At 40.8% G+C, this 58,717-nt stretch overlaps 2 protein-coding genes across 2 annotated transcripts; both read right to left on the reverse strand.

Moving 5' to 3' along the window:
• Window positions 1-21,235: 21,235 nt before the first annotated feature.
• On the reverse strand, window positions 21,236-34,254 carry ATMIN (ATM interactor). The gene is made up of 4 exons (XM_034788178.1): window positions 33,976-34,254; window positions 26,038-26,163; window positions 24,343-24,542; window positions 21,236-23,323 (listed from the first exon to the last, which is right to left on the reverse strand). Exons 1-4 carry the CDS (start codon window positions 34,213-34,215, stop codon window positions 21,490-21,492), a joined length of 2,400 nt encoding a protein of 799 aa, XP_034644069.1. The 5' UTR covers window positions 34,216-34,254; the 3' UTR covers window positions 21,236-21,489.
• Window positions 34,255-37,508: 3,254 nt separating this feature from the next.
• Window positions 37,509-58,269, reverse strand: CENPN (centromere protein N). Its single transcript, XM_034788480.1, has 10 exons — window positions 58,067-58,269; window positions 56,538-56,583; window positions 52,248-52,307; window positions 51,631-51,707; window positions 49,287-49,457; window positions 46,517-46,618; window positions 45,644-45,701; window positions 44,242-44,354; window positions 39,941-40,064; window positions 37,509-39,613 (listed from the first exon to the last, which is right to left on the reverse strand). The coding sequence occupies exons 1-10, from the start codon at window positions 58,235-58,237 to the stop codon at window positions 39,498-39,500; spliced, it is 1,038 nt and encodes a 345-aa protein (XP_034644371.1). The 5' UTR covers window positions 58,238-58,269; the 3' UTR covers window positions 37,509-39,497.
• Between the last annotated feature and the right edge of the window lie 448 nt (window positions 58,270-58,717).

Here is a 58,717-nt window from a genome sequence, read left to right on the forward strand (position 1 = left end):
CGCCCCCCCCCCCCGCGCCCTCCCCTGCTGCGCTGGGGCGGCAAAAAAGCCAGAGCCGGCCCTGGTTACAGTGCTTTGGGTTAGTCCTCCTTAGCTCAAAGCACTTTAACAACCGTTAATGCACATAGACAGTTAAGAGCATGTCATGCTAATGTAGGATAGATTCACATCCCAACTTGCCAGTGTCTAATTCTTCATGCAGACAAGGCCTAAGTATGGTCATGGGGTACCTGGCTCAACAATGCATTTTAGCACAATCTTGAGTTCATCCCTCTTCAGCAAAAGCCATTTAAGAATGTTCTTTATTTTAAGTATGTGCTTCAATTTCATTGAGATCCATGGGGCTGAATATTTGCTTAAATGCTTTGCAGAACTGGGACTTAAAAGAGCAGCAGAACTAGTCAAGTAGCCACAGAACAGCAGCTCTTTCACAGTGGCATGGTTAAATGTTCAGTTACTACGTTTGTTCTGATTGGTTTAAGTACTATAAGTATTTTTTTGTGTATGCTTCCTTATTTTGTTTTCATGTTTTAACAGAGGCCAGACTCATCTATTATTAAACAGAGGGACTTTGATATCAAGTTATATCTGTGTTAAATGTACATTTCATTTTGACTAATTAGCTATCACAGTTTCCTCCATAAAATACAGGTTAAGTTTGCATTCACAACTTAGGATAGCTTAAATAAAAATTATCCACATCCACAATGACTGCGTGTTTCTCAGTAATCAAAGATTTTCTGTGACTGGCAGCCACTTATTTATTCTCTCCCCCTTTTTGATGCATTTGACAGTAACTTGGAAGTAATAGGAAAGATAATACCAGTTAAAAATTCCCAAATATCACATGTTCCACTCTTACGCCAGAGCCCTAAACTCACCATCTAGCTGATTTAAGATTCAGAGAATCAGTCATAGGAGATTAAAGTTAAATCCAGAATTCATATTTTTATAGTACGTTAGTTTCAAAGCAGTTTACAGACTTCTACATATTAACTATTTACTCACCCTCATGTATGCACTGCTTGAGATCCAAAAAGAGAGAGGGTAAGCTCTTTCTAGATAGCAACTAGAAGCAAAGGCTAAGTAATGAAAGGACTTTTTTATTTTAAAAAGCTACATGAAGAAATCACCCACTATTGATGTGCAATAACTTCTAGGGGAGAAATACAGCAGCCCTTCAATAACACACATCACTGTTGCATAATAGTTTAGGGCAGATGTGAATAATATTGTTTTCCAACAGAAATTATTGCGGGAATTAAAGCAGAGTGCAATGGCTCATGTTGCAATGTGGGCAGGCCCATGCCACCAGTGTTCTTTTATGAAGTGGTCAGGCCTTCTGTTTGAGCTTTAACACCTGCAAGAGATCACTTGAAATACAATATAGTGGTACTAGTGTGGAGGGAAGAGTGCCACCTACTGAATGTTCAGCTAGTTGGGGTGAGAGGGGAACCCATACCACACTAGGTGCTAGGCATTCAACTCTAGGTTGAGATGAATACTGCCTTTTTAAAAAACAAAACAAAAAAACAAAAAAGCCTTCCTTTATTTTACTTCCTTTTCCTGAAGAGTGATTATGGAAAATAAGCCCCTTTGACAACACTCACTGGTGGCAAATTCCATACCTTGTGATAAATTTAGAGAATACATAGTTCTAAGATTATTATTTATATGAGTTTGGGTCAGACTAATGGGGTCATCCTCAAAGGGGAATAAAATAATCAGTTTGATAGCCCAGCTTTTGCAGAGTGTCCTGGGGCAAAATTACTGAGCCATTATCCCTTACAAGACCTGGTGTTTTATTTCAACGAGGCTTTAGCCTGAATAACAACTGTAGGATTTGTCCTTGTATTTCCAATGTAAGATTCCTTCCTTCCTTCCTCACCTTTCCTTAAACATTTAGAAAAGTTCTTTTTATAGTGGCTAGTTTTGAAGACATCTGATACGCTGTTGTGCATGCTTACTGGTAGAAGTTGTAGACATACGTGAACTACCACAAGAAAGATACATTTAAGTAGAAATCCAGCCAGGACAATGAAAATGAATTCTTCTTACCTACATTCCATTCTGTGAAGTAAGGATTTTATGGTACAAATGGCATAATAGAAGAATTGAGTGCTTTGTATTATAACTTTAGTTCACAAATACTATAGCAAGATAGTTTGTTTTTCCACTTGGTGCTCTCATGCTTTCAAAACAGGAATGGGAATACGCGGTTATTTACTCAAAAACAGAACTGGCTGTAAATAGTCCTAATGATTTCCACTCATTGTTTTGTAGAGGAAATATCTATTGTATTTTGTTTACAAGAATCAAGGCAATAGAAAGTCGAGGGGTCTGTCTTAACTATGCAATTTGATCACAGTACTACAGTTGCACATGTCCGATAATATCTGTCAGAATAGAGACATCATTTGGTAGGTCAGTTCTGTCTCTCTCTCTCTCCCCAACATTCATTTTATAATAGCCTAACTCCCTTTTCAAAATATGCCCAGTTGTTGCATATCTCCACTTGTCTTGTGCTTTTAGGTGGAAACACCCTAGCCAGAAGGACAACCTATGCAATCTGCCTTATCTCTATGGTCTTAATTAAAAGTAGCAGTGGTAGTAAATTCTCTAATGATGTATACTATAACACTGTATTTAAATGTAAAATATCCTTTTCTGTAGAAATAAACTGACATTTATATGAGCAGGAATATTTAAGATATATTTGAATAAGCACTACGAATAGAAAGCTTGTGTCTCTCTCCTAGTCCAACATTGTACTTAATTTTAAACATACGCTGTAAGAGAAACATCAGAAAACCATTAAGACCAAATGAGAGCCTTCACAAATAATCAAAACATGTAGAAAGAGCAAATCAGTCCAAACATCTGCTTTCCAGTCCTCAGACAGTACTAGATAGTGCTATTTAAACATTATATAAGCACCTGTGAAATTACTGACATTTCCATGGCCTGAAAAGAGGGAAGGTGGTGTCTATCAGACAATTGAAAACACTGATGCTTCAAAGAGAAATTAGAAAAACGATCTACTAGAAGGAGAAAGTCACAATATCTATGTTCAGTATAGTAATTAAATAAACTTGCATTAACTGGACGTCAGCACAACTGATAATAAATAACTTGACAGATGATAGGAAAAAGACTGGTTACAGCAGACAGTTATGAGCCTTGCTTCTGCAATATCTAAGTTTTATGGGTGTATTGGATAAAGAATGACTTTAAAAATGAATGTACAGATATTTTTAAACACCTTCATTTTTTTTTCTTAGCTTTTGTAATTCACTTTCAGTAAGAGTACTTATTGCATTTGTGATAATTAGTTTTACATTCACACCCCCGCCCCATTTTTGTAGATCTAATTTACATTTTATAAATTTATTAGGTATTTTAATGGCAGCTTTGGTAAACTACAAGTAACAGTAACGAATATAAATATTTAAAAACTCCAAACACTAGCAAAGCAAAGATCAGAAAGGCAAAAGGACATATTTCCCTACAGTTAGAGAGTTTGACTAGCACCTTTCATTTTGGTCAGAGAATTGAGACAGGGAGAAAAGGGGGTCGTAAATGTGCCAACCAAACCTCAGGATAACATCAAACTGTGTAGAGGCCAAAAACTACTCAGTTACTTGTTTATATCATTATAAACAGCAACATTTGGCACTAAGATGTTAAGAATTGTTACAGCTACTCTATAGCCCTCATTTATCAGTAAGTCAGATTCTGATGTCAATTACCCCCAACTGAAAAAAATCAATAATTTTTTACATTAGAAGTATGGCACGCTGTAAGCCTGTGATGGAACCAAGACTAAAACCATCTCTCTTGCCTCTAAATCTTGTTCTCCAACCATAGAACCACCCTTCCTTCCCTCCACTGTCTTCTGTGGAGTTGTTCTGGATTTAGGCTGGCAAGGCTGAGATCAGAATTTGGCTCAGAGAGTAGAATGCAATTGTAGCTGCATGGGTGAGCTTGGAGACTGTGCTAAGGTGTGGAACACCACAAGAGTTCCTCTGAGTGAGTTTCAGCTTCCTACACAATTGCAGTTACAGATGAGGATTTCATGGCAGATCAGAAAAATTCAAAATTAACCTTCTCATGTTGATTTGGGTTGGAAGGAAAAGTTTTTCTTTGGCAGGATGATATGAGATGTTGAAAAGTCATGGAAATCTGTGAAAGTCATGTCCCTACATAACTGCCCCAAAACTTGCACAGCAGTCATCTCTTAATATGACCACAAAAAGAGTGAAAAGGCCTGCAGTCTCTCGTGCAGATTTAGGACTTGCAGGAAGAGCTGAAAAGAACTTTTATAAGGGAGGTCAAGAGGAAAAAAATCCTTTGTAAATTTCAGGTGCTTTGGTTCTAAAGAGGATTTGAAGAATTATAATCAATTAATATCAACACCACAAATACACTTAGCTACTGCATTAATGATTATTTTTTTTATTTTTACGGTTACAAAATCCACTTATATTAATGTACATTTAACATGCTTTTGTACCTCCAGGTAAAAGGCTGGGATAAAGATGCTCCCTTCACCTCCTACCAAGTACAAAATAAGTCTAAAAAACCAAAGACAAAGGAAACACTCACTCACTTACCTCACACAGATATAGCACCATCTACCAAAAAAGAATTGGCCCAGGCAACCAAGTCTACAAAAGATCGATCAAAACCTAATTGCAAATTAACCACATGTGCTGTAAGAGAGACAGTTTCAGGAAAAGAAAAGGTTCCAGTCTGTTGCAGACAATCTTTCAATTGTGCTCCTATGACTGATAGTACAAAAGGAGAAAGGAGTAATGGCAAATTGCATGCTACTCAGGCTTTTCAAGGTGAAAAGAGTACCAAGAACTTGCCAGGAAACAAGTACAACAAAAGGCAACTGGAAAAGCTCATAAACAAAGCCCTGAAATGTAAAGATATGAGCCTGCTACACGTAAGCCATGGTAATCTTCATGAAAACCTGAGATGTATGACCTTGAAGACATTAGTGGTTCTGCTTCAACTGAAAGAAACAGCTCCCTGTTTGCATCTAGAGCCTTTTTTTAAGAAAAGGAAAGCAATTTCCATCCAGGGAAACGAGAGAAGTCTCAATACTGCTGCAACTGAAACTGCTTCCTGTATCCTAGTACTAAAACAAAGCAAGAGGGTGAAAAGTGATTTGTTGACAGCATAAACAATACAGAGATGGATCAAATAAAAATCAATGCACTACCAATTTTTGGTCCCTCACTTCCAAATGTCTCATTCTTTGAGAGATTGCATGTGTCCTTTCCACAGTAGGTGTTTGGGTGCTCCAGTGCACAGTTGGAGATTTTACCCTGAGCACCCTCTGCTTTCTCACACACACCATACAGGCATAAAGAGCCAAGCTGCCAGAGACCCTCTTCAGTTCCTTCCTATCACCCGTGAAGGTTGATAGAGCTCCTGGTCCTTGCTTCTGCAAGTCTTTACTTGATATCTGTACATAGTACCTGTAGATAGTGTCGTGAGTTTAAAAAGTAAGTTTTTGTGGTTCTGGCAACCAGTTTGGGTGCTGGCCACAGTATTGGTGATATGCCATGTTCTCCAGATTTCAAGCTCTGCCACTCTTGTGGCAAAACAATGCCTAATAGTGACCCTCACCCCAAGTGCCTCGAGTGCTTGTGGGAAGTTCATGTGAGTGACAAGTGTGGCATTTGTAAGGTCTTCAAACCCCATTTAAAAAAAGACAGGGCAGCCAGTGATTGATATCCAAAATATCCACTGATTGAATTGGCACTACGGCCTCCATCTCACCCCTCTACCACAGTCTGGGTACCCATCATGTCAGCGTCAGTCAGTAGTGCATCTCCAGTCTACTGATACTGAGAGGCAGATCGGCGTCACAGGTGCCAACAAAGAGACATTGGAAATTGCACTTAGTACCAGGGTCCTCAAAAGACTCAAATAGGATAAGCTCTTCTAAAGACTGAGGAGGGTGTTCAAAAAGGAAGCACCTCTAAACAGGAGAGTTTATTGACTCCAAAGCCCAGTGCAGGCCTGTTGAGACCAGCTCCTTGAGCACCTTCATTGGCATCTCCTTGTGCCATGTGTCTTCCCAGGACCATCTACTCCTGAAGTGTTTGATGCCGTGAGAGAGTTGTTAAAACTCTTGGTGCCGCCATCACCGGTTCAAGAGACTCACCTGACACCAGCGGCTAAGACACTCTCTAGCACCTTCACCTCATCACTGAGCAGCTCCTGGGTGCCAGTTAGGCTAGTACCATCTAGGAGAAAGCCACAGATGATCTCCCAGGAACCCTTGTCTTTAGATTCTGAGCTTCTTTACTGGCACCAATCAGTATAGCATCAGCTTGGTCTCAAGAAGCTGCTCCTTCCTCACCAGATTTTGAAGTGAGATCCTACGTATCCCAACCTAGTTGGTTCCATTCGGAGGGGGGCCCTGATTTCTGCATCAGTATCAGCTGGGAGCTTATAGAAGGGACCTTTGGACTATGCATGTTTGGGGACTGGGCCATACCAACGGCCCTTTTGGAATCCCTGGGACTTCCTCCCTACAATCAAGAATGTCCCTGGAGCCATCTCAGCTGGCTTCATCTGCTGGGTATCAGGAGCATCGTCTCCACAAGCACTATAGCATCAGTACTGAGCCTGACACCAAGCAGAGTCAGGATCCCTTTCATGAACAGCCACAAGAGAAGCAGGCACTGAACCATCCCCTGTACTGTTAGCATCCTCTTCCTCATCCATGAACGAGATAATTGTAGCGGAGCCTATTTCTTCACCTCTAGATGATTTTTATGACTACTCAGGAGTTGCTGAGGAGATGGCTATGGCCACAGATATCTACCCAGATGAGGTCTGGGAAAAATCCACAAGCTGGTGGACATTCAGACATCTGCGGCTCAAGCTAGAATAGCTCTGCCGATAAATGAGGCTTACAGCTTACCAAGGTCCTCTGGCAGACTCCAGCGTCCCTACTACCAACTGCAAAAAGAGCAGCGAGATGACACTGTGTCCTCCCGGGGATTTGAGCACCTATATAACCATCATCCTCCAGGCTCCCTTGCAGTGCCAGCAGCTAATGAAACAGGAAGACCATGGCACCAGGCTTCAAACCCAAAAAATTCAGAGGAGGAGAATCCTGACTTATTTGGGAGGAAGCGTCATTCCACAGGCAGATTACGGCTTTATTCCAGAGGGGTATTGCAAACCAGCAGGACTTGCTGGGATGCTACAATTTCATCCTCTGGGATACTGTTTTGAAGTTAAAAGACAAGCTCCCAGATGAAAGGTGTGACGAGTTAGACTCTCCTTCTGGGAGGCCACCTGATGTACTGGGGTTTCACTGAGCCCCTCCTGCTCCACCAGCCTGGATTCCCTCTCCCTGCTTTGCTGAATTAGGCTCTCCGGCCTCTTGCAGCGCGCGCGCACACACACGCACACACGCAGGGCCACACCCTACTTTCATGTGGCAATTCATCAGGGACACAAAGTTTCTGAGATTGACTGTCAGTGGCCACCATTATCAGTTCATAGTCTTGCCCCCTTTGGGTTCTCAGCTGCCTCACATGTTTTTACAAACTGTACAACAGTGGCGGCAACATTCCTCCAGAGGTTAAGGGCCCAGGTATTCTCCTACCTGGGCAACTGGCTGATAAGAGGTCAATCCAGGTCGCCACTGGTGTCCAGCATTTGCACAATCTGATCCACCTTTGACATGCTAGTCATCCTGATCAACTCAGACAAGTCAGTCCCATCTTTAGAACAGAAACTAGAATTTATTGGAGTGGTCCTGAACTTGACAACGGCCAGGGTTTTACTGCTGCAGACAAGATTTCATACAATGCAAAGCCTTATTCTGGACTTAAAGGCAAGGCTTATCCTCTCACCATGATGAGAATTTGTTTAAGGATGCTGGGGCACATGTCAGTATGCATTTATATGGTCCAGTATGTCAGACTGCACCTCAAACTCCTTCACAGCCAGGTGGCAGAAGTATATTCTCCAAGAAAGCACCACACGGACATGTTAGTGCACATACCAATTCACATCCAATATTCTATGGATTAATGGATAGACTCGACCAGTGTGTGCATGGGAGTTTTTTTGCTCCATCTCACACTCTTAATTTAGTCACAGATGCCTTGAACCTAAGATGGGAGGCTCATCTGAGCCACTTGCAGATGCAGTGTCTCTGGTCTCCCCAAGATCTCAGTATACACAAACATCAGAGAGCTGCAGGCTATCCACTTAGCTTGCATCACTTCCTTGCATTAGGGGAAGGGGCATATTGGTGCTCACTGGCAATACAACCACCATCTTTTATGTGATTATGTAGGAGGAGCCCAGTCCTCACTATTCTGTTGGTAAGCAACCCCACTCTGGGATTTCTGCATCAGTAACGCTATACTTTGAAATGGCCCACCTCCTGTGGACTCAGAATATGCTGGCAGATCACCTGAGCAGGTTGCTTATCCCTCACCATGGACTGGTCCCTTTGCCCAAACATAGCAAGGTCCATTTTCCAGCTCTGGGGAACTCTCCAAGTAGATCTATTTACAACAAGGGACAACAGAATGTCACCAGTTCTGCTCCAGAGCAGGACATGCTTTTCTCCCATCCCTCTTCTGACAAGAGTTCAGGACAAGGCCAGTCTTATACTAATGGCCCTGGCCTGGCCCCATCAATGCTGGTTTTCACAGCTCTCGGACCTCTCAATCAGTCCCTGACTGTTACTCCTGCTTCACACAGACCTAGTTTTGCAGAATCACAGCCACCTCTTCCATTCCAACCTTCATGCTCTTCACCTGACGGCCTGGAGACTTCAGAGGTTCCTGCTCCAGAGAACTGCAGGAAGTACTGAATAGTACAAAACAATCAATGAGGACAACTTACCTGGCTAAGTGAGAGTTTTTCCTCTTGGTCGAGGCTGAAAGGGGTCTCCCCCATTCTTACTTCTATTCAGCAAGTGCTGGACTATCTTTTCTATCTGAAACATCAAAGATTAGTAGTTAGCTCCATTAGGGTACACCTAGCAGGTATATCAGCATTTCACCCTTGTGTGGATAGCCACTCCTTTTTTTCCAACCTGATTTTGTAAGATTTTAAAAGGGGTTGGATAGGCTGTTTCCACGTCTTATTCCAGCATGGAAACTGAATTTAGCCTTAACGAAGCTGATGGGTCCCACCTTCGAGTCTCTGGCAACCTGTTACACCTTTCAAAGACAGTAGCATTTTTAATAGCCATTCCATTGGCTAGGAGAATAGGGGAGTTTAGGGTGTTAGTATCATATCCTCCATATTTTTTTTTAATGCAGATAAAGTCTACCTTTGTCCGCATCCAAGGTGTTTTTCATAATAATAATAATAATAATAATAATAAAAAAAGTAATCTCCTCTTTCCCTATAAACCAACCAGTTTTCTTAACCTTCTTCCCAAAGCCTCGTGGTAATAAGGGAGAGGAGTCACTCCAAACACTAAATGTTGGAAGAGTGGTAGCATTCTATTGGAACAGACTAAAAAGCCTTTCAGATCTTGGTCTCAATTCATTGTTGCATTTGCAGACAGAATGAAGGGCTGCCTGGTTTCCATGCAAAGGATTTTTGTTGTACATATCTAGTTGTATTCGCCTATGTTATCAATTGGCTAATATAAACCCTCAGAATAGCGTATTGGGTCATTCAACTAGATACAAAGCAGACTTTGTGGCATTTCTAGCTCGTGCACCTGTACTGTGAGGAATAGCAACCTAGTCAGCATGTCACACATTTGCCTTCCACTATGCAATCTCTCAGCAGTCTCTAGATTGTTAAATTTGGACAAATGGTCCCTGTTCAAATTGACTCCAAACCCACCTCCAGATGAGACATCTCGTGAGTCACCTGCAGTGGACTAGACATGTGCAATCACTCAAAGAAGAAAAAATGGTTTCTAACCTTTCCATAAAGTTGTTCTTCTAAATGTGTTGCACATGTCCATTCCACAACCACCTCTGCTTCTTCCCCTCTCTATCGGGAGTCATTCCAGTAATAAGGAACTGAGGGGGGTCTGGGACAGCTTGGCCTTTTATGCCTGCATGGTGTGCAAGACACAACAGAAGGTGCTTGGCCCTTCCTGATGAGTACTGCTAAGAGTAAAAACTCCGACAACTGTGCACTGGAGCCCCCAGACACGTACAGTGGAATAGACATGTGCAAAGCATCTTGAAGAACAACCGTTACAGAAAGGTTAGTAACTTTTTTCCTGCAAGATGACCCCAAGCAGCATCACTGGCATTGTGTTCTTTGTGAGACTGAAACACTGCAACTAGTTCTAATGCTATTGCCTTGGGAGAGAACAGTCAACTTACCAGCATGCAATTCTGCAAAGAAGTGGAGTGCAGAACACGGAACACAATGTGGCTAGGGCTGCTTTTCCTTAACAGTAACAGAAAAGACCAGACTCTCAGTGAGGCCAAGCCAGGTAGTAGGTCAGAAATTACAAGTCCACTTATCTCAGAACAGCTATTGCCTTCATTAATAGTCAGCAAACTCACAATCCCTATGTTGCCTTTTAAACTGTCTGCCCCCCCCCCCCTTCTTTTTGGGACAATGTAACTTCACAGCAATAAACTGATTTGAGCTCATTGGATCGAATCTATTCGGTTTAGCAGATATAAATCTGGAGTAACTCCACTAGTCTAATTGAACAGAATTTGAGCCCACAAGACATACTGTGGTCATTGGCAGCAGATGTGGGCATATGTAATTATGTAAAATAGTTAAAGTATTTTAAACGAGGATTTAATTTCTAGCTAATGATTGAGCACTGACTTCTTCACCAGAATATACATAATGATTTCAGAGATGTTCCAACACCATCTCTAGAACAAAGGGAAGCTTACAGGTAGTCAGGACTCCAAAATAACATACTTTAAAAAAGTTGACCAGACCCATATTGTGTTTCATGAAAACACTCAATACAATTCTTTTCAATTTATTGGAAGTAATTGAAAGGCATCACTATGCACTTTACATTTCCCTGCAGATGCTTACAACCAAAATACTGCATCCACCTATTTGGGCATGAGAACAATTTTTTTTTTAAAGTGTATTTCCAGCCACAGCATCCCTTTAAACAGATAATTTGACATAGGCAAAGTGCAGCTGAGCTGGGCAAATGCCATGCTAACACTTCAGGGGTTGAGCACTGTCCTAACTTACACCTCTGCACCACAACTATGTCAGAACAAGATCTGACCCCATTATAGCCCAGTGTATGTAGACAGAAGTTTCGCATACACATCTCACAGCCCTGCATATAACATCTGTACTAAAGCAAAACAGTTGAACATTTACTTTCATTTGGTCTTAGTGCTCTGACTAAGTGGGGACTTAGGCAGGATATTGGTACAAAATATTGGGGCAAGAGTAGAAATTAGACTATTTTACCCCCCAAAAAGTACTAAGTTGGTGGAAAAACTGTATTGGGCACGCGAGAGAAAAGAGATAAGTGGTCCAAACCAGCATCCAATTATTCCAACCCAGCTCGATTTGTATGCAGAATATCATCCACAAAGGCAAAATTATACGTTTTAGGTGTTTACAATTTTGTTTCTACTTCTGTTCTGCCCATTTAAAATATTAAAACCTGATTTTCTCCTATGATATTTTGAGACACGAGTTTCCAATGAATATTAGATTTTGAGGTTTCATGTAGCCAGGGCAAAGTATACATAAATGTTTGCACTATGACTGTACAATATCTTCAGTATGAGTCACAGAGGACTTCAATGCAGCAACACTACACAACAGTTCAAGGCAAGAAAATACTGTATCCAGTTGAAACTGGACAGGGAATTAAGGAGGCAGAAGAGTCACCCATTTTGGACTTGATGACTCGTATGAGAAGTTCCACAGGCTCTTAATGACAAATGGTCAGAACCTCAGTTTAACAGCTCTTCTGAAACACAGCTCTGCCAAGAGCATTGTGCTCCTGGGGCATTAGGTCCGTACTGATTCACAGGCAAGAGTGACAACTATGGTTAGCAGGTGGTTGCCTGGCTACATCTGATGATGTGACAGTAGTTTTAGGAGAGCCTATCACAGTTCCATAAGTAAAGTTGACTTTTGATCTGAAAACAACTATTTGCTACACAAAATACAGTCTACCCTTTCCAAAGTTATAGGTTTTACTCTTTAGATATAGAATGAATTTTCTGAATATTGATGAGTAAATCTGATAACCCTTTTAAAAAAAAGTTAAGAAATTTAGCTCTGTGTCAGTCTATTTTTTGTCATAGCTCTCCACACTTCCTATACAGGTAACTCACTGAACTCTAGGGAACTAGAAACATTTGACTGTTTTCAGGATTAATGGGGTTTTTACTCTTCATAACAGTGTCTTCTTCACCAGAGGCTGAAGAATGTGGAATACCATAGAATTGTCTTTTCAAAAATAGCCACCATTTTTCATTTCTTTTATAGCTCTTATAAGTGATGCTCTACTGCTTTCCCAAACAGCATGTACTTTCCGTTGCCAAATTTAGGCACAGTCATACAATAAATACAAGACAAAAATCAGATTGAAATTAACTTTACTCCAACATATTATGCATCATTTACAAGATTACTTAAGTTCTTCATTGGTGAAAAGCATTGTAACACATATGAATAACTTACTTGTAGCTTTATGTATGTAACAGTACAACTTTAGAAGGTAACATGAGACAAATGCAAAAAAAAACTTTTGGCACAGGTTTTGTTTTTGCATGCATTATACTAAACAGTTTCACAACTATTAAGACAACGTTTCTTCTTTGGGATTGCCACTTGTAAATTTTATATAAAACAAAAAACCTACTTGCTTCTGGCTGTTTATTACAATTTAATTGGCTAAAATGGCAAAAGTCAAATAGGAACATCCTTCTGAAACGAAAGTTTGTCCACTAGAAGCTAGGATGACCAGATGTCCCGATTTTATAGGGACAGTCCCGATATTTGGGGCTTTTTCTTATATAGATGCCTATTACCTCCCTCTCCCATCCTGATTTTTCACACTTGCTATCTCGTCACCCTACTAGAAGCTCAAACTCCATACAGTGAGGGGATGAAATAAACTTCTGATATTTCTAATGCGGTTGATAAATCTAGCTGCTTCAATATGCTTTGGAACAGAGACTCATCCATGGAGTTTTGTACTTATCAATTCCAAATAATTTAAAATACAAGTGAAACAATCAGGTGCTAAATTCTAATAAGTGGTTAAAATGAAAATAAGGCCAGCTTGAAAACATGGCTCATAGCCCACCTCTTCCATATGTGCTCTTGCAAATAAATGTAGAGTACTGTCTGCTCTGCAGCCAAGTGAGTGCTTGAAACAGGCATTGGCAAAACTGCACATTCCAAAATGGAGGCCACTGTTTGAAACTTATTAATCCACTTGATGTATTGTATCAGCAGCTTCTCAAGTTATCGAATGTTTTCCACCTAAAGGCAGTATAAAGGATGATTTATGGGACTGTATAAATCGGAAGCAGCTCAGCAGATAGCTGATATTTTTAAGTAGCAGAAAACTCATTTGGGGATTTCCACTACTCCAGTTTTACGTGCACACAAAACAGACAAACTTTGCATCAACCTGACCAAGTCAATACAGAGTTGAACAATCTGGCCCTTTGAGTCTATTAATTGCATAGCAAAGGAATTTTAATAACTCTAGCTGGCAAATCCTTCCACTGACTTGTTTGCCATTCAAGTATGTAGACTTTAATGCACATCAACTACTTTAAAAAAGCTGCAGAGGTTTTGAGAGCCACTGAAATTCCTGCAAATTTTCACCATGCATTCAGAAAAGTGCACGGTCACTAACATACCCCCTTCCGCCCGCATATTTACCACCTAGTGTTTACAGAGAACACTGTGAATGGAAGCCTGTTTGTAGTAGGTTTGTTGAAACACAAGCACAGCAGCATTTTTAAACAAACCAAAGTGAGACTACAAAGGCCCACCTCAAAAATGACATTTTGATGTACGTTTATTGGAACAACAGAAGTCTTCACATGAAGATTGTGTTGTCAAAATAACAAAGAGCATCCCCAAATTAGACTAAAGCAAAGGAAACTGTAGAGAATTACTCTGCACAACTTTCATGATAAAAGATCATTTAAACATAATTTGGTTGACCTCAGTGTTGTAATTTCAGCACCAGATATTCCTTTAGTAAATTAAGAATGATTTACATTGACTGAACAAAGCATACCCATATTATCCACATCCGCTTTATTCAAGTACGTTCTACACCCGTAATTTTATATAGATAACCTTTTAATTTAAAACCTCAACCCTTCCAACACATATGCACCTAAAGTTAAGAATGTGAGCAGTACCACTGAAATACATTACATTAGTCACATGCTTAACGTTAAAAATGTACCAAAATATTGTCAGGACCAGGACCTAAAATAGTTAAAATCAGTCATTTTGTTAAGTTAGAAACATGCTCTATTACCTTTTTATGCTAATTCAGAGTAACCACAGGTAATAATCTAGATGTACACCTGAGTAACAGCAGAATTTAGACTCTTAAAAAAGGCATGGCATGTGTGTACTTGGAGGTAATATTTTCAAAGGAAATTTATGAAAAAGTAATTTGGGAGAAAACAGATGTGGCTCTGGAGTGGTTTATAGCTTGAACAAGTTCAGCAAGACCAGTTTCACAATCTTAGTTTCTTTAAGCTGTTTAACTCTTAGCTGAATATAAATGCTTTATGCTGCTTTAGGATTTCAGATAACGTCAAAGAGAAGAGTTTCTATACACCAGTTACTTCATTTTGGGTACATAAAAGTGTACATATATATTTAAGAGAGATTTATTATTCTAGACTGCCAATTTCTGTCAGGCTGAAGAAACAAAAACTTCCCTGCAATTTAAACCAAGTGTTTTTTCATGCTATCAAATAATAGATGAAATAAGTATTTACAAGTGTATACACATAAATGGATGCCTGCATATCTCCACAGTATAAACAAACATGCCTCCTCTCCCTTATCAGGGCTTAACGTAAACTTTTACCTATAAAGACACCAATAAAAATGCAAGGCAACTCATTGTTAAGTTTGACATATCTAGTTTTTCAGCTGTCTTTTTGCTTATATTTTGCAGAATACAAGAAAGGGGCTGCGCCCTGAACTTGTTTATGTCTCCTTTGTATTAATGAATGAAAGTGCAATATGTTTAATTTGCACACAAGTGTCAGTATTCTTTCAGAAGCTAAAGCCCGTTTTTTTGTTTTGAAGTTGATGTATGCATATGTTCATGTCCAAATAAGGTATGTGCACATTACCAGTATGCCACTTCTCTGCCCAGGTGCATGCAAAATACCCTATTTAGAATAAAAGCACTCAAATCCCTAATGTATACAAGTTAGAAGTGTCTACAATTGCATTACTTCTCCATTTAAATATTTTGTCCTTCGTGTTTCTCAGTAAATCTGCATGCCATGACGGTTATGTGGATGTATCCAAGAGACAATATAGACTAGTCTCTGGATTGCTTTTACTATCCTTTGAAAAACTGGATGCTTTAGGCAGACAAGATAACATGCAACTTTATTTACAGCCAGCCAAGGAAAGTAGAGAACCTTCATCTTAACTCATGCTTCAGGGCACGGTAAAATGATTGTGACAGACCAGGGAAGAATTCATCTCTGTCTGAAAGGAAGTATTATATGGTTGTCTAAAGGTCCGATCCAAAAGCCCACTGAGAGCAACAGAGATACTATATACTCCAATGACTTTAGATTGGACCCTAAAGCATTTTAGGGTTTTTCCATTTTCCTTTGAAGGATCAGGTAATGAGCATTGCCAGCGATAGAATACTGGATTTGATTAACCAGTTGGCTGATTCATAATGGCAAAACGTACATTCAAGTTTTTCCCCACAAACAAACAGGTCATGGGATGCATAGTTAGGTGACCAATCACAGCCCATGTGAGTCTAAAATGGAAGTGGAGTTCAGAGTGGTCTAACACAGGTGTAAGAGATCCAATAGTTGCAAGGAGAAATTGGGATAAAGCAGGAAATGCAAGAAAATAGTGCAAGTATTACTATTTGGAAACAAGTTTGTATGGAGAGGCTATGGTGAAACCATAGACTATTTTGGGTGCCAAAAACAAGTCTCCCTTTATTCACCAGCCAGCCCATTACAGCCAACAAAAGGGTAGTGAAACATCTAAGTCATTGTTAACAACACTGGGAAAGAATCCTGCCTAAAATCAATTTTGCAGACTGACACACTTAAGGTAGTGCAAATTATTTTGGAAGGGCAGTGCAAGAAAAATTGAAATTGAAAAAAGAAAAAAAAATTAGTTTGGAAGAGTTAAATATTAACTGAAGATTTCAAATCAAGTTTTAATGCATTTGTTCAGTGCCTAGCACAATAGGGCCAAATTTGGTTGTCACCTCTCTTGCCTATTACAAGTGTTAATTAATAAATCCAGAACTAGGGATATCTTCCTTTAGTGCAGGGATCGGCAAAGTTTGGCACGCGGCTCGTCAGGGTAAGCACCCGCGGTTCGCCGTCCTGGGCCAATGGGGGCGGCAGGAAGCCGTGGCCAGCACATCGCTCGCCCGCGCCGCTTCCCACCGCCCCCGTTGGCCCGGGACGGCGAACCGCGGCCAGTGGGGCTGCGATCGGCCAAACCTGCCGTGTCAGCAGGTAAATAAACTGGCCCGGCCTGCTAGGGTGCTTACCCTGGCGAGCCGCGTGCCAAACGTTGCCGACCCCTGCTTTAGTGTAAGGAATTTTCCACAGCCTCATTTTCATAATTTCCAATGTAAATAATTTTCTATAATCAGAACAACACATCACATTTGTTTAGACTGTAGGTAACTTTGGGACTCAAGTGACTCATGTCCATCAAAACAAGGTATATTTACTGTTAAATTGTTTTCATGCCTCTGGATTTTATTTAACAGTTTCAAATTGTGATAATACCATACTCCTTTAAGGTAATACCCCAGTATCAAATGTTAATCCTGTGGGGGCTGGGAGAAATGGGGCCAAATTCAGCATCAAAGCCCTATTGTATTACTGTGCTCTGTAATTGCATATTTTAGAGAACAGAAATAAGACAACCATCCATGGGTACCAGCAGTGTAAACTCATTTCTATTGAAAAAATGCTGCTGGTTTCCTTTAGACCATAGTCACTGGTAACAGTGCATGCACAATTCACTCCTTTGTAAACAGAGTTTTAGGCTTAAACCAAAGAAAGGATAACCTGCGGCTCAGCTAGCCTGTGGGGTGGCTAGCTATTCTACTTGGGTGGCTAGTCGTGGGAAACTTACCTGCTGTAATTCCACTCTCTGAACGCATCATAGAAATTGATCCCCACTCTTGTGTTTTGGGCTTCTGGAACAAAGCCTGAACTTCCAAAATGTGAAGTTGTGCAGGGCCGCTGAATCCACACAACATCTCCTCTTCCACAGAAGGTGGTACGTTTCACCTCTGTAGAGCATGCTTGTTCCCTTCTTTCTGAGCAAGAGGTTGAAGCAATTACCTATGAGAACTTATGTATCTAACCGCTTCACTTTGAGATGTCAGTATAATCAGTGCATTAGTTGGATGGCCACAGCCATCTATGCACTAAGAAATGCATTCTCTGGTTCTACAATAAAGCAGTGGGAAAGTACTCTTAAAACCAAAGCATAAACATTGCTACAAATAGTAACAGATAAAATGGATTCATCCAGCCATAGTTCATCTGTCTCTCACAAGAATTGGATGGGTGAGAAGGAATCCAGTCATGCATCTTCAGAGAATCAGAATTACATGCAAGTAATTTCCCCTTCTCTCAATATACCATGCTGACTGGGTTCCTGCTGACGCGGCAGGTTTCTAGAGACCAAGAAACTTGAGGGGAGTTTCCACAAAGCAGCAGACTCACCAAATCATGGAGAACTAGAATGGCAAAAGGCAGTTTTGTACACTCAAGATTGTGGAGACTTCCAGGACACTCCCCAATCTGAGAATGTCAGGGAAATATTAAATAGGGGACAAGCAGCATAGGGCATGCATTGCAAGGCAGGTATGTAGAAGGATTTATTGTTTGCGTTACACAATTTCAAATAGGGATACAGATGCCCACCAGCTGAGCCTGTCGGCTTGATAATAAAAACATTTAAGAAAGCAGGAAAAGCCAAAAGCCTCCCCAAGAAAAGACTGATTTGACAAAGGAATATCCTGCAACAGAAGAGTCACCTCCATCTAGCATATTGGTTAAGTCCTACATAGTAAAGAGGGAAACATTCTCAGTTTTGCGCTGGGAGCTGTCACCAGAAAGGACGGGCTATAGATCACTTCCATCAGGTCTCCAGAAACAAAAACTTCTACATAGATGAGTGACTGGTTAGTGTCAAACATACATCCAATACCCGCCCTCTTCCTGTGGGTAAGCAAGTGTTCCTTTGCCTTTACAAAACTGAAAACAGGATCTTGGATCCTTATTATTACTAGTTAACAAAATATACTAAGGAGTTGCTCTGGGATCCGTGCATGACTTTTAAAATGACCAACTAAGCATATACTTGAAGGGATATGCCGAGTGCTTAATCCAGCCTCCTCCTTTCTGCTGCAGCCAAAAGGGTTACTCCTTTAGTCAATAAAGTAACTGGACATACACCAGCTTAGTGAGAGGCAACACAACATTGAAGATAAGATACTCAAGTTTGAGAGAGAGAAGCCAAAACTCTAGAGCTCAATAATGACCCTAGATTAGTAAACATGCCCCAAGGCTACCAAAGAATAGACCAGAGACTGCAATGAGCTCAGGTAGCCAACACGCATCCCAAATACATCTACAAGTAGAGAATGTGGCTACCTAAAGGCAATTACCAATTGGACAGCACAGGAAGCTGCATAATTTGACTTAATGGAATTTGAATGAAGATCTGGTGACCACAGTTAAAGGAGAGAGGCTCAGGCTTCATCATTTGTCTATATGAATTATGTATTTTGTTCTTCTTTGGACTTCAGGCCCATTGGAATCATGTCTTATGGTGCATCTAACCACAAGTACCAGAATACTATTGCAAAAATCAAAATTCAAGTTTCACTATGGTCTGAGCTGGTACTTGCCACCTTCTGGCAAATACTCCCAGTTAGAACAGTGTGCCACCTTCTGGCAAATACTCAGTGTTAGAACGGTGTATCACGTTTCTCTCAGTTTATGAAGACTGCAGGACTCAAGGCCTCTAGACAGCTCAAACTGGGTGCTCTGGTGCAAAGCACAAACCTTATCTTCCCCAAGGCAGACACAGATGCGTTGGTGCCAGGTATGTTAAGGGTGACCTATTTGTACACAGACAGGCCAATGCTCCAAGTCCCCTCAAAGATACCGACTGGCATTCTTGTCAGAAATACACCAAGCCTCTGTTCTGCGCCACCACCAGGTAGCACTGACCCAGCATATTGGAAGTAGGAACAGCAAATGAGCTCCAGGACTCCAAGATGTGCCTGTGTTGGGAGAGTATCACTGTCGCGCCCAGCTCTGATGTGATCCAAGATTATCTGCTACTGCATCAAGCTCCAACTGCACAGCAAGCCCTGATAGAGCAATGGTGCTGCCAGTGCCCTGCAAGTTCACCATACTTTGATGAAATGGTAAGGCAATCTAGGGCCCAACATTACAAAGTCCTCTGGTGTGCCGAGCTCTGACAACATGCTAAGACAACAGATCTTGCTAGTGTGTTGAGACATTCTGACCCCACTGCAGTACTCCAAACACCAATGGAGCCACAACCATCTGAATCCTGGAATTCCACTGCAATTGCCACCACCAAACCAAATCACACTTTGAGTCTCCTACCAACACAGATAGAGTATTGTGCCTTTTACACACTGATCTTCAGAGCTGTGCCCTTTCCATAAACTGGAGACAGGGGAGCATGGAATCTGTTCCAAATATTTCTGGATGGCACACACAGGTGCTCTAAGGCAAGGTACAGCTGCAACCAGCCTTCTAGACTGACCTTCAAGGCAGAACTGGATGCTCCTGAAATAAAGTTACAAGAAAATACAAAAGTTAGTAACACCTCAGAAATACTAAAAGAAAGAAAAAAAAAGTGATGCAAGGCTGAAGACTGGAGCTCATAGCAGAAATTCACATCAGAATAACTGCCTCTCCATTGAAATATATGACTGTTGTAACTGACCAGTTAGGAGAAGACAGTAGATGAAGGAAATCTCCATGCTTTGAGTATCATCAGCTTTTAACAGATGACTGCTGAAGGGGAATGTTTTACAGTGAAACCAGGGGCAGGAGGGGCTGCTGAGCTCACTGTGCAGAGGACCAATGTACCTGCTGCTATACAGGGAAGCCTCAAACACTCTGAACTTTAGGGAGAACTCCCTAGACTGTTCTGGAAGAGTAAGATTTAAGAGTAGTAATTTAGTGAACAGGCTTTCAGAGAACTCAGTCGTTACAAGTCTAATAGTTTCTATGGTTTTTGGTAAGGTTCGTAGTTATAGTCTAACCAATATACTATTCCTCAAATTAGCAAATAACTGTGCTATGGGTAGGTGAATTACAATGTAACCTGATGATTTGTTCTGATCTTTCACTCACACAGACATTCTAATATTTAGAATTTCCTTGATTTTGTTTGCATCAGAACCAGGGTTTCTTGCAAATCACAGTTTAGAAACACAAATCCCTCCTTGAAAAGTCCAAAAATACTTTAGACCTGTATGCTGTTTTATTACAGTATGTGCAGTGAAGTTACTGCATGATAACTTTCAGAGTTAAGTATCTCAAAAATTCTTTTTATACCCCGTTAACACCAACACTGATTATACCAATTCAGAGAGAATTAAAAACAAGTGTCGCTACTCACATTAGTTGCACTTTAAATTATATACGCAATAGTCAGCAAATTTGTGATCCAGGTTCATTTTTGGGACAACTGCTTGGAAACTACATCTACTAATAAATTCCTCAACATCTATTTTTGTATAGGACGGGTAAATCTTGCCATATTATAATCTTGTCAAATCTAAGACCTTAAAAAAAACAAAAAGCAGCTTATGCCAAAAAGGGCTTTTTTGGTGAGCGAGATGTGTCAGGATTAGATAGGCCTACTTTTGCGTCAAGACAGTAAGCCCAGGTCTGAGCCAGAAGTATATAGCTATAGACAAATATAAAAGCCTGAACGGAGGTTCAATGGACGTGTCGATATAGCTTTATAACAGATCAACAACGGTAGGCACCACGAGGACATTCATTTTAAAAGTTCAAACTTACATTAACAGGTTACAAACATGTATACATATTCTATGTTTAAGTTACATATACAACAGCTTAAGTACCTTATGCATGAAAAGGTTTTTTTAGACCAACTGCATATGGGCAACTACATTCAACGTAGATAACTTGGTCAGTCCCTTCTCCCGCTCCCCACCCCAATAACTTAGTTTCAAACCACAAGGAAAACAATGTTATTAAGTAGCACTCAATGGCTTGTTCCAAACTTCTGACAAACCAAGGAACACAATTCTGCACAGGTCTGTGTTTCTACTGAACTGAACTGTGACTCCATTGTATTCCAGGCCAAGTCAGCCAGAAGAAAGTCATCCATAGCTGTCTGTGTCTCATTGCTGGTAAGGAATAGGCTTCCAAGGGTCTCAAAGCAGCTATCCATAGTCTGTGTTTCAGCACTATTCAGCTGGACTTTATTTTCTATATTTTGACTAGGTATATTTTTAGCAGCAGAGGGTATTTCTGTCTGGGTTTCGGTATCAGATGAGTCAGTGCTCATGGAGAAGCTGGACTGCTTCAAAATACTTCCCAAAGGCAAATGGGTGCTACTGTCTAAGAAGGAATTTAAGTCTGTCTGTGTCTGGGTATCAAACATTTCCAAACCTAAGAAGTTAGAATTTCCTCTGCAGCTATAGGATTGAGTGGCACTGTCCGAAAAAAATAAGTCAGTCTGTGTTTCAATGTCCAGAGATTCCAAGACCGGCTCAGAGTTCAGGTTACCAAGTTCACTCTCCTCAGTTTGTGTTTGAATATTGGAAGCTGAAAAGAACTCTTCAATGTCAAAGTCTATTCCCGTGCTCTGTGTAGGGCCAGATGGCAGATGTGTATCAGCACCAGAGCTAGTGTCAGACAAAAGACCACGATTATCCAATGTCTGGCCAGACATGTTACCTGAAAAGATGTTTTCCAGATCACTTAGTAAGTCCATTGTCTGGGTTTGATTATCTGTCATATTTTGCTGTGGGAGTATATTAGTCTGTGTATTGAAGTTGATAATGGGTTCAGATTTTATTGTATCCTGACTCAGGGTCTTGCAGTTACTTCTTTGTAGCAATCTTTGATCCATGTTTGCAGCCATTAAATTGTTTTCTGTGAGCCCAATCTGGGTTGAGACACTGTACGCTGAATGAACACTGTCAAAAATGTCATTGCACATTACAGCCTGGTCCATTTGTACTCTCCCATCAATAGAGTTCTGCGTTCTATTGGTTTGAGTCTCTCTAGAAACACCACATGACTGGAAACAAGCCTGAGCAAAAGCATCAGTCTGGGCAGCTATGGATGAAGTCAGTTTAGAACTGGGCAACAGTGTCTGAGTCTGAACACTAACTGGTAGCGAAACCTGTGAACTGAATGTCAGGTCTGTCTGAGAGCAAGAGGATACAGAAGAATCAGGAGTCCAGGCTGCAGCTGGCATAAAGTTCTGTGAAATGTAAGATAAGTCAGTTTGTACATTTATTGAAGAGATTTTATTCTTGTGACACATGCTCCCCAGCTCTTGTACTGTACTATTTGATGTTACCTTACCCAAATTGACTTGAACACTGGTGCTAACTGGTTCAACACCAGAATTTGCCGTTTTTGAAATAGGCACTGTGTCTTTAAATACAAGTGCTTCAGCCTCCAATGCTGGTATCAGAATTCCTATAGACTGAGGTAATAAGTGAACAGTACTCATAACAGAGCCTTGATTATCAACAGCCACTACAACAGGTTTGACAGAGGAATCTGTTGCTGATACAAAAATAGGCAAGTGAGCAAACTGCATTACTGGAAGTTTAACCAAAGCTACTTTGGGCTTTGGCAAAAGCATCTTCGGTGTACACTTTGGCTGTGAGAGCGTTTGCTTACTGATATTAGAACTGCAGGAGCCTTCAAAGGAGGCCATTAGTTTCATCTCAGATGATTCCAATTCCTGAGTGCAAGTACTACTGGTGCGTGCACTGATGAATGCTTCACCCGTTTTCTCTGCCAAGTGCTGATTGGAAACCTCAGTGCACATTTTCCTTTTCTTACTAGGTGGATCCCTGTAAACATGATACATTAAGAATTTATCTCACAGTTTAGAGACCAACAACAAAATCCTCCCTCCCAACTCTTTCAATCATGGCACTAGACCTTGTGGGAGTGGAGGTATAAGTTAAATCCTTCCGTAGGCCTGAATTGGCAGAAAAACTAATCCTGACCATGAGATTTTTTTTTTTTTTTACTTTAATAAGGAAGAGAATGAGGAAAATGCTAAAAGAGTAACCTCTCAGCATTTTGGGTTATGGTGTTTAAGAAAACGTTCAAAGAGTTTCCAAAGTAGGTAGTTACAGTGTTATAGAAAATTGGAGCCTAGGTTTTCTAACCCTTGCATACAAGAATGCACAAGTATTATAATCTTGCAGCATCTCACTCTGCAAAACACATACAGTAGTAGGATTCAGTAAATAGATTGCTTCATGCATGCACACTATTAGGAAGATTTATGCACATTTTATAGATGGCAATTTTTAATACTTATCTTTTTATTAACTGCCAATCTTATTGTTTTACTAATGAAAGCAACTGACACTTATGGTGCTGTATAAGTGTTAAGAGTAAAAATATTTAATTAACATTGCTTACTTCAGGCTACAGAACTACACTGGGCGTGCACATTCCCCATCCAAGAGCATTCCCTTTCTACTTTCATAGGACTGCAGGTCACACAGTTCCAACAAGAATCAATAGTAGCTCTAACAACAAATGCAATAAATGTCACCAGCAATAAGAGGACCACAGCTGGTAGCACTTCTTGTGCTAGACACTAGAAGCTTGATCTTACATAGTACTGGACACTCAATTCCCATTGCCATCAATGGAGCTAGGACTGCTTTAAGTAACGGAAGGAAGAAGTAGCAAACTGCATTAGTGTTAGTGGGAGTTAACTGCATATAGGTAGGAGACGGGCCCACCTCCTATCAACCGAAAGGAGTTAATTATGAGGCACATGTAGGAAGATGTCATAATACTTAATATAAAATAAATTAAATCACTTAATCAACAATAGCTTCACTGTTACCTGTGCTCTGCAGGGATCTCATGGCCAGTTCTGTAAACATGAGACAGTAATGCTGTTCTGCTGGCATAAGGGCACCCACAAGTACATTGGAAAGTCTTGCCACAGTCTTCTATATGTCGTTTCAAGTCCCATTCCGTGCCATATGAGTTGCTACATTTATCACATTTGTGCTTCTTTTCAGCATGCATTTTCATAAAGTGCTAAAATTCACAGTGAAAGTTAGACAAGTTAGCAATACAAAGGAATTGGTTAAGAGTCATTTCTTTACAAGACAGATACAGTGTTACACATGCAAAACAATTTAGGAGATATGCTAGTCTTGGAGAAGAGTGAAAAAACTATCCTTAATTAGAAACAGTTTTAAGAATTCAATAGAAATATTTAGGCATTTCATTGAAAAAAGATTTAAAAATTTAAATATTTTCTTGCACTGCTCGAGGCACAAACAATACAATACTATTCTAAAGCCGTGAGAACTACAGAATGAAGAGAAGTCTAGTTTCATTGTCCAAGCTGAGGTGAGGGCAAAAAGTAAACAATGAAAATTTGCTTAAATTAGTTTTAATAGTTTTAATTAGTTATTTGTATATATAAAAAACAGTAGTTTAAATGTGATTTTACACCATCATTGACCTTCTAATTAATTTCCCTTGTTTTACTTGGGAATAAGTCTTCATACAATACCAGAGAATGAACTTGTTGGCAATCTCATACACCTGGTCATTCATTTTATGTCATCAATTCCCACAGCTTTTAGATATAGATTAACTACTGCCACTTAACACTTACAGGGCCTCCTCCTGTACCATTGACATCAATGGGAGATTTGCCATTGACTTCAGTGGGCACAGGATCAAGCCCACAGTGCCTCTCATTCAAGGATCTTGCTGTTTATTAACATTATTTAAATAATCAAAATACCCATCCTGAGAGAAGCATTCTCTCTCTTTCAAAAAAAACACTAGAACAAAGAGGAGAGGCTAAGTGAGTTGTCCAAAGTTCACAGAGCAAGTAAACAGAACCCTTTATTTATGGCCCTGAGCGCTAGCCACTAGACCACATCACTACCATGCTGGATCATGCAACTGACTGACACTGAAGATGAGTCACAAATGTTGGCAGTTGGATTTTCAACAGAAAATAATACTTTTCATAAAGAATGCATAAGTGACATTTTCTTAACAAGAGAGAATCCTGATTAACATGCAACAGAAAGTCATCAGTCTAAAGACATCAACTCTTGAGACAAAAGTACAGGAGTTAGTCTTATTTCTTATCCATTTAAAATGGCTAATAATTTTAAACCAGCTTATTGCCCTTGGTCTTTTTGTTATAATTGGACATTTATGGAAAAATGTTAGCCATAGGTTAGCTCTTTGGAAAATTTGTATCTGAATGACCTTTTCTAAGTTTTTCATTTTTTTTTAATCATTTTTTTTTTTAAAATGAGAACATGCCAGTGCCTGTTAGACACAAAGGCCCAAGTCTTCCAAAGTGGATGTGCAAACTGCCATCTGCACACAAACTGGGATTTCTCCACACACTTGCTCTGCAACTTGAGTATACACATTGGGACGTCTGGCACGTGTGTTTGGATACAGGAAGGTATATTCACTCTTGAAGATTGGCCCATGTTGTCCCCAGATTCCTCTTATACTATTACTCAAGGAAAAGTAGTCCAGAAAAAAAAAATACCTGTTTTACAAGTGAAAATTGGGAAAATGGTCTGTTTGGTCCTCTAGGGCAGCCTTCAATAGGACAGCAGTAGAATTTCTGTGTAGTTTTCAAACCCTTCCTTATTGATGCATTTATTTTTCCATCCTGAAAAAGTAAATTTTTATTAAAAGTTGGCAAATGGGTCTGTACTATTAATACAGTGTTCAGAATACAGATTAAATTTTGCTCAACGTTTACCAGCCTTGACATTCAAGCTGAAAACTCTTTGCTAAGTGAATTGGTAGATTACCCAGCTCAAATGGAATTGCTTATCTGTTCAGATACTATTTTGTAACTATACCAGCAGAACTCTTCAGGAATCACAACTGATGATCCTAGAGCAGTATGCTATTATTTTACTTCCAAATATTAAATTCTCCCCACCATAGAGGAAATATTTTCAGAATCTAAACAATTTATACATGATATTTCTTAACCTTTTAGAGTCCAAAATGAATGGATCTAAATATTCACTGCATTTCACTAAATATTTACAGTGTTCCAATACACTGTAGTTTTAATTTTTCAGAATTGCATTATGCTTGGTGTTTCCAACCGGTAAGGTTTCTACTTTACAATTTATATTTGCCTGGAACAATCACACTGCCATTAAAGTTGCTGAAACAAGTAAAATTAAAGAACTAGAGTTCCATGTGCCACTTAATAAACTTTTTGTGTGTGCTTGTATGCAGTCTAGATGTTCACAGCACTATACTACAGAACCAGAATACCAATAGGGACAGATTCTGCTTAGCTGTCTCTGGAAGAGACATCTCCCTCCCTAAGGAAGATTCCCTCAGTCTCAACCACATTATTCTGCTTTCCACATATTTCAGCCACCTGTGCCTGGACACTTAGGGATAGTAGCAGGCTACTAGCTAAGAAGGAATTTTGGGCTAAAATACTCAGCTGCACCCGAGCAAAACACAGTGCTGCTGAGAAGCATAAAGACAAAAGTAGCACCTCTTCTGTCCCTCCAGATCCTGGAACTGGCTGGGGATTACACTATAGGCACTAAGTATCAGAGGGGTAGCCGTGTTAGTCTGAATCAGTAAAAAGCAACAGAGGGTCCTGTGGCACCTTTGAGGCTTGCATCTGAAGAAGTGAGGTTCTTACCCACGAAAGCTTATGCTCCCAGTACTTCTGTTAGTCTCAAAGGTGCCACAGGACCCTCTGTCGCTTTTTACTATAGGCACTACAACCCTGGAGATCTCTCTCTGGTACCAACTTCTGCAGTGTGAAATTAGATTTAACTTGCTCTGATGCGTCCAGGGGCAGACTGCTAATCTGATGTTGGATCCAGGAACCAGCCCCATAAGGCCTCCCTGATGAAGGCACAGAGCCTCTGCTGCTTATCAATGCAAGCTCAAGGTGTGAAGGCCCTACGATAGAGCAGCAATCCAAGTAATGGTTTACCACCCCAGGCAGAATAGCAGGTACCCACATCTGTCTCCAGAACATAGAGGGACACATCACAACACTGCTTACATACATCCTTCTTACTTGAGACCTCAGAACCCTGTTAGACATATTGGTAATAGCCAGAGAACCGTAGGGCCAAAATAAAAACCTACCAGTACAACAGTGCAACACCAGAAGTTGAGTTTTGGATTAAAAAGACCCAAGAAATCACCCCGGGAACAGAGAGAAGGTCCCTGCACCTGATCACAGAAATGCATAAGCTGAGGTAGTTTGGGACTGCACAACTTTTTATAACTTCTGCTTCAAACATCTTAAGTGAGAAGGGTGCTCATGCAGCTCCAACAGGCGTCATTTTCCAGAAAGTTCCTGCAGCATAGCATGAGGCGAATCAAAGTGAAGCTTTAACAGCTACCAAACCAAGATACATTACGTCTTCAATGAATGGAACATAATCAATGCTATACAAGTTTGTCAAGCAACTTATGTTTCTAAGCATTCAAACCTGGTTTCTAGTAAAAGACATTTTGTTGCAAGTTAGTTTTACTAATACTACAAGTCCATACAATGAAGTTCAAAGAATATAATGAATGAGATGGTCAACTCTCTATTTTCACCAAAAGCAAACCTAACAGATTCTTGAACTTTGTCAATTAAATGTTTTGTGGAGTTTTGGGATAAAGTTTTTACTTTCACCTCTTTTCCTCTGACTCTTGAAAGTATCAAAATTAATTACAGTCCGAGAAAACTAAAAACCACTAAGTTCCAAGATCGTTATCTTGTTACACCACGGTCCACCACCACGACATTACTAAGGGTCAGATTGATTATTTATGTTGTAAAGGTTTAGTACAGAGGTTCTCAAACTGTGGGTCGGGACCCCACAACCCCGTTTTAATGGGGTCGCCAAGCCTGGCGTTAGATTTGCTGCGGTCTGGGGCCCAAGCCCCACCTTCCGGGCTGAAGCATGAGGACTTCAGTCAATGGTGGAAGGGCTTTAGCTTTGACCCGCTGCCGGGGGCAGTGGGGCTTGGGATTGGTCTTTGGCCCCCCTACCCAGTGGGGGCTTCGGCTTTGATCTCCCCAGCCAGCGTGGTGGGTCGCAGGTGGGCTCAGGCTTCGGTCCCCCACTCCTGGGGCCAGGTAGTAAATTTTGTGGTCAGAAGGGGGTCATGATGCAATGAAATTTGAGAACCCCTGGTATGGTAGGTGCGTAAAGAAGCAGATAGTCACCTAGTGGAATTATCAAAAGTGCCTAGACACCTAGCTATCACTGACTGTCTAGGGTGCTTTTGATAATTCCACTAGGTGACTATCTGCTTTTTTAGGCACTTAGTTAGCAAGTTGGACTTACCTGCTAAAAGGGTTTAGTAAGAGAGGTAAGCTGTAAAACAATGCTGAATATGGAAGAGGCAACTCTAGATATATTAGTAAAAAGTTTCCAAAGTTGGGACTATGTGTATGTAGCTCTAAACTAAAGTATCATTCAGTCAGTCACGACCAGGTAAAGTGTCATTAGAATCTGTATCTCCAAAAATCTAATCTCCATAGACACTATGTGTCTGAGCCACACAAGTGTTCCAATACTAGCCTAAGCTATTACCAAATGGAAAGTTGAGTACAAGGAATCTCATGAGTGTTCACGGCACTGTGATAACAGTTCTGAGAGCTATTACAGCAGTTTATGTGGAGAAAGAACACATTGTATTTTCTTCCCTGATAGCAAACTTGGAACACAACAGTTAAATACTGCAGTAACTATGGTTCAAAACGATGGCCTGCGTGGGTCCAGGAGTGCTGTGTGCTTGGAATGCACAAGCTTGGAATGTTTAAAAGAACAATGTCTGCTGAAACTGCGCACAAATCCTATGTATCCCTCTCCAACCTGGAGACTTTCATAAATAACCAACCCTCCACACAAATGGACTTTACTAAAATAAGACAGGAGATCTACATTACACACTTCACCTCTCTACAAAGGAAAAAGGACCGTAAGCTATCTAAAATCCTACCTGCCACATGGGGTCACAACAGGGGTACCCCTAACTCACCCAACAATATTGTCAATTTATCCAGCTACACACTCAACCCAGTAGAAGACTCTGTCCTATCTCGGGGACTCTCTTTTTGCCACAGCACCCCCACGAACATGATACAGTTCTGCGGTGATCTGGAAGCCTACTTTCGCCGCCTCCGACTCAAAGAATACTTTCAAGATAACACTGAACAGCGCACTGATACACAGATACCCTTCCACCAACAACACAGGAAGAAGAACTCCACATGGACTCCTCCTGAGGGTCGAAATGACAGTCTGGACCTATACATAGAATGCTTCTGCCGACGTGCACAGGCAGAAATTGTGGAAAAACAACATCGCTTGCCTCATAACCTAAGTCGTGCAGAACACAATGTCATCCACAGCCTCAGAAACCACCCTGACATTATCATCAAAGATGCTGATAAAGGAGGTGCTGTTGTCATCATGAACAGGTCTGACTACCAGAAGGAGGCTGCCAGACAACTCTCCAATACCAAATTCTACAGCCCACTTTCCTCAGATCCCACTGAGGAATACACTAAGAAACTGCACCATCTACTCAGGACACTCCCTACACTAACACAGGAACAAATCAGCATATCCTTAGAGCCCCGACCGGGGTTATTCTATCTACTACCTAAGATCCACAAACCTGGAAATCCTGGACGCCCCATCATCTTGGGCATTGGCACTCTCACTGAAGGACTGTCTGGATATGTGGACTCCCTACTCAGACCCTACGCCACCAGCACTCCCAGCTATCTCCGTGACACCACAGATTTCCTGAGAAAACTACAATGCATTGGTGACCTCCCAGAAAACACCATCCTAGCCACCATGGATGTAGAGGCTCTCTACACAAACATCCCACACACAGATGGAAGACAAGCTGTCAGGAACAGTATCCCTGATGATGACGCAGCACAACTTATTGCTGAGCTCTGTGACTTTATCCCCACGCACAATTATTTCAAATTTGGTGACAATATATACCTCCAGACCAGTGGCACCTCTATGGGCACCCGCATGGCCCCACAATATGCCAACATTTTTATGGCTGACCTGGAACAACGGTTCCTCAGCTCTCGTCCACTCATGCCCCTTCTCTACCTATGCTATCTTGATGACATATTCATCATCTGGACCCATGGGAAGGAGACCCTGGAAGAATTCCACCATGATTTCAACAGCTTCCACCCCACCATCAACCTCAGCCTGGACCAATCTACACGGAGGTCCACTTCCTAGACACCACCGTACAAATAAGCGATGGCCACATTAACACCACTCTATACCGAAAACCCACCGACCGCTACGCCTACCTTCATGCCTCCAGCTTCCACCCCGGTCACATCACACGATCCATCGTCTACAGCCAAGCACTGAGGTACAATCGCATCTGCTCCAACTCCTCAGACAGAGACCAACACCTACAAGATCTTCACCAAGCATTCTCAAAACTACGATACCCACACAAAGAAATAAAGAAACAAATCAACAGAGCCAGACATGTACCCAGAAGCCTCCTGCTACAAGACAGGCCCAAAAGAGAAACCAACAGAACTCTACTGGCCACCACCTACAGTCCTCAGCTTAAACCTCTCCAACGCATCATCAGTGATCTACAACCCATCCTGGACAATGATCCCTCACTTTCATAGACCTTGGGAGGCAGGCCAGTCCTCGTCCACAGACAACCTGCCAACCTTAAGCATATTCTCACCAGCAACCACGCACCGCACCATAACAACTTTAACTCAGGAACCAACCCATGCAACAAACCTCGATGCCAACTCTGCCCACATATCTACACCAGCAACACCATCACAGGACCTAACCAGATCAGTTACAACATCACCTGCTCATTCACCTGCACGTCCACCAATGTTATATATGCCATCATATGCCAGCAATGCCCCTCTGCTATGTACATTGGCCAAACTGGACAGTCACTACGCAAGAGGATAAATGGACACAAGTCAGATATCAAGAATGGCAACATACAAAAACCTGTAGGAGAACACTTCAACCTCCCTGGCCACACAATAGCAGATGTGAAGGTAGCCATCTTACAGCAAAAACACTTCAGGACCAGACTCCAAAGAGAAACTGCTGAGCTCCAGTTCATTTGCAAATTTGACACCATCAGATCAGGATTAAACAAAGACTGTGAATGGCTGTCCAACTACAGAAGCAGTTTCTCCTCCCTTGGTGTTCACACCTCAACTGCTAGCAGAGCACCTCACCCTCCCTGATTGAACTAACCTCATTATCTTCATACTGATTTATACCTGCCTCTGGAGATTTCCATTACTTGCATCTGAAGAAGCGAGGTTCTTACCCACGAAAGCTTATGCTCCCAATACTTCTGTTAGTCTTAAAGGTGCCACAGGACCCTCTGTTGCTTTTTATGTATCCCTTGTGTCCCTCAACCACAGGACACATCAGCGGATGCCACTCAATTCCTTCTAATTGCTTTTGAGCTGAGATCCACCTAGGCCAACTTGACCAATAATCAACAAATCTAACTGGCTATTTCCCTAAGAAAATATGAGGTTTTGGTGCCTGGGGAACTATTATATGTTTGTATTCCCGTAGCACAATGTGGCCAGGGCCTCCAGGTACCACAACAATACAAATAATGAATAAAATGATGAATGATCTTTAGAAAAAAAAAAAAAAACCCAAGCTACTCTTAACAGTATCTGTTATTCTTGAATCTTTTAAAAAAATATATTAAAAGATATCACATACAAAACCACTGAGATACAAACCAAACACTAAGTATGCATATACTGTTAAACAAGTTTATACATTTCACACTGAAGGGCATTCTAAATAAAAAAGCTGTTGCTAGAAAATGCATCATTCTCCCCATTGTAATAGAATAAACATGATACACTAACCTAGAACAGCCCATCAACACCTATATAAATCTTCTAAACACTGGCTTTAGAAACAATTGGATAGTTTACTGTGTTTCTAAAGAATGCTAACTATCCCTTGCAGAGGGCTTTAAAACTGAGAATGGGACCTTCCCATCTAGATGTTAGATAAATCAGAAGGCAAGAAGGACCCAGGGGACACAGATGTAGTGCTGGACAAATGGTAGGCAGTCAATGCTCAAGTACACACTTGGGGTCAGGTTGGGAGCATGGGTCAGTATGCAGACCTGGTGTGTATTACTTTCGTGCATGCCCAGGGCTGTCAGCACCAGAGATGGCAGTCAATATCAGGACCAAGAGGATCTAGTTTAAGTGCAGACTCACGGACTTTGGTACTTGGAACCAACTGTCTTAGGTGCACACCAAGAGCTCCAAAAGTGCTGGAGCACCCACAGGGAAAAAAAATAGTGGGTGCTCAGCTCCTCTCCCTCTCCCCCAGAGCCTCCTGCCCCCTGGCAGGCCCAGCCCATCAGTGCCACCCCCTCCCGCCCCCCAGTGCCTCCCGCCCGCCACAATCAGCTGGAACTGCGGGGGGTGGGGAGGAGGGGTGGCAAGGAGCAGTGGGGGGGGGCATACTCAAAGGATGGGGCAGAACAATGGTGGGAAGAGATGGGGCAGGGCCTTGGGGGAAAGGGTGGAGTGGGGGCAGGGCCTGGGGTGGAGCAGGAGTCAAACACCCCCAGGGAAAGGGGAAAGTTGGTGCCTCTTAACAGCTAGACATGGTGCATGCTCAGAAGATCTCAAGAGGTGAGGAATAATGGGGACAAGCAGGATCTACACTTCCTTACATCGTGCACAGTGCTGGGCTGGGGAGTTTGATTCCGTGGCCTTGCTCAGGTGTATGCTAAAAGCCAAGTGTATGCATTTGTGGGAGGAAGGTTCAATACATGGGCCTTCCTTGGATCAGGGTTAGGGGATTTTTGAGGGGTGGAGGGGAGGGCCTGGTTAGACTTGCTCAGGTGCATGCTCAGGAACAAGCAAAATACGGGGTTCAGCACCTGGAGGGTCTTGCTCAGGAACAAGCTCAAGGCAAGGGGCATTCGGTATCTGGACCCAGTGGGCTGGGGGTGAGTACCTGGACCTGGTCAGGCTTGCTCAGATGCACACTCAGGGCTGGGGGTAGAGAATATGAAGGGTTTAGTACACGGGCTCAGATACGGGATCAGAGTAGGGAAGGTTTGGTACTTGGCCCCAGTGAGCCAGGGATGTGTTGTTCAGGTGCTGGGGGAGGGATAAAAGGGGTTAGGTATCCAGACCAGCTGGGCTGGGAGAGGGTCAGTACCTGAAACTGCCGAGTCTTGCTCAGAGCTGGGAGTGGGAATATGAGGGTTTCGATACCTGGTCCCAGCAGGCCAAGGGAGGTGGGTCATGCCCAGGTGCACGCTGAGGGGAGGGTCAGTACCCGGAGGCGCTGGGGCACGCCCAGGGCAGGGTCGGTACCCGGACTCGCTGGGCTAGGCCCAAGGCAGGGGAGGATTGTACCCAGACCGCTGGGCCGGGGAGGGTCAGTACCTGGACCCGGTGGGCCTTGCTCAGGTGCATGCTCAGGGCCGGGCTGTTGGGCAGGACCTTGCCGCAGCCGGGCACCGTGCAGAGAATGTTGGTCCGCACGGCCCGGGACAGCTCCGTCACCGACGGCCGCACGAGCTCCCGGGGGGCAGGGCGCTCCGCCTCAGGGGCCGAAGCCCGGGGCCACCCCGGCCCCTCTCCGCACCGTCCGGGATCTGCTGCCGCAGCATCTGGCGCCGCCATGTTGTTTTCGGCCGCTTACAAACAAACCGGCCTAGCAGCAGCAGCAGCAGCACTTCCGGGGGCGGGGGACGGAGGCAGCTCATCATGTCATCTTGGAACTTGAATATTCATAAGAGACGTGACGGGACTCGGCGCTGGCCACACCCCTTGGCACTGGCTCCGCCCATGGATACGCCTCCACTCTGCCCGGCATCGTTCAAGCTTCAGTTTTCCTTCTGGCGCGGGGCTGGGCCGGGTCGCCCCGTCCCCGAATAACCGTCACTCTCTTCTCACGGGGGGGAGCGCAGGGGGGTGCGGGCTTTGGGATAGGGCTGGGACCCAGGGGTTCGGGTCGGAGGGCAGGACGGGGATTAGGGTTGGGGCAGGCTCCAGGTCTCCCATTCTGTCTTGCTTGGTTCTTTACAGACTCAGGAAGACAACCCTCCATTTCAAATCTGTCTCAACAGCCATCACGATGAGAAACTCAAGTTAAAAAACTAGTAGTTGTGGCACCTTAGAGACTAATAAATTTGTTAGTCTCTAAGGTGCCACAAGTACTCCTGTTCTTCTTTTTGCGGATACAGACTAACACGGCTGCTACTCTGAAACCTGTCAAATTAAAAAGCTCTTGAAATTGAGATTGTGAATGCTATTCCAGGGCAAAGGGTGAATGTCCTGACCAATTACACAGCACTGAGACAAATGGCAGGATTTAAACCACCCTTCAACTTTAAGACCATCTATAATTTGTCTCCCACTACATCCCCACTTCCTAAACCTTCATTTTCTCTCACTGAGATCACCATTCACATCTCATTGCTTCTTATCTCCTACGCACCAGTCTGGGTTGATTAAACTAAGGTAGGTCATCTCTTTTTCTGTCCATAATCATATTTTGAAATATATATAAAATAAAAAATTCAGCTATGATATCAGTTTGATCAACTTACAAGCACACAGCATAGTTGTTTTCAGGATTCTTAACCCATGATCACATCCCTTCATCAATCCAGATCCACGCCTATGCTTTTGTGCCAGATTCAGCTTTGATTCCTCTCCTGTGATCTCTACCTCCCAAGTATAGTACTGGTAAGAAAATTAAAAAATACCTAATTCTCACATACATTTAAAGTATAGTTTACATAAGACATACCACCTACTTTTTTTTTAAACTATATATATTTAATGTAAATGGATGATAAAATAAGGTAGAGCTTAATGCTGCAAATACAAAAACTATTCTTTCCAATTCTCTCTCACATTTTTCATTGGCCCTGTCATATCCATAACTCTGGACTATACAGGCTTAACAAGGTAATCTTTATGCAAATATAAGGATCTGTAGATTCAGGATTAAGGACCTTTTCATTTTCCTCTTCCGATTATGCATTTGCACAGCAAAACCAACCTTTAAAAATGTCCTTATGTCTATGAAGGGATACAGTGAATATATGTTCATTTTGATCTCCTATGACTCGTGAAATCCTTTTAATTAACTACATAATGATCCAGGCTCAGAACATTCTTGAGGGTTATAAAAATTTGGAAGTTAACAGCAAGGTTTTTCCTTCAGGCATTAACAGAAATACTGCATTTCAAAATTATTTTAATCCACTTGAAAATGTATGGCTAATAAATGATATGTACATTACCCTATAAAATCTTATACTTTGAACGTATGTCCTCCCATTATATCAAACCGTAAAATAGACTTCTCTAAATGAAAGGAGGAAAGTATTAAAACTACTAATTTTATTCTTCATCTCCTCTCCTTGTGGTTACAAATAAATGTGACATGAAAATCAGATCTGGGTGTGAAAACTGAGTTAGATACATAAATATTATTTTCTCTACAGTAACTATGCTTCTTCAAGATGTGTTAGCCACATGGATTCCACTCTTGATGAACATGGGCATTGTGTGTGAGATTACATTCTTGAGGTCGCATTTGTGCCCAAGGTGTCTTTGTGCTGCACTCACACCAGAGAACATAAAGGGCAGAGCAAGCCCAACCATCCCTCAGTTCTTTTGGCAATATAGAATCCCAGAGGAGTAGACTTGAGGGGACTAACAAGCAGTTGGCTGTCTGCTTGGAGGTGGGTACTAGGAGTCCTCCTTAAACAAAGAATGGAGGACATGCCAACCAAAACAGGCATTGAATGTGGAAGACTCTACTGTGATGATGGCAGACCATGTCATGCTAGAGTTTATTCAGGTCAATTCACTTGTATATTAGTATAGATCAAAGTAATGGTTAGATGTATAAGTGTAGTGGGTGTTTAAACGTCATGAAAACTAATGGGATATTATTTGCATTGTTTTCACTTATCTATTCCTGTTATAATGTAATGGTAAATATTTATATAAGAACATAAGAACGGCCATACTGAGCCAGACCAATGGTCCATCTAGCCCAGTATCCTGTCTCCCCACAGTGGCCAGTGCTAGATGCTTCAGAAGCACTGTGTATACATTGTGTATACCCCTGTAACTAAATAACTCAAAGAAAAAAGTCCTTCATTAGCATTGTACAAGTTAAGGACTTTAAACAGGAAATGCTGATTTCAAAGCACGTGGCCATTCTGTATGATGGTTGGAGGTCAGAAGACTAAGTGCTCACTCACTGTCAAAAGAAGAGCCCACAGCTTGTCACTCTGCAGTAAATAAGGAATGGGCTCACTCACTGAACGAGAAGGAATCAAATAGTTCCTCCTTAAGAGAGTACCATCGATCCTGTGCACTGAATGAGGCAGGGGTCCTGTCGAAAAATAGTACGTGTTCAACTAATTAAAGATTATAATCAATGTATGCACACCAAGGAGCCAAAATAAAGTTGTACAGGTAACCTTAATTTTGGCATTTCCTAACTTTTGAGCGCTTGACTTTGCAACCTTAATGTTTTAACATGGTTTTGCATGTTAATTCATTATAGAATGAAAGTATATTTAGGGACATTAAATATGCTGAGAATTGCCAAATATAATCAGAAGATAAATACTTTAGATAGGGAACTTTCATTCATCTTTTGTGGATTATGCTTTTATAAAGTAGTCTTTCCCTTCTTATGGGGATTGTGGAGAGGCCTTAGTTTGGATCACAAATTAAAAACAGACTCTTAATAGTAATAGCACAATATTATACTTAAACACTTTCAATTCTGCTGAATTTTAGTTAAAAGAAACACACTTATAAAATAGCAGCATAGGTCCAATAGTGTACAATACAAAGGATTCAGTTTATAATCATTACAAAAAATATTCAGTATAAATGGGTCATACTGAAGTATCTCAAGCCAAACAAACTTCTACAAGAAGTTCTACTTTAAATTTTTATTGGTCCTTTCAAATGTAACAAAAACAAAATCACACAAAATTTAACAAAATAGTTTAGTATGCTATACCACAACCTTTCTGAAAAATTCTCTCTGCATATGGACATTATCTAAGTGAATAAAAAATTCAAATACACAAAATACATCAACAATAAATTGCTAACCAACACGGAATCTAAGAGACATTTTGAACAATACAAGTGATCTTCAAACCAAGTAAATTACATCTGTAGCTTAAAATATTAAATGAGTGAAATTCAAAATGGCTGTTTAATTATTAACACTTAGAACTCTACTGCAAACCCTATTTCTGCTTTAACACTACATTAGCTTGGTTCTGCAATCTTTATGTACACAAAGTCAAAAGTTTTAGTGTGCAAGGAGTGTGGCAGGATCAGACCCTAGTAAGATATGCATTCAGAAACACTACTTCCCCAAAGTAAAAGTATTACCAGCTGCATTATGTTTTACGATAAGACCCATGATGAAATCTCAAAATAGCCACAGAAAAAAAACACAAGTATAATTAAAAATAGACAAGTTCCTTACTGGCTGTTGCTCTTGGTGATTACAAACTTTGGGTCTGATCTTACATCCATTAAGGTCAGATGGAAATTTTGCTCTTGGACTTCATTAGTAGCAGATGGTCTTATCTTGAAAGGACTACCTTTCAGTGAGGTACAAAACACATGCCTAACTGTATGCACATGAATAGTTCTACTGAAGTCAATGGGACTACTGACATGTTCAAAGTTGGGCATGTGCTTTGATATATTACTAAACTTGGGCCCAAATGAGACTATTTAGCAGATTACCTCAGCCATTTATAGTTTATTACAGTTAGTATTTGTTGTCAGATAAGTGCCCAGAGATTTGTCTAAGTATATATAGCTTGGGTTTTGCATCTCTCACATCTAACTTATTTCACACACATCATGAACAGCAACTCACATGCAGTAGTCAGAATTTTTTCCCCTTACCAGCTATATTAAAAAGATATTGTAGTAACTAGGGATATGTGCACAGCCCTAATGATGCACTTTGTAGGACCTTAATCTTAAGAGTGTTACTTCTTTATAATTTACTCTTAAAAAGTAATTTGCTTCAACAGAAAGTTTCAGTGTCTTACTCTTATGGTGAAACTTAAGTAACTATCTTTAATTGTTTAGATACCTAGTTACTCAGTCTTTTGATAAAATAAATAATTAAAAACCTCTTGTACATTACGTATCACATCTGTTTGTTAGACATTTAATACCATTTTAAGGATATGAAAAATATGCACCAAATGTTTGATACCAGCTTTTGCTAGTCAATCAAACCCAAAACCTCATTAAAAAAAAAAAAAAAAAAAAAACCACCAACATTAAAAATGCCTCTCACTATCAATGAAGTCATGACAATAGAATATTGTCACAGGAAGGAAGTCTTCTGTTGAAAAATGAAAACATCAAGGTAAGGCTAGAATGTTAGTTTTCCCAGTAGTGTATATTGGTCTCCTGACATTCTCACTCAGAATTAAATGTCTTTGATGCTAGATGACAGACTGCAGACTTAACTGTTTTGTTAAGTGGTGCTAGTACAGTGAAAGAACACTAATCTGCCACATTACTTGACTTATTGCATTCTGATTAGATCTGTTCTCTAATTTATTGTGTACATCCACCAAATACATTATGATCCACAGAAGAACTTCAATGAACTAGTTTAATTGGCTGAAACAGTAAATTCAGCTATCTGCTAGACGACAGGCCATTAGTCAATCTCATTGGCTAACCCATTTGTTAAAAATGAACAGTAGGGAAAAACTATTACCTTAAATGTAAACTATCATTTAAAATGATACAAGGTATTACCAAAGAATAAATTAGCTTTAAAAATGGTTCTGAAATGTATCTTTTGATTAAATACAGTAGTTAAATACATTATATATGTATAATTCTCTGTGAATGAGTCTTTGCAGTAAAAAAAGTCAGGGGCCTAGACAGCTTGCTGAAAGTATGCCTTTTCGCTCTTTAATTTTAAAATAGTTCCTGGCTTTTTGTGGTATGCATGTAAGTAATGGTGAAAGAGGTGCATCAGCCATACCTGGAGGGAAGGGAAAAAAAATAATTATAGCTTAACTCATCCACCATTTTATCTTTCACATGTGATTCAGATTAAAAGGTATAAATTGAATATCCATGTTCAATCACTAATGCTGTAAGCAAAGCAGACATATAAACTCATGCTTTTGTGCAAATCTGACCTCATCAGCTAAGGTTACCTATAGAAGAATTCTTGTAGTTCACTAAATTTCTATTTATATGTACACAGAATCAGATTAACCGCTCAAATATCCCTTATGAAATATATACAAGCTAAATGGAAGACAACATAGTAAAATAGTTCACCTATTAATATTGTAGCACTCACCTGCTGGTGCTAAGGATTTCAATGCTTCTAAAAGATGGGGACTGGAAAATTTGACTACACATCTGAATGGTTCTTTTTCAGTCAGAATGTCCATTTCAGGTTCACCTTTAAACATTGTTTCAAGCTGTGAACACAAAGCATTCAAGTGTCATCAGCAAGGATATGCCTTTATGTACATACTATTAAAAAACAAGGCACTATTAAGACTAGAGCCCTGCTTTTTTGTTGGATGTGTCCTCTCTCTTCTCAACTGGGAAGAGACCTGTAACCAATTTATGGCAACGTGCCCTTCAGTTTAACACAATACAAAAATAGGCAATTACTATTTAAAACTTGGCTGTCATAACTGTTGTGCTAAACCATAAGTCAAACATTTCCTGGTGCTAAGTGGTGACTTCCTCGGGGCACCATCCCTTCTAACCAGATACCCAGTTGACCTTTTTTAAAATTGAAAATAGGCCAGTTAGTGTTCTTTATTTTATTTATTTTTAAGTATTAAAGGAAACCACAAAAGGTTAAAAACACTAAATTTAAAAGTAGGGCTGTCAAGAGATTTAAAAAATTAATTGTGATTAATCATACTGTTAAACAATATTTTTGGATGTTTTCTACATTGTTGAATATATTTATTTCAATTACAACACAGAATACAAAGTGTACAGTCCTCACTTTATATTTATTTTCGATTACAAGTATTTGCACTGTAAAACACAAAATAGCATTTTTCAATTCACCTAATACAAGTACTGTCGTGTAATCTCTTTATCATGAAAGCTGAACTTACAAATGTAGAATTGTTTAAAAAATGCATTCAAAAATAAAACAATGTAAAACTTTACAGCCTACAAGTCCACTCAGTCCTACTTCTTGTTTAGCCAATTGCTCAGACAAACAAGTTTATATTTGCACGAGATAATGTTGCCCGCTTCACCTGAAAATGAGAACAGACATTCGCATGGCACTGTTGGTAGCTAGTGTCACAATATAGTTACATGCCAGATGCGCTAAAGATTTATATGTCCCTTCATGCTTTGACCACCGAAGGACATGTCCATGCTGATGACGGGATTTGCTTAATAACGATCCAAAGCAGTGTGGACCAAAGGATGTTCATTTTCATCATCTGAGTCAGATGCCATCAGCAGAAGGTTGATTTTCTTTTTTGGTGGTTTGGGTTCTGTAGTTTCCACATCGGAGTGTTGCTTTTAAGACTTCTGGAAAGCATGCTCCACACCTCATCCCTCTCAGATTTTGGAAGGCACTACAGATTTTTGAATCTTGGGTCAAGTGCTGTAGCTATCTCTAGAAATCTCATATTGGTACCTTTTTTGCATTTTGTCAAATCTGCAGTGAAAGTGTTCTTAAAATGAACAACATGTGCTGTGTTATCTGTGACTGCTGTAATGTGAAGTATATGTCATAATGTGGGTAAAACAGCAGGAGACATACTATTCTCCCCCCAGAGGAGTTCAGTTACAAATGTAATTAATGCATTTTTTTTTTCTTAAAATGAGCACTGTCAGCATAGAAGCATGTCTTCTGGAATGGTGGCAGAAGCATGAAGGGGCATATGAATGTTTAGCGTAGCCGGCATGTAAATACCTTCCAATGCCGGCTACAAAAGTGCCATGCAACACTGTAAATAAGAAGTGGGCACCATTATCTCCCGTAAATGTAAACAAACTTGTTTGTCTGAGCGATTGGCTGAACAAGAAGTAGGACTGAGTGGATTTGTAGGCTCTAAAGTTTTACATTGTTACATGATTTCACTCAAAAACAAAAAAAATCTACATTTGTAAGTTACGCTTTCACGATAAAGAGACTGCACTACAGTACTTGTATGAGGTGAATTGAAAAATACTATTTTTTATCATTTTTACAATGCAAATATTCGCAATCAAAAATATAAAGTGAGCACTGGTATACTTTGTATTCTGTGTTGTAATTAAAATCAATATTAGAAAAATACCCACAAATATTTAATAAGTTTCAATTGGTGTTCTATTGTTTAACAATACGATTAAAATCATGATTAATTTTTTTGAGTTAATCGCGTGAGTTAACTGCGATTCATCAACACCCTATTTAAAAGAGATTTCAATTACCATACTTGCCCTTAGACTGTGGGCTTTTGTTGTTTCACAATCAATTTCTTATTTAAAGCAAATATTCTCCCCATTTGCTGAATGAAAGACTCATGCAAACAGAAAACTGACTAGTGCGTAAAATAAACAAATTAAATTCTCTAATCTCTTTCAGTTATCATCATCTTAAGTGTTGCTTGGAACCGTAATAGGTAAACATTTTCAGACATAAGCATGATTTAAGTTTAGAGTCCTTTTAACCCCTTTTGAGTTAAACACAGAAATGATTAATATTCTCATTAACTAGATTGTGGGAGAAGACATTCCAATCACAAGTTTTAGCTAAGAAAAATCTACCGCCTCCTGTGAGATTGTTAGATATGCTAGAGAATACATTAGGCAGGGACTATAAGTATCAGAAGAATAAGCTGTTCAAGGTAGACTTTTCAGACCTAATGTCCCAAAATTATTTATTCTACAGTCTCTAGTCAGGGGTTCTCAAACTTCATTTCACCACAACCTCCTTCTAACAACAAAAGTTATCACATGACTCCAGGAAGGGGGGGGACTGAAGCCTGAGCCTGCCCAGGCCCTGCTGCCCTGGGCAAGGGGGCCAAAGCCTGAGCTTCACTGCTCCAGGCAGGGGGACCAAGGCCCATGGGTTTCAGCCCCAAGCAGGGAGCCTGTAACCTGAGCCCCACCACTCAGGGCTGAAGCCCCCGTGCTTCGGCTTTGGCCCCAGGCTCCAGCAAGTCTAATGCCAGCTCTGGCAACCCCATTAAAATGGGGCCCTGACCCACTTTGGGTCCCAACCCAGTTTGAGAACCGCTGCTCTAGAAAATCCAATTCTGGCCCAAATTGGGACAGACCTCCCTATTCTCTGAGGCTTTCACTCCAGTTCCTCACTTCACATTTCCACTCCCACAATTATTGGCCTTTCCCCCACCCGCATCAAGCATTTTGGCTGCCGGTGTCTTCCCTTGCTCCTTTCCTTGCCTGATATCTCCAGTCTGGATTCTTCTCTCAAGCATGGTTCAAGCCACTTCAAGCCAGTTCCTAACACAGCTATAGTTAGTGTTTTAAAAAGAGCAGCTGCACCAACATGCTGCTTTGATTAACTTCTGACTTCAAGTCTTGGACATACATTTTAAAAGTTTGTTTACGGGGCCTATTACAATTATTTTATTTGTGCCTTTCAACAACCTGTTTGCTAGTGTAAACACATTTTTAGGTGGAAGAATACCTTCTTAATGCAAGCGGGGGTGCCCCCATGTGGCAAACAATTCCCCACTAAAAAAAAACAACAACAACACGCAATTATGTCCACTGTATATGGTAAAACTTTAAGGGTCATCTCTTGGAATCCCTAATGATAAATTAATAGTTTTGTTATGAAGAAGGCTGCGAGTTTGTCACAGAGGTCATGGATTCTGTGACCTCTGCAGCCATTGGTGCGGCTGGCCTAGGGGCTGCCTGACCAGCTCAGGCAGACCCTGGGCCAGCCGCACCAGCCACTGCTGGGGCAGTCTCAGGGCACCACGTTCCTCCATGCCCCCCTCCCCCAAGCAGCAGGAGTTTGGGTGTGGGAGGGGGCTCAGGAGCGGGCGAGGGCCCTGGGTGGCGCTTGCCTCAGGGAGCTCCCCAAAAGTGGTGATATGTCCCTCCCTCCCCCTGCCCACCCAAAATTTAGTCCGGGGTATATAGTACAAGTCATGGACTGGTCATGGGGCTGTGAATTTTTGTTTACTGCCTGTGACCTGTCCATGACTTACTAAAAATACACATGACTAAAACATAGCCTTAGTTATGAACAGATATTTTTCAACGTATCTATTGAGTGTTACCTGTACTCTGTATAATCTGGACTTCTATTTCATCAGTACTTAAAATCTCATTTTATTATAGTACAACATCCAAAATACTTTGGTCCCAAGTGTATGATCAAATTAAAGTTACTATTACTCAATTAGTATAGATTGTGCAAGACTGAGATATGATCCAGAATTTTAAATGTAGCTTCTTTGGGCACTAGATCCCACGAATGCAGCAAGAGCTCTGCATTAGAAATCTGTAATTTTAACTAGTTTATGAAAAAAATCTAGTAACATTTTGTGCAAAACGTTGGAAGAAAAACTAAAGAATTTTTACAACTGTGCTTTAACACATCTACTGATTAGTCATTTTAACCAAATTAGAAGGATTAAACGTGTTTATCACCTTATATTGTGCAAATTCTATTTTTGGTTGGAGACCCTCACCAAAGACCTCCTGATTCACACTCTGGATTCTCTCTTTTTCCCTTTTATTTTCTTGAATTATCCTCGGATCCACTGGAGGAGGGGGAAAAAACAACACCACACCCTGTTAACTCTCATATGGCATTGTTTAGCTATTATTTACACATACCATTTCTTTGGGAATTATTTTTAGATGTGACATACCCAGAATAGAATACAAATTTTAGAGAATGCACAAAATGCTCATCTGGCAGATAGCTAGTGAAATATGAAGATTCACAACTTAAAACAAACGCCAAACTAATAAAACAGCCTGACCAAAAAGGGAAAAAAAAGTTTAGCATTGTGTACTTTGTGGGTGAGGGAGTAAATGCTTGTGTGCCACACACTCACAATGTGCCTAACTCTAAGCAAATGCTATAAGCAGTTTAATTTTAGGAGCATCAATCCATCCAGGCTTTTAGAAGTTTGACATTTAAAAAATAATTTGTCTATTAAGATTCCTTTCTGGGAATTACCTAGATTTCATTAGCTGTTTTTCAAACAGCCAAAAGAGTGCTAGGTAAGTCATATAAATAAGTGAAGATATTATTTCCTGACTTAAAAAACAAGCTTAGGAAAAAATTTATTTTTTTGACAAAAAAGTTCTAATTCGACAAAAGTGCTCATTATGTAAAGGTAACAGCTTCAGAACTGCATGTTGGATTTCTTAGTTAAGGCAACGCTGCAGAAGCCAGCCAGAAATCAAACAAGCACGTTATCTCAAAGGGAAGAAACTTTACAGGAGCTGTATAAAAAGTCTACCTTGAATGTTTTATCCTCATGGATCCTATTTATCATGAACACGCACCTCATATGTGCAAGACCAAACTCTTTTGACCAGCAGAATTCACTGGGGCTATGCTTGCGCTCTACATGTCCTCCCACACAAGGACAATTAGGGCAGTGTGGCCCCAACCACTTGCTAATTTGTCTTCAGAATCAATCTGTGCTGAGAATGAGTGGGAATGGAGGGCAGGTCATAGGAGCCAGGTGGATGAAACATTTCAAAGAAACAGTTACTGTAAGATAGTGGAGTCTATCTGACCAGCCAAGCTAGTATAAGAATCAGAACCACGACATGAGCATCCAAATGATGTTCAGTGACTTAGTAAACAGAACTCAGCCAGCCTGGGAAAGGGTGGAAGTGTAGTCTGGCAAGCAGCAATCACTGCAGTGTCTGTACTATACTATGAATGTAATATAATAATTACTTGGCACTTTAGAACAAGAAACATTTAAAAAAAGACCTAAGAACGTAAACCTGAAAAGTAATGATATTTCAGAACAAAGCTTATTTTAAAAGGCCATATATTTAAAAAAAAAAAAAAATAAGCATATACCCTTTTCTGGAGCAACATTTCTTTCTTGTAGAGGTCTTGGGTGATATGTTTGGAAGGTCTAAAAACAAAATACAAAAAAGTGTGGGAGGAGGAACAACCAGGTCTTTACAATCAGTTTATTTCCAGTTCTAGGAGCTCTCGCTAGAAATAGTTTCCAGATTTCCTTTAAAAACCTTCTGAAACAGAGTGCTCTCCTTGCTTTTACCAATTATGGAAGTTGAGAATCCGAAATCCTAGTTTTGGAAAGTGACGTTTTTCCTGACTATACTCAGAAAACATTTCTCTATTTGGAAGTGTTCTTTAGACAAGCAGAGTAAATACCTATTCTAATAGTTGCCAAGTCAGTACAGGCGAGTCTCATCTTACACGCATTTAACATGCGCGAATTCAGCTTTGCACAGTCGGCAAAAAACAAAAAAACAAGAGAAAAAACAACAATTTAAATACTGTACCTGTAGTGCGGTGATTCCACCCGTCATTACACTCAATGGAATTTTGACTATACGAGATTTTTGCTTTATGCGCTGGCAGCGGAATGTAACCCCAACGTAAGATAAGACTCGCCTGTACTTTATTAAGACCAATGAAGCAGTAATAATACAAAACCTTAAGATTAAATCATTTTATCCAACTCTATGTCGTAGTTTAATTGATAATTCAGGAATGCCTCTAAAAAGCGGTAGGTGGGAAACTAGGTTTTAGATCACCATTTTATGTTACCTTACTGAAAGGCTGTCCACCTCAGTAGTTCAGTATTACTGTAACATGATGAATTCTTGGAAGAGGTTTTCCCCACCTGCTAGGAAGTTTAGAGCCAGGCCTGAAACAAAAAAACCAAGACTTATCTTAGAATAAACTTGTAAAGTGACTCACCTGGCTATACCTCTTGAACACAATATCTTTAAGGGAGTCTATACAACGGCTTCGGAGCTCCATTTCATGGATGTCATGGTAATTGGAAGCATGAACCAGTGCCTTTAAATAAAAATTGAAATTATTTTTATCGTTACTTCTTAAGTCACCATTATTTACAATAAAACGTAACACATTCCTGGTTAATGCAACATTTTTATTCAGCTATAAAATTGTAGGTTCAGTCACTATCACGCAAGAGGATTCTCATATCTGAAAAATGCAAAGTTAAACAGGCTGCCATATCTTTTCAGTAAAGCAGAGAATTTACAGTTGAAGAAAAGACCCCAACCACCAAAAATAAAAAAAATGGAAGTGTAGTCTAAGCTCTGCATTATTATGTGCATACTTAGGGATAGCTTGATTCATTGCACGGTAAGATATGAATTTACTAATACAGAACTGGAAGGGACTTCATGGGTTGAGTCCAGTCCCTTGTTATCACAGACAACCCAGTCACATAATCTTGTTTATAAACTTATCAAGCTCCATCTTAAAACTAGGTAGGTTATTTACTCACCCCGCTGCACTCTTGTATTGGAAGGCTGATCCAAAAACCACACTATTCTGATCGCTAGAAGCCTTTAGCCTAAATAGTTCTTCTCCCTCCCTGGTGTTTACTCCGTGATATATTTATAGAGCATGATCGTATCCCCCCATAGCCTTCATTTTCCTAAGTTAAACAAGCCAAACTCTTTTAACCTCCTCTCATAAGACAGATTCTCCATTCCCCTGATCATTTTAATAGTTTCTCTCTGAACCTGTTCCAGTTTGTATTAGTCCAGGGGTGGGCAAAGTACGGCCTGCAGACCGAATATGGCCCACCAGCCGTTTTAATCCAGCCCTCGAGCTCCCACCGGGGAGTGGGGTCTGGGGTTTGCCCCATTCCGGTGCTCCAGCCAGGCAGCCGCTCTGCACAGCTCCCAGAAGCAGCGGCATATCCCCCCTCTGGCTCCTAGGCTTAGGGGCAGCCAGGGGGCTCCGCACGCTGTGCAACAGCTCCCATTAGCCGGGAACTGTGGCCAATAGGAGCTGCAGGGGCAGTGCGCAGCAGAGCCACCTGGCTATGCCTCAGTGTAGGAGCCCGGGAGCGGGGGAGAGAAGAGAACGTGTCACTGCTTCCAGGAGCCTCTTGAGGCAAGGGCCGCCTGGAGCCTGCACCCCTGAGCCAGGCCCCGGCGCCGCAACCCCCTGCCCTAGCCCTGATCCCCCACCTGCTCTCCAAACCCCAGTCCCATCCTGGAGCACCCTCCTACACCCCAAACGCCTCATCCCCAGCCCCACCCCCGAACCGCACCCCCAGCCAGAGCCCTCACCCCCTCCGACACCCCAACCCCAATTTTGTGAGCATTCATGGCCCGCCATACAATTTCTATACCCAGAGGTGGCCTTCAGGCCAAAAAGTTTGCCCACTCTTTCTTGAACATGGGTTACCAGAACTGTACATAGTAATCCAAAGGAGGTCTTACTCATGCTGTATACAATGGCATTAGTACTTCCCTATCGATCCTGGAAATACCCAGCCTGATTCATTCTAGAATGAATTACAGGACATCGACTAATACACCCAGGTCTTTCTCCTGGATTATTAGAAGTTAAAGGTTATGTTATTGGAAAGGTAAATTTCCAAGAATTTGAACTAAGATCTCAGAGATCTGCCCCATGATCTTAATGTCAATAATTTGGACACTCAGTATACTCATTCTTTGAGCCAGTACATCCTGTTCTCATACTGCAAGGCTTCAGAAGCTTAGTAGTCACCCTAAGAATATACAAAACTGTACTTGCAATTTGCTTTCATATTTCGAATACAGTAGAACCTGAGAGTTACTATCACTAGAGTTATGAACTGACCAGTCAACCACATACCCCATTTGGAACTGGAAGTATGCAATCAGGCAGCAGCAGAGACGACAAAAAAGCAAATACAGTACAGTAAACTAAACTACTAAAAAAATATAAGGAAAGCAGCATTTTTCTTCTGCATAGTAAAGTTTCAAAGCCGTATTAAGTCAATGTTCAGTTGTAAACTTTGGAAAAAAACACCATAACGTTTTGTTCAGATTTACAAACACCTTGGGAATGGAGATTGATTGTAACTCTGATGTTCTACTGTACCTAGAACATCCACTGCCAGTCTCCAAGGTCACAAAGGTAATAGGGACAAGCGCCAATAATATGTGGTTTTAATAGGCAGTCATAGGACATGACCCCTATTTTTGTCAGTAACTATCATTTCTACTCTAAGCCAGCTTTTAAGACCCATCATGTGGCCACTTGTAGCAATTCAGTTTAAAGATATGAAGTAAAGATATCTTGCAAGTTAACAGGTCCTCAACACAAGCACATCCGGTTCAGATATTTAAAATTATAGTCTAGTAAAAGCACAAACTCGCTATATTAAATAAAATTTCAATAAAGAGAAAAATCTTAAAGGCAGTTATTCTAAGTGGTTTGTATTTAAGGAGTTTTGGTATGGACTTTAAAGTGGTATATGAGAGGGGCACCAATACTGAGAAGGTATCTCTGAATGCACGTATGCACTTGTGCCTCTGAATGCCCCTAGTGAACTCCATTTAGAGATCTAATCTAAAGATTGTGTTATGTTTCCAGACCAAACAACTACATTCCAGATTTTCCAGTGCGATGTTTCCTCACACTTTCAACAACCCTCTTTTGATAACTAGAAACAACATGATGGAGATCTATAACAGTCAAGTTTGCTCTATACCTGACAAAGCAGAGGTATGTTGCTCCTAAGACTGGAAATGAAGACATAGGGAGTTTGCGAGTGATACACGACATAAGTAGCTTTGTACTGGTTTGGTTTTGTATACTGTGTTCCCCAAGCAATTCGAATCCATATTGCATTATCCTCATATTCTCTGAAGTTGATAGTCACCTGATTAGAAAAATCAAAAGCTACAATTTAGTTAGGCGCTCAAATCAGGAGACACCAAAACTAACGTTGTGTGGGTTAACTGTTCCCCTGTGTTTACGCATTACAGTTAGGTACTATATGTGAACATGTGATATGCCACTTCTAATGAAAGAGACATATCCCATTGACTTCCACAGCATTCTTTCACCAGATAGAATTTAGCCTGTAGTGTTTAGAAAATATCTTTACATTAGAAGGCGTCTTTTTTTTTTTTTAAATAAATGCAAGCACCCTTATTGGAAGCAAAGGTAGATAGCAGTAATACCTTTGTATTTTATGTGGCGCACTAGTGACCGTAACCCAAGTGCTTCCATTCTAATGAGTCTATTTCACTACCCATTTTACAGGTGAGGTTACATTACAGTAGTAGTTTTTCAGCCTTAGGACTGAATATATTTCAGAGAGGTCAAGGTCTACAGTCAATGCTTTGGGGTAGTTTCTCTGCCCTGTTCCATTTCCTTTTACCACTCAGGTTGCTGTTCAACTGGTTATTGGTTTTCAGCTTCACCCACCCATACCAAGTTACCCGTAGTGGCTGTGTAGGTAATGGAAGCCACTCTTTGCTAGGTGCTCTCGTAGGTTCAGGCAGAGCCAGTCAAGCTCCTATACTGCTTCTAATGGGGGAGGGAAGGAGGCAATTGGCCAGTCAGTCATTTTTTTTCTCCCTCCCTTGCAATGCAGGCAAACTGCTCAGCAGTTGCATCAAGAAAGAAAACAGCTGCTCACAAAGCTCCCAAGTCTGCTAAGGAAGCAGCGTCCCCCTCCAATAGTGACAAGTGTTTCATATACTGATGAAAGGAACACATTAAACTGATAATTAGAACAAACAAAATTTTCATACACATTCACTCTTGATAACCATGAGTAGCTCCCGAGGTCACATGTTGGACACTACTTCATATAGTATGTGACCCAAGAACACCACTGTCTACTAGACAATGTAAAATTTTGCCAAAATATAACAATATCAGGGCCAAAACTCTAAAACACAGAAAATATGCCCACTAGAGATAATAAATTGAAGCATAAGCCAGAGACCAAGTGCAAGACTATTTCTGACTCCATTTTTACTATTGGTGCTAACTTCAGAATAGTGTTACACCCTCCCACTTCCACCCTCTGTTTTCTGCTTATTGATAAAAAAAATTACATGGCTACTTCAAATTCCACTCAGATTGTTTGGTGAGAGATGTATATTTATATATTATTAGTTAACAGAGTTGTTTTATTGATTGACAGATTAGAACAATATCAATTATATCTAGGCCACATGAACACCCTAGCTTTAAAGTCTCAGATGTATTTGTCCTGAAACACTGCACTCTTCTGGCCTATATGAGCAACATTCCATTTTTGTATCTAGCAATGTTTTTTGAAGCCTGATTCAGCTATATTTAATCTAGTTTATGTATTTTCTGATGTACAGACTCAAACTGGTTTTCAATTATTAGCCAGTAGATCAGGGGTCGGCAACGTTTGGCACGCGGCTCGCCAGGGTAAGCACCCTAGCGGGCCGGGCCAGTTTATTTACCTGCTGACACGGCAGGTTCGGCCGATCGCGGCCCCCACTGGCTGCGGTTCGCCGTCCCGGGCCAATGGGAGTGGCGGGAAGTGGCGCGGGATGTGCTGGCCGCGGCTTCCCATCGCCCCCATTGGCCCGGGTCGGTGAACCGCGGCCAGTGGTGGCCGCGATCGGCCGAACCTGCCGCGTCAGCAGGTAAATAAACTGGCCCGGCCCGCTAGGGTGCTTACCCTGGCGAGCCACGTGCCAAACGTTGCCAACCCCTGCAGTAGATAGAGTGTTACTTAGTACTGAAAACATACAAAATTGGAAATACAGTTGTATTTCTCTGGAGCCTGAAACAGGTAATGCTATATTTTACAACAGAACTCTGCCACTTTTCACTTCCGTCAACCAGAAAAAAGCAAGTCTGAAGGTAAACACTACTACTATATATATAGTTTCTCCTTGGTATTTCAAATACAATCCCCCCCAACTCCAGCAATTTACAGATTTACTTCAAGTTTTGGTTAAAAAGCAGGGTCAAATCAAGAATTATCTTCCTAAAGATGATATAATAACCACCCTTTATATTGCAGAGTTGCAACTCATTTAGAATGGTTTTATTCTTACATTTTTCAGAGCTGACCGAAGACTTCTCTTAAATTTGTATTTGAAATCTGCCAAGTTAAAAGAGTCAGTTTCTTCACCTGTTATACAAGAAAAGATACCACTTATTGTAAACACAAAATTATGACTGTTAGACACAATTTGGTCTGTTACAGCAAAATGGTATTACAGTGCTGTAGCATCAACCCAAGAATTTAAACATTTATTGTAACCATTAAATGGATCAAATAGTGTCAGTTTAATCTCTCCGGGGAGTTTTGGCACTTCTTTTTTTAGGATGTGAGCACTGACATACTACACACACGTGCATACATGTCTCTTCCCTTATACTGTCTCACCTTAACAGATAGACTAATTTATTAACAACATAAATACATCTACTTAATATAATGTATTGGATTTTCCTAACATAAATCAGTATTTTCATGCACCTGAATGGTCCAAAATTGAGGGCATAGGAGGAACCTGTACAAACTGAATAATGGTATTTATAAAACTGAGGAATTTTCCTGGGGTTGGGTTGGGGTAGGGTAGGGTATGTAAAAACCAAAAATGAAGGACCTTTCCTACGAGTGAGAATCCTGTAGAGGTGGTATCTTTAGAGAATAATGTTTACCTACCCGCTGCTTTGGTCATTTGGTAAACAGTCCAAACTTTCTTGTTTCGATAGGTGTAGTTGTCTGGGGAGACAAAAGTTGTCCAATGATGCAGTCAACATGGAACTTAACTGTTTTGAGTAAACTACTGACATACATTATTTGTGATCAGATCACTTTCAAACAATTGTCCTCAAATTCAAAAAAAAGTCCTAGTGATCAAGACTGTCCTAAGCTGCAGGTAGCTTCTAGTCTACAAGTAAAATAGACATCTTTATACAGGAGACATTAAAATTTGTTGTATTTTGGTTAATTAATTAACGAGGTAACCTCCTCCCAATTCACTCTTTAAAAAGGATTACATGTAAGTTACCAAAACTCTTTCTTAACTTGAATTAAGTTGTTTTGGGCAATTAGAGAAAAAAGAAAGACTTACAAGAGTTTGCCAACTTGTAAGTACAAAGAGTTATCAATGTACAGGAAACAGCTAGAGCAACACACAACAAAACATTTTGGAATCACTTATACTTCAGTTTTCCACATAAACAAAAGTTTATATCTATATATCTATGTTGAATTTAGAGATCCACCTTGATTATTAGAAGCTGATGTGCCATACGCTGCTGTCTGAATTAAACTAACACTCATATTACTCCTGGGGGAATTCTGTGCCAAAAAATTAAATTTTTTGCAAACTTCTGCATATTTTGTCAAAACACCACAATATAAATCACTCCAGTTTCAATTATTTTGGAAATTTATTTCAAAATAGCTGTCAACAAAGGTGTGAACAATACAGACAACAGCAAAAAAGATTCCCCCAGGAGTAGAGAGTTAAAGAAACCCTTACAACAACAGTTGGGGGATGCTGGAGGGGGCTGTGTGAGGCCCCCAGAGCCCATTCCCCCTGGACTCCCATCCCCCCCGAGCTAAGCCACAAGGCACCCCCCAGTCCAGACACCCCAAACCCAGAGCTGAGCCATGGGGCACCTTCCGGCCCCCGACACTCCGAACCCAGCCATAGGGCGGCCCCCAGCCCAGACATCAGCCCCTGAGCCCAGCTGTGGGGCAGCCCACAGCCTCCATCTCCAAGCCCAGCCAGAGGGCGGCCTCCAGACACCAGCCCCCCTCACCCTCCCCAGAGGCCAGGCACGGGGCTGCCCCCCCCCCCCGAGCCCCGCCCGGGTGCCGCCCCCAGCATCCCAACCCCCCCCCCCCAGAGCCCAGCCACGGGGCACAGCCAAGCCCAGACACCAGCACCCCCATTGCCTTTTAACCCCCTAACTTTTTCACTATCCCTCCAGGGGAGATGTTGTAGTGCAGCCCTGCCCTTCCTCACCCTTTGCCAGAGCTGGCTGGGTCTCCCAGGCCCGCTCCCAACCCGGGAGAATGAGGATCAAAGAGCATGCAGCCTTAAGCCATGCCAGGCTGGGCACTACACTCCTTGCAAGCTAGGCTCTGCAGAGTCCAGCATCCCCTAGTGGCGGCCATAAATTCTGTGGGGAAAACAGGGAATTCTGCAAAATTCTGCAGTGGCACAGAATTCCCCCAGAAGTACCATATGTTCAAGACAATATTGTTTTTAGTGTGCTGATCATACTGGAGACAAACATTTTCTCCCTAAATTTGTAATAAAGTCTTGGATTTGATCTATAACCTCAGTGTTATACAGGATTAGTCATCTCTAGTCAGTTAACATATGGGCAAACATTTATGATTTGTGGATTCCCTAGAATTTTATATAAAATGGACAAAATAGATTAATGACTGCCTTTTGGAGCAGTCTTGCAACCCACAAGGGGAAAAGCAATTCTTGACTTAATTGCTAAGTGGAACACAGGATCTTGAACAAGAGGTGAATAGTGAACCACTCAGTAATAGCAACCATGTTATAATTATATTTAACATCTTTGGGGAGGGGCTGAGGGTAAAGGAGGAATACCAAAGAAGCCCACCACAGTAGCATTTAACTTCAGAAACGGGAGCTACACAAAAAATGAGGAAGCTAGTTAAATGGAAATAAAAAGGAATAGTCAGAAGAATGAAATGCCTGCAAACTGCATGGAAACTATTTAAAAGCACCGTAACAGAGGTTCAAACTAAATGCATAGCCCAAATAAGAAACAAACAAAACCCCACCCCACACAGTAAGAAAACCACCATGACTAAAAGTAAAAGAGGCAGTTAGAGGCAAAACGGCAAATTAAAAATTGGAGGTCAAATCCTACTGAGGAAAATAGAAAGGAGCAAAAACTCTAGTATAAAAAGTATAAATAGGCAGGCCAAAAAAAAAGAATTTGAAGAGCAGTTAGCTAAACACACAAACTAACAGCAAATTTTTTTTTAAGTACATCAGAAGCAGGAATCCCGCTAAACAACCAGGAGGGCCACTGGATGACTGAGGTGCTAAAGGAGCACTCAAAGAAGACATGGCCATTGAGGAGAAGCTAAATGAATCCTTTGCATTGGCCTCCACTGCAGAGGAAGTGAGGCAGAGTCCCATACCTGAGCCATTCTTTTTACAGGACAAATCTGATTGATAGCTCAGTCTGAGACAGTCCGTAGAGGAGGTTTGGGAACAAGTTGATAAATTAAATAGTAATAAGTCACCGGGACCAGATGGCATTCACCCAAGAGTTCTGAAAGAACTCAAACATGAACTTGCAGAACTACTAACTCACCCTGTGTACCAGATGACTGGTGGATAGCTAATGTAATGTCAATTTCTAAAACAGGATACAGAGGCGATCCTGGTAATTACAGGCCTAACTTCAATATCGGGAAGAGTGTTTGAAACTAGAGTAAAAAACAGAATTATCAGACACACAGATCAACATGATATGTTGGGGAAGTTAACACTGCTTTTGTAAAAGGGAATCATGCCACACCAATATATTACAATTCTTTGAGGGTGCCAACAAGCATATGGACAAAGTGATCCAGTTGATATAGTATGCTTGGACTTTCAGAAAGCTTCGACAAGGTCCCCCACCAAAGGCTCTTAAGCACACAGTCATGGAATAAGAGGGACGGTCCTCTCATGGATCAGTAACTGGTTAAAAGGCAAAAAGAAAGGGTAGGAATAAATGGTCAGTTTCCACAGTGGAGAGAGATAATAACAGGATGCCACAGGGATCTGTACTAGGAATAGTGCTGTTCAACATATTCATATATGATGCGGAAAAAGGGGTAAACAGCAAGGTAGGAAAAGTATGCAGACAATACAAAATTATGTAAGATATTTAAGTCTAAAGCACACTGTAAAGAATTACAAAGGGATCTCACAAAACTGGATGACTGGGCAACAAAATAGCAGATGAAATTCAATGTTGATAAGTGCAAAGTAACGAACATTGGAAAACATAATCCCCCACCATGCAGTCTAAATGATGGGCTCTAAATTAGCTGTTACCACTCAAGAAGACAGACCTTGGAGTCATCATGGACAGTTATCTGAAAACATCAGCTCAATGCACAGCACTCAAAAAAGCAAACAATGTTAGGAACCATTAGGAAAGGGATAGAAAAAAATCATAATGCTACTATACAAATCCATGGTACACCCACATCTTGAATACTGCATGCAGGTCAGGTCACTCCATCTCAAAAAAGACATTAGAATTAGAAAAGGTACAGAGAAGGGCAACAAAAATGATTATGGGTATGGAATAACTTCTGTACAAGGAAAGATTAAAAACAGAAACTGTTCAGATCAGAAAGAAAGATCACTAAGGATAGGATAGATAATATGACAGATGTTTATAAAACCATGAACAGAATGGAGAAAGTGAACACAGATGTGTCATTTATCACTTCACATATCACAATAACCAGGTGTCACCCAATGAAATTAATAGGCAGCAGTTTTAAAACACATATAAGGAAGTACTTCACACAACGCACAGTCAACCTGTGGAACTCATTGCCTGGGGATGTTGGGAAGGCCAAAAAATGTAACTGGGTTCAAAAAATAATTAGATAAGTTCATGAAGGATAGGTCCATCAGTGGCTATCAGCCAAGAATGTCTGGGATGCAACCCCATGATCTGGGTGTCCCCTAAACCTCTGACTGCTGGAAGCTGGGACTGGACAACAGGGGATGAATCACCTTCTAAGTTGCATGTTCTGTTCATTTCCTCTGAAGCATCTGGCATGGGCCACTGTCAGAAGACAGGATCCTGGGCTAGATTGACTATTGGGCATACTAGGTCAGACCATTCTTAACATACCAATATCTCAGAAGGGCAATTCTCTGAATTAGAAGTTATTTGATAATGTCAGACAAAATATAAAGAAAAGGTATTTTTAACTTACAAATCATGTCTAGAATGGCTGCTTGCTTGATACTTGCAGAGTTTTCCTGCAAGAAAATATTTAGAGTGCATGGTGAACTGTAGAGCCAGAATTCTTTATAGCACTTCATTAAAATTGCGGCTTAAATAAACACTGCCTGGAATTTTAGCCCCAGAATGTAGATACTGTTAAAATTACTTAGATTGCATTAATGGCCACAGAATGCTCGCAGTTTCTAAACACTGGAAGACAAACTCCCTGCCACAAAGAGCATACAGTCAAAAAAAGGTTTTGCCAACCCAGTATTAGTCATAATTTTCTTTTAAAAATTGAAAACATTTGAGTGGACTTATGCACTCCCTCTGCAGAGGCTGCAATTTAAACATTGCTATTCTGAACTAGTACACAAGACCCAGTAAGTGAAATTAACTAAACTTTATTATAAACAGAAGAGAAAATGACTAGTGTTTCATTATCCAAACCAAGTAAAAGCTGAACTATCATTTTCTTCCCATCAATTTTATTTAGTTTTTAAAAATTCATGCCATCTGAAGAATCTCAGATACTCTTAGGAACAGAGTAAAGAAGTTTCTACAAAACACCCTCGCTATTTTGAACCTGGCATTTGTTATCCCACTAAAAGGAGTTTAACAATACTATTTATGGCGTTCAGCGAGTCTTTTTGGCTTGCACCTGAAGCTTGCATATTAATACTATAGATAAGAGATCTGTGGAATCATGAGATTCCAATGCCTTTAAAACTGTGTAACAAACAGTAGAATTTAAGGGCAGATATGATAACAGACTCCACAGAGACCAGCCCAGGGGTCTGCCCATGCAAATACAATTGTAGGATAAGGCCCCAACTGTGGAACATTATCACAAGCAGTGTCATATGAAGAAATTTTGTTTTACACCAAGTAAAGTGAAAACAAATCTTTCAGAGGAAATTATTCCATCTAATGTGCTTGTTTGTCAAAACAGAAACCACAAACCTCAGAAATAACACTACAGAATTCCAGAAGAATAAAAAACTATAGGCATTCTACTCCTTAGGAGAGACAGCATTTTAGGAATAACATGTCTTAGCCTTCTAGATGTCCAGATAGAATATGTTTAACATTCATATTCACAAATACAGATGAACTTCAGAACAGCTCCATCCCTATTGAATGGTTGGAATCTACCCAGTGCCAATACATAAATCTTTGAGTAATTGTTAACAATAGCAGGCTCTAATCTATGATTCAATTAAAGAGCAAGGAAGAATTGAGTCCAACTGTGCCTTCCTATGGGCCAGTTGTGCACCCACTGAAGTTAGTTAGGCCAACTCAGTATTCATGCACTATATTTCTCAGATTGGAAACTATTAACCTGTGCCTGGATTAAGGAAAATAAAGTTAATTTGAGAATGAGAATATTTTCCTTCTTAAATGTGTGTCACACATTACAAAGACACCAATACATGCTTCTAGTATACCATCCTGCCATTATGCAAGTAGAATGAGAATGTTTCAGACAGACAGACCATTCACAATGGATGTTATCACCTCACAAAGCTCCACCACTTCTTGGGAAATTCTTTCCTTTAGCTGACGCACGTTAATGGTTTGCAGCTGAGTCTTGGAGAGGAATTCCCACATCGTTAGCATTTCCATGATTTGATGGCGTGGGATTTTCAGCACAGTCCTTCTAATATACTCAGCAACTGTCTCATCCATTGTGAAGCCACTTTAAAAAGCAATATTAAACAGTTATAAGCCAATGACGACGGAAGGTGGGGTGTGGATCACTCCGACTGGTTTGTGCTGTATACTCCCGCTGAAGCTCTAGTACTGGCCACTGTTGGAGACATACCCTGTTTCCCCGAAAATAAGACAGTGTCTTATATTAATTTTTGCTCCCAAAGATGCGCTAGGTCTTATTTTCAGGGGATGTCTTATTTTTCAGAAATGAAAAATGCCTTATTATCAGTGGATGCCTTATTATCGGGGAGGTCTTATTATCGGGGAGGTCTTATTATCGGGGGATGCCTTATATTACAACGAGAGGCAAAACTGTAAGTAGACCTTATTTTCGGAGGATGTCTTATTTTCGGGGAAACAGGGTATCATTGGTCTGATTGGCAGTTCTAATGTACACACTGCAAAGAATCAGCGTATTTCCGAGGCTTAGGACATCTGCTCCTTTGAGGGAGTATC

Source organism: Trachemys scripta, chromosome 13 (genome assembly GCF_013100865.1).
Source record: "Trachemys scripta elegans isolate TJP31775 chromosome 13, CAS_Tse_1.0, whole genome shotgun sequence".
In the NCBI taxonomy this organism is placed as follows: Eukaryota; Metazoa; Chordata; order Testudines; family Emydidae; genus Trachemys; species Trachemys scripta.

Coding starts and splice junctions, on each gene's coding strand:
- ATMIN (XM_034788178.1), bottom strand. CDS start 34,215: ATGGCGGCGCCAGATGCTGCGGCAGCAGATCCCGGACGGTGCGGAGAG. Junction 26,164..33,975: donor GCAAGGCCCACCGGGTCCAG/GTACTGACCCTC, acceptor TTACTTTTTCAG/GATGGAAAAATAAATGCATC. Junction 24,543..26,037: donor AATTTTCACTTGTAAAACAG/GTATTTTTTTTT, acceptor TGTGAATTTTAG/CACTTTATGAAAATGCATGC.
- CENPN (XM_034788480.1), bottom strand. CDS start 58,237: ATGGATGAGACAGTTGCTGAGTATATTAGAAGGACTGTGCTGAAAATC. Junction 51,708..52,247: donor CCAAATGACCAAAGCAGCGG/GTAGGTAAACAT, acceptor CTTGTATAACAG/GTGAAGAAACTGACTCTTTT. Junction 44,355..45,643: donor AAATGTTGCTCCAGAAAAGG/GTATATGCTTAT, acceptor CCCCTCCTCCAG/TGGATCCGAGGATAATTCAA.